Genomic DNA, 72,089 nt, shown 5'->3' with positions numbered 1-72,089 from the left:
CATGTCTTCTTGGTGTCGCTCTCATTGCAAACCTCTTCAGGGCTTCACTTTCTTCTCGGTATTTATCATTTGCATCAAATTGGGTCTTTGATAACAACTCACCCGTTGTTCTTATTCCAAATGTCACCACCACTACCACACTTCCCAAGGTAAACAACCCCTTTTGTTGTTTTTTTATTCTGGGAGAAGGATCAACAATTAACATCAAGAAAGTAAAAAAAAAAATTGAATTTCAAAGTTTATATTTTTATTTTAAAAATGGGTTTTTTAAGTAGCCCCTTTCTTTGTTTCTTCATTGTGAATTTTATTCCATGTTTAGAGATTGATTTTTGTTTTTAAATGTCTGATTTTGTGATTTGTATAGGAAGGAGATGCTAACAATGCAAAGAATAGGGTTCATAAGAGATTCCTTTCAGCTACTTTTGCGGATTTACCTGCTCCTGATTGGCATTGGGAGCAGATGCCATCTGCTCCTGTTCCTCGGCTGGATGGGTATGCTATACAGATTAACAACATGTTTTATGTGTTTGCAGGATATGGCTCTCTTGATTATGTGAGTATTTTATCCATCATCAAGTTGTTGGCTTGCTTAGTGCATTCAATTTCAATACCATTTATATGTTAATGCCAAGAAGGGAATATCTGTGACGGGGGAATGGATTCTTTCATGTTAATATTTCACTTGACCTTGTCATGTGGAATTTTTATACCAGGAGAAAAATAGACACAAAATTTTGAAAACTTAAGAGAATCCATTCCCATCTTTGAACTTATAAAATCTTTTATGATTATGACATTTCCCCTATTTGGATTCATTTACAATGTAACTATGAAACATAAACTTATTCTTTGGTAATTGTCTGTCAATTTAGATTATTTGAGGATAATGATGACCTTGACGAATCTTTTGGCATCTATTTGTTTCTTCCAGGTGCACTCTCATGTTGATATCTTCAATTTCAGCATTAACAAATGGGTAGAGAGGATTGATACGCCTAAAGAAATGGCGCATTCACATTTAGGTGTGGCAACTGATGGGAGGTACATATATATTGTTTCAGGACAATATGGTCCACAATGCAGAGGGCCTACTTCCCGTGTATTTGTGTTAGACACTGAAACTAAGAAATGGAAAAGCCTGCCGTCATTGCCATCCCCCAGGTTTTTTTTGCGCGCCATTAAGATATTCATGAATTGTGCTGTATATCCCGCTGCTGGTTTTGTTTTGCTATTTATCAGTGTGAATTGCACGTTGGACTTTTTATCTAACAATTGAAATTCCAGTTAAATTGGTCTCTGTGCACTACATTAATGATTGATCGAGTTTTACCAGTAGCTGAACTTTAACAAATTGGACTATTTAATTGTCAAATGAACAGTTTTAACATAAGATCTTCCAGGTATGCTCCTGCAACTCAATTATGGAGGGGAAGACTCCATGTCATGGGCGGTAGCAAGGAGAATCGCCATACGCCTGGATTAGATCATTGGAGTCTGGCTGTAAAGGATGGTAAAGCTTTGGAGAAACAATGGCGGACTGAAATTCCCATTCCACGTGGTGGACCACATAGGTTAGCAGACTGCCCAGATTCTAATAGTAGAATTTTATTCCTGTTCAATATTTGACCATAATGTTCTATTTAATTTGTTAGGATTTTAATCTGGTTTCCTGGTGGTACAAGGATATCCTCTGGTGAGGATTTTGATTTAAAACAACAATTTTGAATTTATTTTTTAATAAAAATCCATGTTTGAAGAAAGCCAAACCTGTGTCGCTAAAACCTAAGAAGCTTTTGAAGGAATATTTGAAAAGTGGTGCCATATTCATTGTCTTTAAAAGGAATTGGCTTTCTTCTAACTTTACCTTATTTGGTGCAGGGCCTGCATTGTAGTCAATGACCGACTTTTTGTTATCGGTGGACAAGAGGGTGATTTTATGGCCAAACCAGGTTCGCCTATATTCAAGTGTTCACGCAGGAATGAGGTATCATTTTCTTTGGTTATCAACAGCAAGAATGTTTTACTCTGTTACATATTATAATTTGATAGTTGATTTTTAAAGGTATGACATGGGGAATAGAATTTACTAGTTTGCTGCAAACAATCTTTTGCACAATTACACCTCTTTCTTAATGCCTAATATGTTGAGAGTCTGAGACACAAAATATATTGCATTCTCAATATTATCTTTTCTTGTGAAGCCTAGTGGTGACTTGTAGCCATATTTTCTTACGTTTCAGGTGGTCTATGAAGATGTTTATATGCTGGATAAAGAAATGAAATGGAAAGTTTTGCCTCCTATGCCAAAACCAAACTCCCATATAGAGTGTGCATGGGTTATTGTCAACAATTCAATTATTATCACTGGAGGTACAACCGAAAAGCACCCAGTGACAAAAAGGATGATGCTGGTTGGGGAGGTCTTCCGATTTAATTTAGACTCTATGGTACGCTTTTGCTCATTAAGAAAAGCTTGTGCATTTCTTTATATCCATTGATGCCTCTCACTTATGCTTATTGGCTAGTGTAGTTTTACGAATGGTTATCAAATGAATTAATCATCTATGTAATCCAACTAACAATTTATTCCTTAATTGGTATATTGATGTAATGATTCTTGTCCATAGAATCTTGATTTTATGGACAAGAATATTATTAATTGTGTAAATAATCTGTACAAAGAGGTCTCTATTTATAGAGAATAAAAGATCTAATTCTTGACCTAATGGGCTTGGCCCAATACAACAAATAATAATAATTAAGTAAATAACTAATATTTACAACACTCCCCCTCAAGCTGAGGAATAGATATTTATCATTCCCAGCTTGCTAGGAAGTTCTTGAAATCTGTCTGAAGGAAGTCTCTTTGTCAATAGATCAGCTAATTGACGCCCAGTAGGAATGTATGGAGTGATAATCAACCCACTATCAAGTTTCTCTTTGATGAAATGGCGGTCGACCTCAATATGTTTAGTTCGATCATGTTGAACTGGATCATGAGCTAAACAAATATCGGACTTATTATCACATAGCAGCTTCATAGGTCCCTCACATTTTATTTTGAGATCATCAAGTACAATTTTCAGCCACAGTAACTCACAAATCCTTGAGCCATAGCTCGAAATTTAGCTTCTGCACTTGATCTGGCAACCACATCTTGTTTCTTACTTCTCCATGTCACCAAGTTACCGCAAAGAAACATGCAATAACCAGTGGTAGATCGACGGTCAGTCACGAATCCAACATAATCAGCATAAGTGTAGACTTCTAAAGAGAGATTGCCATCACGTTGGAATAACAATCCTTTACTGGAGTATCTTTAAGATACTGAAGAATTCTCTCTACTACCTGCATGTGTTTCTCCTTTGGATCGTGCATAAACTGACTGACAACACTAACAGCATAAGCTAGGTCTGGTCTAGTATGAGCTAGATATATCAATTTTCCAACTAGCCATTGATATTGTCCTCTTCATAGCCTATCTTGTGATTCTGCTCAATAGGAGTATTAGAGGGTTTACACCCGAGTTTTCCTGCTTCTTTGAGAAAATCAAGGACATATTTCCTCTAGCTGATAAAAATTCCTTTGCTTGAATGAGCTACTTCTATCCCTAGGAAATATCTTAGTTTCCCAAGGTCTTTGACTTCAAACTCAGAGGCAAGCCGTGTTTGCAGAATCTGTCTCCACAAAATCATCACCTGTGAAAATAATATCATCAACATATACAAGGAGCACAGTAAGCTTCCCATTTCGGGAGTGCTTGAAGAAAAGAGTGTGATCTCCTTGACTCTGTCTGTATCTTAAGGTCATCATAACCTTAGTAAACCTTCCAAACCAGGCACGAGGTGGCTATTTCAATCCATACAAGGCCTTTTTTAATCTACAAACTTTATTTTCTCCCTTCACAGAATCAAAATCAGGCGGGATTTCCATGTAGACTTCTTCTAACTCACATTGAGGAAAGTATTTTTCACATCAAATTGATTTATATCCCAATTGTAATGGGCAACAAGGGATAACAAGACTCTCACCGTATTCATCTTTGCAACTGGAGCAAAGGTTTCTTCATAATCAATGTCATAGGTTTGAGTGTAACCTTTGGCGACTAATCGAGCCTTGTATCTCTCAAGAGTGTCATCAGAATTATATTTCAGGGCATAAACTCATCTGCACCCTACTGCTTTCTTTCCGTTAGGTCTATCAAGAACCTCCCATGTTTTATTTTTCTCCAACGCATTCATCTCATCTTGCATGGCTTGAGCCCAATTCCCATCTTTCAAGGCTTCATGTACTGATTTTGGGATTGAAATAGAATCTAGTGCTGAAACAAAGCTTTTGAGCTGCACAGAAAGATTAGCAGAGGAAACAAAATGGGAGATAGGGTATTGAGTACAAGAGGGACATGAGGAACAAGATTTCTTGGAACAAGATCTTTTTCCTTTCCTTAGAGCAATGGGTAAATCATCAGAATTAGTAGTAATGGCTAAGTCATCAGAAGTATTAACATCATGATCAGAAATATGAGATTCAGGACTTACCAGTGGTTCAAACGATTGAGGTTGCTGGTGGGGCAATGTGGGTTGTTTCCTTCTTTGATATACCAATTCAGGTGTCACAATCTTCTGTATCTCTGGTGTACTTGATGTATCAGTCACAGGAGGATTAGTCACAGGAGGATCAGTCACAGGAGGATCACTCACAGGAGGATCAGACAGAGGAGGAACAGGAACAAGAGGAGGAGACACTGACACCTATGTAGCACCGATACGAACACGAGACACGTGACACGACACGATACGACACTCCGACACGTTAATTCTAAAAAATGTTAGATTTCGACACGTTAGGATACTTTTTTATATTAAATAATATTTTTAATTTATGTACTGTATATTATATTTAGTATACAATAATTTAACAAAAAAATGAAGTTAAACTTATAATACCCATCAATTTTGCAAAAAAACATAAGATATCCCAAATATTTATATTAAACTCAATAAAATCGTAATCGTAATTCAACGAATCTAATAGTTGGAACTAAAAACGCAACGCAACCTTTGAACCATTTTTTGAGTGTTTACAACGCGTGTTGGAGTGTCGGAGAGTGTCGAGAAGTGTCGGACACGACACGTCAAGGTTTTTGAAGTGTCGGTCATAGTTATCAAATGCAGATTGCGGCCTGATGCGGCCAACCCTTAAAATTGCTATAGCATTATTGCGGGTTGCGGTTGCGGAAATAGCGGAAAAAATATATTTATTAAAAAAACAAATTATATGTATATATATATATGTGTGTGTGTGTGTAACATAATAAATTATTAAAAAATAATAACACCTAAAAAAAACAAATAATAAAAAAAATATAAAGATAAATAATAAAAAAAAAAATTAAAAATAAAGGTAGAGTTGACATGTTACCTCTTAGCAATAAGTGTCCAAACTTTAGCTATAGTTGTACTACCTTTAGTTGTAACTATACTTTACTGATTTACCAGATTTATCTTAGTTACTTTAGTGTTTTTTACCTTAGTTACCTTTTAATGATGCATTTTTTTTTTTTTTGAGATATAGAAATAGTTTTACCCACTATTACTATAACCAAGTTACTTGGTTATCGTGAATTGTGAATCACTTTTCTGACAAATGTACTTTTCCGTACTTTGAATAAAGATAGATCATAATCTCTTTCTCACTTTTTCTCTTTCATCCGTTCTCTCTCACACAGTTTCTCTTTTTCTCCTTCATATGTTCTCTCTCTCTCTCTCTCTTACTATTTCTCCTTTTCTCCGTCATCTGCTTTGTCTCTCTCTCTCTCTCTCTCACTATTTCTCTCACTCAAAGCTTTGCTTCTTTGTTCATGGCTTCCACATTGAACTTCAATACTATAAGAGAGAAAACGAGCGCGATAAAGAAAGCAAGAGAGGCAGAAGAGAGACGCACAACAGAGAGGCAAAAAGGTAGGAAGAGAGAGTGGGTTAGGGTTAAAACCATAAAAAGACACTGTTGCGGCGAGATTTGGCCGCAAATGGGGCCGCAACAACCGCTATTGCGATCTGATGCGGCGCGGTGTGGATGGTTGCGGCGAAGCTCCGCAAAGCGCAACTGGCACGGCTTGCGGCTCAATAGCGCCGCTATTGACTACTATGGTGTCGGTGCTTCATAGACTGACACAATTGAAGATTCAAACTCAAAGAAGGAAGGTGATGAATCAACTGAAGATTCAAACTCAAAGAAGGAAGGTGATGAGTTTTCTGGTGAATTATTCTCCCCCTGAAGATGAGGATCTTGGAAAAAGGATTCAGATTCCTGAAATGTAACATCCATAGAAACAAAAAATTTCCGACTACCAGGGTGATAGCACTTGTAGCCCTTCTTATCAGGAACGTAACCAAGGAAGACATATTTTAAGAGCCCTAGGGTCCAACTTACTGCGATGATGTTTATGAACATGAACAAAAACAACACACCCAAACACTCGTGGAGGAAGACTCATAGTTGGAATAGAAGGGAAAAAAGAAGCTATAGAGTGAATAGGACTTACATGGTCAAGTACCCGAGTGAGTAAACGGTTGATCAAGAATGCTACAGTAAGAATGGCATCTCCCCAATAGTATTTGGGTATGTGTCTGAAACATTAATGCACGAGCCACTTCAAGAAGGTGACGATTTTTTCTTTCAGCAACCCCATTCTGTTGAGGGGTGTCAACACAAGTAAATTCATGAATCATACCGTTATTCCGTATAAATTGGGAAAAACAGTGATTAACATATTCAGTACCATTATCAGTCCTTAGTCGCTTGATTTTTTTACCAAATTGGGTCTCAACCATTTTATAAAATTGAAAAAATAGTTGTGGTACCTCAGACTTTTCACGCATTAAGTAAACCCAAGTTACACGAGTGCAATCATCAATAAAAGAAACAAACCATTTATTTCCAGAAGAATGAGGGATCTTAGAAGGACCCCAAACATCAGAATGAATAAGATCAAAAGGTTCAACACTTTTAGTAATACTAGAAGGAAAAGACACACGATGATGCTTAGCAAACTCACAAACATCACAATGAAAAGACTCAACAGACTTAGACAAAAAACAATGACGGAAATAAAGACTTGAGTAAACTAAATGGAAGATGTCCCAAGCGCTTATGATGAAGCCAAATCAAAGAGTCAGCAGTTGATTGACCATGAGACAACAAGATGTGATCCGTTACTTTATTGGCGGGAGATTGTGACACCAGATAGTACAGCCCACCTTGCTCTTTAGCACTACCAATCGTTTTCCCCGTGGCGAGATCCTGAAAAACACAGTGAGTAGGGAAGAAGGTTACAGTACAATTCAAATCTTTTGTGATTTTATGAATGGAAAGAAGATTCGTGGAGAGTTTAGGAACATGAAGAGCATCTTTAAGATGTAAGGACTGCTGTAAGTTTATGTTACCAGAACCCGCAACTGATGTATGTGAGCCATCAACTACAACTATTGTATGAGTTCCAATGGTAGGATGATAAGAAGTAAAGGGGTCAACACAACAAGCCATATGATCAGTAGCACCAGAATCAACAACCCAAGAATGTCTAAAATCAGTACATGAAGAAAGAAAAGAATAAGTTTTGGAGCTCATACCAGTCATAGCCAAAGCATTAGTATAAGATGGCTTACTCAGAGAATCAAGGATGGTTCGGAGCCGTTCCAACTCATCTTGACGGAATGCAGATTGGGTCTCATTAGGTGCAGGAGCTATATTAAAGGAAGTAAAATGCGCTTGACCACGCATCCTTGCCATCTTTTCTAAGACCGTTTGCTTTCCATGGAGGCGAAAGCATAGATCCTTGATATGACCCGTTCTTTTACAATAAGAACACCAGCGATCATTTTTCTTAGGTCTAGAAGATGCACCATAAGAAAATTTTGTAAAGGAATTCCTTTGAGAAGAACCATCCTTTTTTGTTGAAATCATAGCAGACCCATCAGTGGGATTAGAATCAGAAGGAGTTGGAGTAGTAACTTTATATGAGAGCATAATGGACCCTTCAGACACTTTGGTATCCATCATGACAGCCTTGCGACTTTCTTCACCCCTGACAATGTGAAAAACTTCAAAAAGAGACGGTAATTTTTCCTTACCAAGAATTTGAACTCGAATAGGGTCATATTCTGAGTTGAGACCACAAAGAAAATCATAGATCCTATGGCGTTCAATGGAGGTGGTCAGTGTGGCTGCATCCTTGCTACATTCCATCTTCAAATTCTCGTACTGATCAAGCTCAGTCCATAACTTATTCATAATACCATAATATTCTGTTATAGAGAGAGAGCCTTGTTTGGTAGAAAAAATCTGATTCCTCAGATCATAACAAGTGGCAGCATCTTGCTTCATTGAATAGGTCTGCTTAAGAACGTTCCAGATCTCAAGAGCAGTAGGTAAAAACATGCAATGTTGACTAACCTCAGGAGTCATAGAGTTCCATAGCCACGTCATAATAAGTGAGTCTTCATCATCCCAATCAGCAAATGGTGGAGCTGTTTTGGCAGGAACAGGTCCTTCAACATGAGCAACTTTACGGCGTCCTTTGAGAATGGTACGAACAACCTGGGACCATTGTAAATAATTCTTTCCATTCAGACTATAATTCTGATGAAGAGCAGGAAGATCATTGTGACCAAGAGGGGTCACCACAGATTGTGTAGAAGAATTAGTAGTTGTGTTTACAAGAGTTGATTCAGTGTCGGAAAAGTCCATACTGCACAAAAACAGTCAAAGGATAACACCAAGGAGCCAAAAAATCACAAAAAAATACCAAACGATGTCCGATCTGAGAGAAAAGCACAGATCCAGAAAGAGGATGAAGAGACGATCAGAACGGCAGTGGTCCGCGGTGGAGACTCGAGGCCACGCGCCGGTGAAGCTGTCGGCGCGTGGGTGTCACTTGTGGTGAAGATGGTGGCGCGTGTGGGCGCATGCGGTGGCTTTCCGGGTTGAGATTTCTGTGGCAAGGTCGTCCGGCGAGCGCGGTTCTATCTGTGGTTGGTCGGAGTTGAAAAACCGCCGGAAAAAGGTCCAAAAAAGGCGATGAACAGAGGCTGTCTTACGGTGTTCGCGTTGTTGGCTGCTGTGAGTCAGAAACAAGAGACAAAAAACAAGGGGAACAGTGATCTTCTCGGTCCAAGAGGTCCCCGGAATAATTTTTCCGGTGGCGGCTGATGGCAGCGAGAGACGAAAAAAGAATAAAAGGTTTCGTAAGCGCGGAAGCAAAGCCCTCAGGGTCGAGAGCTCTGATACTAACTTGAAAAGGGTAATCAGAAAATTATTATTAATTGTGTAAATAATCTGTACAAAGAGGTCTCTATTTATAGAGAATAAAAGACCTAATTCTTGACCTAATGGGCTTGGCCCAATACAACAAATAATAATAATTAAGTAAATAACTAATATTTACAACATTATCACTGGAGGTACAACCGAAAAGCACCCAATGACAAAAAGGATGATGCTGGTTGGGGAGGTCTTCCGATTTAATTTAGACTCTATGGTAAGCTTTTGCTCATTAAGAAAAGCTTGTGCATTTCTTTATATCCATTGATGCCTCTCACTTATGCTTATTGGCTAGTGTAGTTTTATGAATGGTTATCAAATGAATTAATCATCTATGTAATCCAACTAACAATTTATTCCTTAATTGGTATATTGATGTAATGATTCTTGTCCATAGAATCTTGATTTTTAGAGTTCACAATAAGCTTTGTAAAACTACTTTCTGATAATTAAGGCCATCATAAAACATTCAACATTCTTGAGTCATGTTTGCTCTTCTATTTTATTATGGCATTCCCTTTGTTCATGGTAACGAAGCTGATGAATTCTTAGTGGTGTACTTGTTGGTCATTGTTGTTCTTGATTAAAGATGATCTTGGTTGGGCATACAAATTTTATGTGGATATATCTAGTTGTGGTTTAAAAAAAAAATCTTGGATAGTGTTATGTTAACCTGTTATTGCTCTGAAAATGCTTCTAGATTACTGCTGGTAGTAGTTGATTTGGTTTTTATGCATTCACCACAAAAAGTTTGTTGTCCTCTAGATTGAAATGAATTCATTGAAGTGATAGAATGTCATTTTTAAACATTTGAATCATGGATGTTTCTGATGGGTGATATACATTCATATCATTTGAAATAGTTATATTACTGATTGCAGACTTGGTCAGTGATTGGAAAGCTTCCTTACCGTGTGAAAACAACATTAGCTGGTTTTTGGGATGGATGGTTATACTTTACATCAGGACAACGGGACAGAGGACCAGATAACCCACAACCAAGAAAGGTCATTGGGGATATGTGGAGAACCAAATTAAGTTTGTTATAGTTTGAGCATCACATCAAACTTTTTCCAATTTTTGGTTCACGATTGCTGCCCCAGGTCCATTCAAATTATTTATCTTTTCCTTTTCAATTGCCTTAATTGTAATGGTTCTTTGAATTTTTGTCTCCTGAGTACAGATATTAATGGGTATTGGAAACTGAAGTCGGTTATGCTTTCTACGTTAGTTGGTTTTACACCTAAGAAAAAGTGAAACAGGACCAAACATAATCCAGAATATTGCTTCAGATATATTCGCTATTGAAATAGGATTTGTTATTCCGATTTCCATTTACAATGTAGGGTTATCGTAAGAACAGTCAAGTTAGAATCATCTATGCAACGCCAAGATGAGGAGACAAAATATGTTTGCTCGATTGATATTTGCTCCCTTCCTTGCCAGCAGAACTCAGCATCACCGGGCAAGGAGAACACACTCAAATTTTAGTTTTATTTTTTATTTTTATATAATATTCTCCTTCTGTAAAATGTATAACAGGCATGAAGTCCCTTTTAATCCAATTTTTTGTATTATTAGTAGATTGAGAATGTAATTTATATTTATATAAGATGGTTCTACTGGTGTAATATAGTTCATTTGAAAAATATGCTAATATATATATATATATATATATATATATATATATATATATATATATATATATATATATATATTATATTAACTTGCGAATTTAGTTTATTGATCTATTAAATCAAACTGAATAATGCTGGGTTTGACTGTACTCTTGCGAGATGGTTGGTGTTTAAGGTTTTTGCTTGATCGAGACAGATGTGAAGATACTTACTAGTCACTCCGATACTCAAGTTAAAATTAGATCTATTATCTTTAAGTTTAAATTAGGGAAAGACATACTTTCTTGTGAGATAAGCAGAGACTATTAGTCTCAATTTTAAGGATTTGGATTCTCTCATGTGAAAATGTCATGTTATTTTAATCACAATTATTTATTGATGATGAGATAAGAGAGAGAAAAGTATATGATTTTTAAATGAGTAATTGTAATTAAATAACATGATCACTTTTTTATATGGAAAGATTCAAATCCCAACTTCAATGAGAATCGAATTTCAATTACTTTTACTCATCTTTAGAAAGTGTTTGAATCACAATATGTTCTCAAAATCTGTTTTTATATTCAATAAAATACATCAAAATGAACAAAATTCATTGTAATTTCAACCCCATATAGAGAAAACAAAAAATGTGAGTATTAAGAAAAAATGTATATTTCTCATCATATTTTTCTTTTATTCTTAAATCTTGAGCATTTTTTATTAGCAATTTATATTCAGATAAGAAAAATATTTAATTTTTAGTAATATTCCTTCTATTCCTTTTGTCATGTTAAAATGGACCTTATAGTTAGGTAATTCGAGAGCCTAGTATCATTTTTAAATTTATAATATATTTTATTTTAAACTTTGATTCGTAAAAAATATCATTCAAGAGCTGAATAGTAACATCATTTATTTGTTTTTTTCAAACAAATAACATTCCTCAATTTTAATCAAGGAACATTTTTTACGCATTCTATATTTTTTTTTTAATAAAATACCAAAATTAAGAATATAAATCTTTAAGAAAAATGTTATACACATAAATAATGTTTGCACATGTCAAATTACAAACCAACAAACTAACATAGGGTTACATATGCCTTATAATACAAAATTACAATAGATGAAAAATAATATTTTAGTTGCAAAATTTCGTAATTGAATATCCAAAGTTGATATATTCTGACTAACATTTCTGTCTCTGACATGAAGAACAAATACCTTAACCTTTGTCCTTGGTTTATAAAAATACACATTTATTGAGATTTGATCTTAGTGAAAATACTAGTTAATTTTTTTGAAAAAAAAATATAATATTTTCGATCATAACTCAATATGAAAATTCTCCTTGGTTTTAAATTTTAATCAAACAGCATAAATAAATCATACTAAAATCATAATAGTACGGAATAAATTAAAATTTTTAGAAGCTTATTTTGCCATCACATAAACATCAATATTTAATAATAACTGAGATCACGTAAGATTCGTACAATCAATTCAAATTTTTTTTTTTGGCATCATTCTATTAGGATATGGATCCTAATTGACAGGAAAATGAGAGAAACTGACTCAAAGATAAAGGAAAATTCTAGATTGTTATTCAATGTGTTTCAAAACAATCTTACATTTTTATTTGTATTACACCTATTCCTTACCACTAACAACCTGACAGCTGTATAGCTACCCAATTACATCATATGACACTTATGCTATATAGTCATCCAAATGGATTGAACTTCTCTTAATCCTATGGGATCTTCGCATCATAACATTCCCTCCCCCTTGACAAGGAAACTTGTCCTCAAGGTTCAGGTATGGGTAAGCACAAAGCAGCTGCTCTTCATGTTCCCAAGATGCATCTTCGGGAATTGCGTCAAACCACTGCACCAAAAATTTATGTTTCTACTAATCACCATCCTCAATATAACGAATTGCTAAAACTGCCAAAGGTTCTTGAATAGGTCTGTTATCAATAGCTGCTGATGGTAAGGAAGCACCCAATGGTGCAGTTGATCCTTTAAAGGGTTTAAGTAAGACACGTGAAACGCAGGATGTAGCTGACAACCCTGAGGAAGCTCCAACTGATAAGCTACCGAGCCAAGAACTCTAGAGACAAGAAATGGGCCAAAAAAACTTCGAGCTAGTTTAAGATTGGAGCGTCTGGCTACTGACACTTGACGGTAGGGTTGGAGCTTGACCAAAACCTGATCCCCCACAGCAAATGATCTTTCCTTGTGGCTTTTATCATGTTGCACCTTTATTCGATTCCTAGCACGCTCCAATTGCATTTTTAACTCAGTTAACACCTCATTTCTCTGCTGCAACTGAGAATCTATAGCCTCAAGCTTCACTAAACCCTTAGGATAAAAAGGAATCATCAAAGGAGGCTTGCTAAACACAGACTGATATGGTGTGATGCCAATAGAGGAATGAACTGCTGAATTATAGTGAAATTGAGCCCAGCAAAGAAAATTGGACCAAGAATGAGGACAATTATGGAAAAAGGAACTCAAATATTGTTCTAAGTATCTATTAGTTACCTTTGTTTGACCGTCACTCTATGGACGGTAGGAAGATGATGTATGGAGTATGGTGCCACTGAGAGTGAATAATTGAGTCAAAAAATGGCTTACGAAAATACTATCACGATTAGAGAGGATGGAGCGAGGAAAACCATGATTTCGTAAGATCAAATCACAAAATAAAGCTGCCACTGATGCAGCTGTATAATGGGAAGGGAGACCACCAAAATAGGCAAACTTTGAAAGTCTATCAATGACTACCATGATTGTAGTAAAACCTTTGGACGAAGGCAACCCAGAGATAAAGTCCATGGTCAATTCCTTAAAGACTCTTTCTGGAATAGGCAGAGGTTGAAGTAGTCCCAAAGCTTTTGAAGTCTCGGGTTTCACCTGTTGGCAGATAACACACTCACTGACAACCCGCTTGACATCACCTCTCATAGAGTGCTAATAAAATGTAGAGGATAATTTGAGAAAAGTATGCAAGATACCCGTGTGACCCCCAATAGGAAAGCTACGAGCTTCATGAATCAGAGCTGGAATGAGAGATGATGATGGACCTAGGAAGTATCTATGCTTGTGGAATAAGATTCCTCCATGAACTGATATGTCAGTATCAACAATTATCTTATCACGAACCCGTTGATGTAGCTGCAATAGATAAGGGTCAGTTTTGTTTTGTTGTTGTATTTTTGTCACAATATCAAAAAAGGGTAATGACAACAAGGCATGAAAGGATCCTTCCTCATAAATCTTGGAAATGGCATCAACAAAAAGCATTGGAACACCCAGCCTTATACTCAACTTTAAAACTTTACCTCAAAAGTTTACTCAAATACTTTTGTTGTTCTGAAGTGTGTATCATTTGGTCAAAATTTCTTTGATACTTTGCTGTTCAATTCGAATAGTGAAATCCGAACCCAGCAAGTATTGCCGCTAGCGTTTGATAGCAGCTGTAATGGAAAATAATTCACGTACATAAGTGGAGGCATTTTACATGCGTATTCCCAACTTCTTGTTAAAAAATGAAAGGGGCTTGTCATTTTGCAACAGCATTACACCAATACCAGTGTTAGATGCATCTGTTTCCACCATAAATCGCCCTGCAAAATTAGGAAGAGCTAAGATATGTGTGGAAGTCATGGACTCCTTGAGATTCTGGAATGCCTCCATAGCAGCTTCGGTCCAATGAAAGGCCTTTGAACTTTTTAGCAGATCTGTCAAAGGTAATGCCAAGGAAGCATAGCCTTTCACGAACCTATGGTGGTACCTCGTTGTGCCAAGGAAACCACAGAGTTGTTTGAGATACTTAGGCACTGGCCACTGCATCATGGCCTCAATCTTTTTTGGGTCAGGAAAGACACCCTCCTTTGAAACCACATGCCCCAAGTAATCAACAGTATCCACCCCAAAGGTACACTTGCTAGCCTTCACAAAAATTTGATTCTTTTTTAGGCACTCAATAGCTAATGCCACATGATTAACATGCTCCATTAAAGACCTGCTAAAAATCAGAATGTCATAAAAAAACAATTATAAATTTTCGAAGGAAGGGTTTGAAAATGTGGTTCATGACAGCTTGAAAAGTAGTTGGTGCGTTTGTCAGGCCAAAAGGTATAACTAAGAACTCATAGTGGCCTTCATGAGTCCTAAAGGCTGCTTTTAACACATTAACAAGAAACATTCGTATTTGATGGTAACCTGCTCTTAAGTCTAACTTGGAATATATGGAAGAGCCTCTCAATTCATCTAGTAACTCGTCGATTGTAGGTGTTGGGAACCTGTCTTTGATAGTAGCTGTATTTAAGGCCCTATAGTCGATGCAAAGCCTCCACGTGTTATCCTGCTTCCTAACTAAGAGCACTGGAGAAGAATTGGGACTCTGTGAGTGTTAAATAAAGCCTGTTCTGAGTAAATCTGAAACCTGGCGTTCTATTTGAGTCTTTTGGGCATAAGCATAATGATAATGCTCCACGTTGATGGGCTTGGTGCTCTCCATCAAATGAATGGAATGGTCCATCCACGAAAAAGAGGAAGGACAGAAGGGATAACAAATACCTTTTGATGATTTAAAATGACTTGCCATAGCTTCAGGTGGAGCTTGTTTTCAAGTGATGCAACTTCGGAATAGGTCATTTTTGCTTCATGGTTTGTCGTGAAAAGGTGGACTCATCTTGAAAAAGTTGTTGAAACCTCAAAGAGTTCCTTCCCGGCGGTGGTCGTGACACGAATGCTTTTTGAAGGTGCTACATTTGAGTTACGAACAAGGAGATCTGATTCTGGGTATCGGTAGCTTGAAGACGAATCTCTTCAATGTTGTTGTCTATGCGCTGTTGGAACAAGGTGAATTCCTCTGCTAACTCTTGAATCCGCATTGTAGATCTATATGAGTCTTCAAGCTTTTCGACGAATGAAAACCAAGAAATCAACGTTTTGGGTGTTCAAGGATGAAAGCACCAATATTAGGATATGGATCCTAATTGGCAGGGAAATGAGAGAAACTGAGTGAAAGATAAAGCAAAATTCTGGATTCTTATTCAATGTGTTTCAAAACAATCTTACAATTTTATTTGTATTACACCTTTTCCTTACCACTAACTACCTGACAGCTGTATAACTACCCAATTACATCATATGACACTTATGCTACATAATCATCCAAACGGATTGAACTTATCTTAACCCTATGGGATCTTTGCATTGTAACACATTCTTTCTTACTTTATGCTGGTAGGTAACTTGGTATATATGTGTATCAACACGCTTCTATATATCTGTTGTCCATAGAAGAAGTTTAAGGGGAAGGGGCTCTGGAAATGGTGGACAAGGAAGACAAGATTATCCACGCACCGCAACAAAACATGCTTCCAAAATCATTTCTCTCCCTCGCATCAATAAGAGCGGTCATCCAAAATTATATGAATTCAAAGTATGAACCATATCTAATAACCAACCATCTTGGAACTTACGAAGAAACAATTCAACCAATAAACTTAAGTTGGTGGGTGAGATTATATTAATAATTTTTTATATTTTTCTAACACATCTCCTTACACAAGAGTCTATTGGACTTGAAGAGTGGACAATGAACAAATCTACCTACACGTGCTAAGAAATTTTATAAGAGAAATTGGGAATAGTAAGAATTGAACCCGTGACACCATGTTCTGACACCATATAAAAAATCAATTCAACTCAAAAGTTTAAATATGTGGATGAGGCTACGTTAATGATTTTTTATATATCTAATAGAACTAAAATTCTTCTGGATTTTTGCTGTTGTAAATCGATCTAAGAAGTCGTGAATAGAGTCATGCCATTATGCATTTTCATTTGGACTAGTCAACTTTCATTGATCATATATGAAGCTCTGTATCTTCAAAATTTGTGTTCTTTGGCTGGTTAAAATCTTAAAATGTGTACTATATGTTATTGGTGAACTGATTGGATAGAAGACTCTGTGAACTTCTATTGTATAAATTTTTCTCATAATTTTTAGTTTCCTATCCCTTATTTGATGAAATGCCAATTTAATTGCTAGCTAATCATGGTTAGGTATGAAATTTCTTAAAGGAGCCTCCTCAAGCACCCGTAATCCAGTCCAAAATCCCTAATGGACCACATTTAACCATTTGTGACTGACCCAAATTTCTTGAGCTGATCACATTGGATTTCTTAAAAACACTATTTAGAATAAATAGATATAAGTACATCGTAATTCAACTACTATAAGATATACCAAATACAACTACCATAATCTTCATGATGCATGAGATTGACTTTATCGAACTTGGACTATAAGAAGAAACTCAACATATCTTTTACCAAATTTAGAAAAAAGTAATATAATTGACTTTTTTAATTTTGCACACCCTTTATGGTTATTGTCACCCAAGTCTCATTTTTTTTTTTTTTAATAGAGGAATAGATAATGTTATAATACCAAAGATATGGTTCTAAAAGTGTCAAAAAAAATAAAAATAAAAACTCCTGAAACACCTCATTTAATAATAAACTAATCTTATATAGATCTTGCCACGCTTTGAGTACATATTCTTGTTTCATTTTAATACAATACCGATTGAATCACATGTACAGTCTAATTTTTTCTTCTTCTGATATCATCCATTAATTTATGGATTACATTAATCCAATTCAAGTATGCTACGACTACGACTAACTCAAACTCAAGTTACTCAACTATAGTGCGGGCAACTTGGACTTATCACTCGTTAAATGAAATATCATTTCCTTTTTTTCCATGCAACCTTTCATTTTATTTGATTTGGTAATTGGGTGAAAATGAATAAAACCAAATTATTTTTAATTCAAGTCTATAATAAGTGGGAATAGTATTTATCCTTTTAAAAAAAATTAAATATTATTATTTTAGACAAAATTACAGTATTTTATGGTGAAAAAAATTATTAATAAAAATCATGAAAAAATTGATTTTTTTAACTTAAATATTAAATAAAAAACAATTATTTTAACAAAAATTACCGTCAAACATTCTTCCCATAAAAAGAAGAGGTTATATTTCTCGTACGTTGAATAAGAGAAACAAATTTCTTAGGCACAACAAAAAAAATGAATTTCATCTCTATTTTTTTTCTCCTCTTATTTGTAAGTCTCGCTTGTAATTTTATTTATATTACATGATATAACTCTTTCTTGAGAATTATTTTCTTAAAAAAAAACTAATATTACTTTAGATAATTTTTTCTATTATTCACCGAAACAATATCATTTTAGGTTAAAAAATTAAAATAATATAACCTGAAATAAATTAAAATTATAAATACATCTAATTTTCATCCAAAACCACATAGTTTTAAGGGAAAATATATATTTACTACCAAAAAAGTTTACCACCCTTACAACCCACTTAACCATTGTTGATTTCTGTTAATCTAACGACTATACTTTATTGAAAATCATTGAGTTGTACTTATTAATTAATTATTAATTCTTAATAAATTATAATCGTTAAATTAACTAAAATCAATAGTGATTAGATTGATAGTAAAAGTGAATAAAATAAATTATATCCTGCCTCCAGTTTCAATAAATAACTTTAAAAAAAACTAACCCAACCAAAAAAAAAAAAAAAAACCATCAAACCGGAAGGACGTGACTCATCCATTTTATTCGCGTGTGCATTTTCATGGCTGCTTGAGAATTTTGAAGTTTTAAACCCTACTCGAATCCTAAACCTTGCAGTCGGCGTCCCCATCGCCTTTCGCTCTTCCCGCCGATTACTTCTCCTCCGCCCATTCCATTGCGATTCACCGGTTATTCTTCACAGTTCACAGCTCACGCCTCACGTGGTCACGGTAAGCCCTTTTCTCATTCTGATTCTTGAGCTGAAGCTATTGACAGTTTGACATGTAGTTGAGTAGTTCATCTTGTTGCTTGCTATGGAAACCCAACATTGAATCAGTGATTGAGAGGCTGCAATAATATCTATTGGGGCACTTGCCATTACCCCAAAATTCTAGGATCCCCACCAACCAATTATAATTTATTACACTTTTTAACGTTTGGGTCGAATATGTTATATAATGTTGTAGTTTGTATCAAATGACTGAGTCTCCCTAAAAATTCATGTTGAATGATGGTTGATGCCTTGTGTTGGGCGGGTTGTAACTTGTTAGAACTTGGATGATTTAATGAATCTGCACACTTGCCTACGACCTGTTTGATGGAATGCCTGAACTTTTTGAAAATAAACTAATGCGTGATATATGTTAATAGTTGAATTTGTGATTGTATAGCTCTTGATTTTATTTTTAACGAATGAATGTTTGAAACATGTCTTCGGTTTTACTGCTGTCCTGTGTTGCTTTACATATTGGATTTGTTTCGAAAAGGAGTGTTGTGTTTGATGAAATACCAACCCAACCATTAAATGGCTTTGTTCAGAAATGGGCTTGTTTGTTTCAGATCTTGATTCAGATTCTGGGGTCTCATCTATTTTGTACATATGTCGATCCTAGAACCTGAGCTTTGTTCTTTTCAAGTTGTAAAGGGGGGGAAGCACTAATCCAGAAAAAGTTAATAGAGCATAAGTTGGAGTTCTGTTTTTAGAAGGTGATTTGTAAGTCATTGCAGTAGCAGAGACATGGTTAGCGTGTGTATACATTATTACTTGGTAGGTTTATTTACGTCTATCTATTAAAGTAAATGTCCTTTTACTCTCTTTTCAGTTTCATTTTCAACTATTTTTATTTTTTTAAGCATGCATCTTCAAGCATTGCTGTAGAAGAATAGAATTATACTACAAGAACATTACCTTTATCCAAAACTAGAAGAATTGAATTAAAAATTTTCTTTTTTCCCCCCAATTTTTTTCTTATGTTTTTTTTTTCAATTGTATATATTTTTTTATGGATGTTGTTTTTAAAAAAAATATAAGTATATGTACAACCAGATTACCTGAACCAAACCAACCTGAATGTGATTGGGCTGGTTGATTTGAGTTGACCAAATTGTTTTTCATAAACCGAACTGAACTGGACCCATATTTAATCGGTTTGGACCTTAATTTTTCCACAACTTGACTTGACCCAACCCACGATCACCACTATCACCAACTTTCCAATTCATAGATGTATTGTTGACAGATTGATATTGTTTTGTAGTTGTTTTGATGATGGTTTAAAGCCTTAGCCTTCGTGGTGGTGATGGTTCTGATGGTTTTGTGTTGTATATTTATTTTGACCGCACACAAGCTGTACGATGAAAAGCCCGAGTTATACATTTGTCATGTTTCAAATGAATTATGGAAATGGCAACTGATAAGATGTGCTAGTACAAAATTTTCATGTTGAGGTGGATCCTGAAGATGTCCTGCACTTTGGTGGGTTTCTTTAATCTGTTTGTGATGCTGGTTTGCTTGGCAAACATTTGCGCTTTGCTTTTATTTTGTTTAAATAGGAACTGTTTGTATGTCATGCATGGCTTGTCCCAAGCTAGGGTAAAGGAGGAGGGTTGGCATCAGGTGTAGCGAGCTGGTCATAAGAAAAAACTGCTATATTGGTTATTAGCAGAAATTTTTTTGATTAAGAAATGGTTGGCTTACATTCTATTTTGGTAGGTGCTGAATTGATTATGTGAATGCTGTGTTTCCTTTAGTTTTTATTTTGTCATGCTCTTAGGAAATTAATGGCCTAATTCCAATGGATTTCGTGCTGTTATTATTGAGTTGGTTCCATATCTTGAGAATGAATGGTTGATTTTTTTTCAAATTATAGAAGCATAGCATGTACTGGGAGCATTGAGGCTGTTCTCTCTATAGTAGATCTATAATAAGTTTATGGGGTGTAATTGTTCCTCCCATTTTTGTGGCCAAGTCAAGGGGGACTTGCTTGTGGTCATTTGGTTTGCTTAAATGATGATAACAGGTCTGATCATTTCACTGTTTTGATCTCATATGCTTGTGCTACTTTCTGCTTGCTTCTTAAATCCTGGTGGGATGATTGTAGTAATCTCTTTTAGCTTGTTGAGATATTTGGTATTGCTTTTCTATCTTATTTACTGGTTGTTGGGTTGAGAAGATGCATCTAAGTATTGCCTAATGTTTGGAGTTACCATATATCATATAATCATCCTTGTTTCATAGACTTGGAGTGGTTTGTTTACTCTTTCCTAATGTTTGGGGTTACCATATAACGCCATCCTTTTTTCATGGTCTTGGAGTGGTTTGTTTACACTTTCACCCACTGCTCATTTTTTTATATTGCTGCTTGTTTAACACTTAATAGTGTCTTCATTTGTTGCTTTCAAGGGAATAGCATATTCAAGCTTTAAGTTGTTGGATATCTCTTCTGCTTTGGGTCATTTAGAGCTTTTAATCTTGTTGAGATACTGTTTTGAGCGTTCTAATTGCATCATGTAATTGATCTTATTTTAGAATAGCCATGTGATGTGCTAATGAGATTGGGTATTTATTTGTTAATCATAATGAATGTGGCACATTAGGAATTCTGAGCCTTGAGTCTTGGGTGTTGTTATGCCTGTGACATGAACTAATTTATATTTGGATGTATTTCAAGCTAATTTTATTGCATTTATTTTCAAGCTGATGTTTTACTGCAAATATGTGAATATGTCGAATTATAGATGCTCCCTAGTGCTGATTTAAAATGTTTTAAATTTTTGAATTATGTTACTTTTTATTTGACAAATTATTAGAAATTAAGTTTCTAGAGCTTCTTTACATTAATTCTGTTCTTTGAGAGTTTTTTTTTTTTTTTTTTTAATGATTTAATGGATATTTGTGGATACCCCTGGGTACCCATCAAAGCTGTGGGGGAATTAGGGATGGGTACCTGTGTGGGTATGCGATGGAGCCAAAGTTTGATTTTAATCCATTGCCATTGCTAGATTGAATGGCCTTGTCGACCATTGAACACCCAGGCAAGCCGTGCTGTCTCTGGTGGTGTGAAATGCAAGTCCTTTTCTTGTTGCATCCATTGCTAGCAGATTCCTTCTGTTTCAACATGTTGGGTGACTGGTGCCTATTTGCATATGCACCGCGTTGGATTCCCACTTTTTCTTGTTTGATGATTAATATAAGCCTTTTTGCTCTTCCCTTGTTGCCAAATGACTCTGTTGTTGAAATATTCACTCTTATTTTGAGGATTAGTTGCATTTATAATCAGCAAGTCACTTCTGGATGGAATTGCTTACCTATTTGCTGTTGCATATCATTATAGGAGGAAATATAGTAATTCTAATAATTTTGGTGTTGTGTTTGTCTTCTGTTCTCTTCAATTGAATCTCGGAGTCCACTTCTTGAGTCCTTTTTCTTCCTTTCTCTTCCATTTTCCAGTTCTCCTGGTTCCTATTTACCTCTGTCACTGTTTCTTCCATCTATTTACCTTTCTGCATCATGTTTATGCCCCTCCTCATCTCTCTATTACCCTTGCTTATTTGTTTTGATTGTGTGTTTGGTAAGATATGTGGGACTGAAAGCCCTGAAAATCTACCCACCTTCTGCCCGTGATTGGGTCAAGGTCACAATTCTTACCCATAAGGTTTAGTTTCAAACTATTAGTGGTAAGCGTATTTATTGGAATAGGTAGCATCTTTATTGTTGTTTGCACTAAAGCTATATAACAAAAACATGAGTTATTGTTGTTTTTAATATTATACATGATGTCACCTGCTGGGTTTTGGATACATGACTGTTTACTTCCATGTTCTTAATGTGTAAGGTTACCATCCGTATTTTAAGAACCACACCAGAAATTGATCCAGCAGGCCTTAGATGTCATTATTTGATTGGTTTGGGCACAAGTTACTCGGAGACCTTTGTTCCAGTTTGGTTCTTATAAAATTGTTAATATACTGTTAGGTTTCTACACTATTTTAAAGTAAAGAATGGAAAGAAAGCAGAATTGCACACGGAAAGTATGAAGATTATACTGAATACTGGAAGTGTCTTACAAACAGAAGAAATACTACAACAATTTGACAACTATAATTCTGTTACAGAGAATTAAACAATTATAGCCAAAAATGAAAGAAGAGGAATAACAATGAAGAAGTGATAGTCCAATAGCTTTAGAGAGGCTACGGTCTCTCCGAAGTCCCAATCCTATTCCCAACTAATTGCTTGCATTCTCCATTCCTTTCGTCTCTATTTATCATCATTCTTCAGCAACTTTAGTATTTCCATGCCTTCCTAACCAATTTCCCTCCGTACTCCTGGAATATTCTCTCCTAACTGTTTTGCTAAGTCAGCATTCAGAGGTGTGGATCTCCTATAATGCTTCCTATTATACACCTTTACAAATGGTATCATATCATATACACAGCACAAGAAGATCCATTGCTATTCTTTTTCTACCATCATATTTTATACAGTAATGCTACCCTCTTCTTATTACAAGCCCGAACAGTGTTTATTTTTGAATAAATGAAATTTGTTGGTTTGATACTGATAGTTATTTGTGTTGGGTCTTGACAGAGTGAAAAGAGGTGACTGTGAATTCGAATTCAAATCTGAATGGGTTATCTTCAATATGGCAGACATGGTCTTAGGCAGATCATTAGATTTAAAGATGCCAATTATGATAGTGTTGTGGTAAACCCACTCTTGTATGCTTCTCAGGGGCTTCGATACAACCGGAAGCTCCAAGTCATCCTAACCACTGTAATTATCTATCTTGAGTTGTGATGTTTGTGTTCTGGTATTTGATTCAATTTAATTTTCTGATATTTCCAATTCCCAATTTGTAGGACATAGATAAGCTGGGAAAGGCAGGTGATACTGTCAAAGTTGCCCCTGGATATTTTCGCAACCACCTAATGCCCAAGCTCCTCGCTGTCCCTAACATCGATAAGTTTGCTTACCTCCTCACTGAGCAGCGCAAGGTTTTTCTTTTTTTCCTCTTTCTTTAATCTCTTTTTTACCTATTTATCTATGCTATTGCTTGTCAATGTCATTCATCATTATGTAAATTTGTTTCTTCTACTTCCAGTTCTCTGTGTTTTACTATCTTCTGGAATAACTTTTTAAATTCTTAATATGATTATGCTGTCACTCTGTCAGATGTCTGATCCTTAAAACAACAGCATCCTTTACCCCTCTGTTTACGTGAATGTATATGCAGTGCATACTGTCAAGTTTCAACAATCTGTGCTTGTATACTTGGCGAATAAACATTTGCATATTCACATAGGTAGTTTCCTGAACTTTCTCTGCATTCACCAATTGCTAATGTCATGTTTTACATGCTTCAGATCTATCAACCTGCTGAAGAAGAAGAAGACCAAGAAGATGTTACTTTAGTTAAAGAGTCAAAGGAAGATACGATGAAAGAGTATGAAAAGGCAGCACTACGTCTTGATAAGGCTAACCTGGTTTGTGGTTTACTCTCAAAAGCTTTTCATTGCTGTTTGGGACTATTTCTGCGATTCTTTTTAGGGATATATTTTCCTTTTCTAGTTAGATGATTGCCTTATATTTGTTTTCTTTCTTTGGAGAATTTGGTCTAGCTAAAACACAGATGATCTGTTCTTAGATTTTATGTATTACTGGCTAAAACTTCAAATTAGAGTGTGTTGTGATGATACTCCCGAAGATTGTAAATGTTAAAATTGTAAAAATAGAAATGTTTACTTGATAATTGGATAGTCTTTCGTGTTAAAACTCACAATTTGATATATGTTATTTTAATATGGTGTCTAATAGGTCTTGCGTAGGTTAATCGATGTTCAAAAAGCGAAGTCCCGTGCATCAAAAGATGACCCCTTGGAGATACGCTTACCTGTGACAAAAGAAGTTCTTGTGGCTGAGGTACAGTTTGTTCTTCTTAGTCTAAATGTTTTATTGATGGTAATTAAGTAACAAAATAAGAAATAAGAATATAAATCTGTTAAAAAAATAAATAAATGTAGCTGATATTAATTCCTCAGGAGAAACTTTCTTGGCCTGTTGATTTGGGTAGTGTATACCATGTCATTATTTATCTGAACTTGGAATCTAGAATAATTTGTGTTAGAATATCTAGAAAATATTTCATAATATTATTATGAGATAGGATTATTTCACACCGTGTAGAAATAAGAAGTCATATACTTAATCTTAGCGGTTGATCTACACACATCTGACAGCAGTGATTTATTGATGTTAGTAATTAATTAATGGGTGTAACTTAATAAATTACATTTGTCAAATGCACGTAGATCAACCGCTGAAATTAAGTGTAAGATTTCTTACACCTTTGTAAGCTAATCCTACCGTTATTACAAAACTGATATGGGATTACAAAAATGCATATATGTTGAATTTTGATTTCATTCATGAGAGAAGGGTTACCTTTCTTCCTTTTCTGGTACCGAGGTTTTAAGTATTGTGATATTTTTAGGTGGCAAGACAACTCTGCGTGAACATTGCACCTGATAACCTGCATCTTCCATTACCTTTATCGTCAGTGGGAGAATATGAGGTGCCACTCCGTTTACCAAGGTCCATCCCTTTGCCAGAGGGCAAGCTTAACTGGAGTTTGAAAGTTAAAATCCGGAGTAAATAAATCAGTAGTCTTGTTGAATCCAATTTCATAAGGGATGAAAGTTTTGGTTTATATTACTGCTAAATTGAACCCGAGGATTATAAGTTATCAACATTGGTTTTATTTATATCAATATACTTTATGATTAAGTGAAAATTTATGTATATTCTGCTAATTAAATAATGCAGTAGAGTTTTTATTTAATAATAAAATGTTATTTAAAGAAAGAAAGTTAGAATATTAGTTCAGAAGAACACCATTAAACCGTAAATTAGAATATTCATTTATAATAAAATAAATATCTACATAATTTTAATAAAAATAATTTATATATTTGATTTTTCTAATTTTGATAGGTATTGAAAGTTTTATAATCTTAAATAGGTTAATAAGCTTATAGCAAGTTAAATATAATTCAAGTCGAACTTATAATATAATTTATTTCTTAATAACAGGTCAGGCCATATTTAAAAAAATATTTTGTGGATATATTTAGATCAAAGTTTACCTTGACTGAGCCCATTTACATCCTAATAAAGTTGAGTAGGAACTGTTTGAGCGCGGTTGCACCACAGAACCAATACTTTTTACTAAAAATGTCAACAATTAAAAAATCAGACCGAATTGATCGGTTTGATATTGTGCAAGTCTCTGGAAATTGGATCCTCTGCTATGAAAAAAGATATGATATGGGCATATAAAAAAATCATAACTATGTAAAGTGAATTAACGATTATGATTTATAATTATTTATTTAATATATATATTTTTTCTCTTATTATCATTGATCCATATGATTTTTCACATGACCATGTCATATTTTTTGATACAGATTCCTCGCGTCTAATTTATAGATAAAACTGGTTATGCAAAGAACTAGCTGATCCAAAACGATGAAAATCAGTTTAGAACCTTGGAGCATTTTTTTTAAAAAAAAGTATTTATACAACGCTGATTTAAGATTTTTTTTTTTTTATGGATAAGATGACATTATTTACAATATTATGTCATGTTTGAACTTATTTTGAAGTATAATTCTTAGTGTTATAAATTTATGAATATGTTGGCATATTACTTGATTATGATGGTATATTTTTTTATTAATATATTGATAAGGGTGTTTCCTAAAATAGTTTTAAAAACAATTACCAGTTTTTAGTTTTTAGATCAAAAATTTCGTAACACCTTTGGTTTGTTTTTGTTTTGATTTTCACTTTTTTTGTTTTGAGAACCATAAAAATACGGAGAACACTTTGTTTTCATTAATGGCAGGATTGTAAATTAAGAAACATTATAATAATGAGATATCTATGACCTACAACATCAACACACTCACCAGCTTGGTAATGAGTATAGGGTATGTTTGAAAGTGTTTGTTTTTTTTTCTTCAAAAACTGTTTAGAATATGAATTTTGAAAATTGATTTTAAGAGTAAAAAAACAAAAAAAACTTATTTGAATATAGATAAATTAAAGTTATAAAGAAGTTATAATTATTTATAAAAATGCCATTAATAAAGTTTTAGAATTACAAAATGCCACCTTAAAGTAGTTGTTTTGGTCCTGATATTTAAGAATTGCCATTAATAAATCCTGATATTTATGAAATTGCCACCGCCTAAACAAAAAAAATCAAAAAACACCTCTGGAGAACATGGGGAGGTTGTTTTGGTTTTTTTGTTTTTAAAACTAAGAAAATCATTGTTTTGGAAAGCATTTTGCAAAACAATCATTTCTAAACAGATTATTTTTTTTAATTTTTTGTTTTAAAAACTGTTTTTGAGAATAGGAATCAAACTTACCTATGATTCCGACTTTATTCTGCTTCCAAGTTCTGGGCTGAAAAGGCCTCCCTTTGGCAAATTTGTTTATGGAATATTCATCATTTTCTTTAGAAGTAAGATTCACAATTGCTGCATGTTTGGATTTGGTTTATTTATTTATTAAGAATTATGAGGAAATAAAATTAAAAAAGAAGAAGAAGCAAAATTAATGATTCTCTCTTTGTGCAGTGATTGAAGAATTTTGTTACACTAATTGTAACTGTTTGTTTGCTGAAGCTGACTTTCCCATGTAATACAGGCATAGACACATACTTACTTGCCAATTGCAACTTGAAATTTGTCTCAAATTTCAAAATTATGTGTGTGGTTATGAAAATTTATAGTCTAGAGAGGAATTAACCAAACTTTATGATTCTAGAAGGGATCAAGATGATTTTGGGATGTAAGAGGATTGAAAAAGGAAATGTATGATGGCCCTTTGAATATGTTATTGTTCTTTTTTCAGATAATGTGACTTGTGGTAGTTAATGGTCCATAGCTCTATTCAATCTTGCTACTGTTTTCTGGTAGTTAATGGTCGGATGCAATGCAATTGTTTATATCTCCGGAGAGTTCATTTTTTAAATTAAGAATTAGTTTAAACTATTAATGAATTACTTTTTAGGAATGTCCCCATTTCTTCTCTCGGGACATTGGCTCAAATTAATGAATTATCTTATGCATTAGTTGTATGTCCATTGATGTATTATTAACTCTGCTACTCATCACACCGCTATTTAAGTACACACCAAATGCAGTGATTCCTTTTATTATAATAGCTGCCGTGATGGACCTCGTGAACATTGAAGCAGTGGTTCTGCTGTGGAAGATTGACAAATTCGATTTTGTAGCATGCATGAGAGCCTTCTTTGGTGTTATCTTCAAAAGTGTTATCAAAAAAAAATTTGCAAGTGGATGATATCAAACAGCAATAACTTCTGAGCAAGATTTGCAAGTGGACCTTAATGTTTCCACACACACACACACTAACTATATAGGACACGAGTCATGAGAAATTGAACTTGGTCATGATCCGCGGCACATCCATGTAAGTTAACTTGGAATCAGGTCAAATAACTCTGACCACACGGGAATGCGAGTGCACCTTGATAATATAGGTAGCAACATGGATCCTTAGACAGAGTAGGGAGTGCATTACTTTATAGTGCATAGTGCTTATATCCAAAATATCCCAATCATACTCAATACTGGCCTTTGATAAGAAAGGTGAAAAAGTATCTCACAACAGAAAATAAAAGGACCAGTACTTCTAGTCTTCTAGATCTAAGGTTTAAACTGTGAACGGTTCAATCAAAGTGGCATGGCATGTCATTGGCCGTAACCTAATCAGGATTCTATGGAAGTTAGCCTTTCAAAAATTTTAAACAACACATACAAAAGGCATATATTTCAATAATTGAATGACTTTGATCCTAAAATTGTATCTGTAACTCATCCAGGAATCTACTAAATCACAACATTATAAGTTAATTTTGCAATTAAGTATACATTGCAGACAATCCACGCCTGCCTTAAGGGTTGTTCTGTTCATTTTGCTCGCCTTGTTTTCTCCATTTGGCCCTGAACAGAATTGTTCCGTCATTCAAATAGTAAGAGGTAGCTACCCTTCAGTTTCAGCACATAAATGATCAAAAGATGTAGCCATTAAATTCCAGACAAAATTTCAAATTTAAACTTGCGATCATACTTAATTGTTAGCTATCCTAAAGTTTCTTTTTATAATGTTGCTTTATAAAGTTCTTCATACGTCTTGTATTAGGAGGGAAAGAATATTCCTTAGGAAATATACTTAGTCATTAGATAGTTAGTTAGGGGGAAGGTTGTGTTTGTATAAAAAGATATTGGAGTCACTTTTAGTATTTTCTGAATATAGGCTGAGAACGCTCAGTTAGAAGGGGAGTGCCCCTTGGCAAGAGAAGTGTCTCTTGTGTGTTGTGTTTTACTTCTCATCAATAAACAGATCCTATTTTCTTCCATTTCCATTTTTCTTTTCATTTCCATCTTTAAAGAATTCAGAACAGTAATAGTTCTTCTAATATATGAGGAAATATTTTGAACAAAACCAGAAAGAGAAAAGATAAACGACAAGACAAGAAAGAAAGTGGTTCTCACCATTGAATTATAGCTTCCAAGGCTTCGTGCCGTATCAATATATAGATGCCTTCCTAGTATATTTACTTGAACTTTTATATATAAGCCAAGCATTGTTGTTGCCCATAATGACAACACCATTCTTGTAAAACCAAGAGAAAAAGAAATGACATAGCAGCAAATTTGATTTTAATTCCCTACTGCAACCAGACAAATTAACATAGCCACAAAGCAACAGGTATAATAAATGTGGAAGCAAAGACCCGGTGCATACTTAGAATTTTTAGTCTATCCCATAAAACTAGTTTCTCTAATTGAGTTAAAGTGTTTGGCTGACCCTTTCCTTGTATTAACTTCTCAAGAAGCTGAGAAAGATCCAACTCTTCTGATATCCGAGAACTTAAACTGTGCATGGCATGAGGCAATGTGATTGTTTCAGAAATTCTCTGAATATTCTCAAAGTGAGCTTGCATCCTATCATTGTCAATTACAAAAGAAAACATGTCATTAGTATCTCCTTCTTAATGTGGGGTTGGAAATTCATCATGATCATAGGCAAAAAAAGTGTAAATACATATTGAAGAAGAAGAAGCTGGGTTGATATCACACTTAACTGAACCTTAATGAGCTCTTCATTTTCCCTTTGGATTGCAAATTCTCTTTGAAGTGCATCAAGCCTACGCCTGTGACCAACATATAGCTTATACCAAAAATACCCACTTCCTAAGACACCAACAGTAACAAAAACCTTCCTCCTATGCCGTCTCCAAAAATCCCAAAGGCACAGTTATTGAGGGGAAAAAAAAAAAGCAAACACAAATGAGACATCAAAATAAGGCCAGAATGATGCAACCAACCAAATCAACACAGCCACAAATTTCCCTGCATTTCCATTACAAAGGAACAGAAACAATAACCAACGTTCAAATTGTTACTATAAATTACAAAACTACATAAATGAGAAACAAAAAAATCAGAGTCACCCAGATGAAGACACATTAAAGTTGGAGGCTTTACCAGAAAGAAGGCATTTTGATGCTATGAAGACTCAAAATCCATTACTGTGATTTCATTTTAAGAAGAAAAGAGAATTAAGAAGAAGCTTTGGAATTAACGCCCCAGGTGAAGGATGATAAATGGAAGTGGGTGTTGTGTTCTCCTTCCTTATCTTTGTGTTTGAGAGCTGAGAGCTTGGATTGGCCCTTTCACAAGCCCAAAACAAGTGACTCGTTTTCAAGGTTGCGTGATTCCTTAAAGTTTCAGAACTGAATCTAGCGTCTGTTTGGAGCTAGAATCTATCTACTCAAATCACATACTAGTGTGTTATTTATTTTCTTGTAAAAGATACGTAAAAAACTAGAAAGAATCTATGAAATTAAGAGTAAAAATAAAATAAAATAAATTATTGTGAACTGTTTTTTTTTTTGGTAAACATATGGTGAACTTAATTTACTTAGCTGAATGTGTAGTAAGATTAATTTATTTTAACTTTATAAAATTTATTTTTTATGAATTTTTTAAAAATTAAAAAATATTTTGCGTACAAATTTATCACAATATAATAAAGAATTTAATGTTTCTTACATATATTGTAAGAGATAAAGTTATTTCTATACACATATAAAAGTGTATGGAGCCGGTCTTATGAAGAGAAAAGAGAAAAGAGAAAATATAAAGTATCTAAACACCTAAAATTTTACACCTCACTAGTTAGGAGTAGGGTCTTTTTTTAGTTTCAATTTAGTAAAAAGATGAGTAAAATCTCTTTTGGATCCCTAATAAAAAATATATGGTTCCCACTTTTGCCCTTTACAAAAAAAATTAATTTTTAATCCCTCTACAATTTTAGTTCTTTGAAAATGTGATTGATTAATCCCTCGTTTAAAAAGATTGATTAATCCCTATACAATTTTAGTCATACACTAGTTACCGTACGTTTAGAATGATTAATCAATCTTTTTAAGCTCAAAAATCAGTTAAAACAAAGAAAGAAAATCATCAACAGTTCTGAAAAATACATCTATGGCATTTTTATATTATTTTGCTCTGCAATAGACTCCAACAAGAGACACTTTCCTACTTACAGACTCCGAAGAATCGACCCCAACCTATCACACACTATGTATGATAGGGAAAATACATCCACAATATAAAGAAAATTACAGACTCAATCACAATGCATACTCCTAAGTACACTCGCTACACACATAACAACAATACATACTCATAGACTCCATAACAGACTGAAAATAAACATAGACACCATAGCAAGATGTTAGTCACCTTAACCCAAGCTTCCTCCACAAACTCCCACTCATATGCAGATTTCACTCTTCCTCCTTTCCTGGTTGATTCATATTTTCCTCTCCTTCTCCTTTGCTCTCCCTCTCCTTATAATAACCTCCTTGCACGTTTACTCCCTTTCCAATATCCTCATCACCATTCAACATTTGCCAGCTGTCCCTTTTTTCTCTTTCTGTAACTAACTTCATTCCTTTGCTAAGAACCACCTTTTTCTCTTTCTTTTCGTTACTGCCTTGATTTGGAATTGACACCTCAACTTTGTCTTCTTGGGCGGTTGGATTGTTTTTGTTAGAATAGATATGATTAGTGATAAACCTTTGGTTTACCATATTTTTAGGCTAAATTATACAAGAATTATGTAGTAGAATGCATGGAATTCAAGGTTTTAAGAAATTTAAGTCATAAGATAGGAAATTGAGCTGACGTTTTGATAATATTTGCGTTTTGAAGGTAAAACCACAAGAAATGGTGCTAAAAGTGCTAAAGAAATCATGACGAAGAAGTAGCGGCTCAATATGGAAAAGGGAAGCCAAAATCTTACAAGTTAGGAGCCAGAAAAGCACGCTCAAGCGCACATATGCACGCTCAAGCGCCCCAGAAGACATAATTCCAGACTCGAGGAGCACGCTCGAGCGCGTGAGGGCAGGCAGAACAGCAAATTACAGGCATAGATCGATGCACGCTCAAGGGCCAACAGCACGCTTGAGCGCCCAAGTACGTTCCTGACAGCAAAGATTTGCTGAGATTTAATGAAGATTTTCCAGATTACGACATCCAGAACCAAAATGGAAACAAATCAAACCGGATTTAAAGGGAGTCATGGAAGATTGAAGCAGGATTATAAAGCTCAAATCTACCAACCAATCTACAAGATATTAATTGCAAAAAGGAAGCAATTGAAGAATCAATTACAAATCTGATAAGGATTCGTTGAGAGATACAATGAAGATACAACTCCAATGGCTATAAATAAAGAGCTTGGGAGCAGACCAAAAACCAATTCACAAGTCCAGAGCATTACACCAAGACGGAAGGAGGAATCCTGTTGCGGAGCGCTGAAACACTGAGGAACCAAGTCAACATCACATCAATGGAGGCTTGGGGTTCTCTTTACTTTACTATTATTTTTCAATTCAGTATGCTAGAGTAGTCTTTTATGTAGTTAAGGGTAGATGGAACCCAATTGAATCGTTATGTTTATGATTAAATTGTCTCCGAATCCTGTTCTTTTTATAATTGAATAAATTATCTGTCTTTAATGCTTTCTATGAGTTTGTTCATTATAGAATGATTTTGGGGAATTGTATGACAATAGGGATGTTGGTGCATGAACCCTGACCTGATAATTTATCATAATCCTTGTGATCTAGGAATAGGCATAGGGTAATTATGCAATCTTGAAATTCTTGATCTTAATGCATGTTTTCTTGGGGAATAATCGGGAAACTAGAGTTCTTTCAAGATTACATAGATTTATGGTAACAAGGAATTGAGCCGTAATTAAACTAGATAGAATTGATTGGCAATATATTAAGAAACGGATTCTTGGCTATTTAATTCATAACAGATTGAGGATATTGGGGAAAGTCGAAACCTTAACTACGCTTGTTTTAAATTCTTAACAAACATCATCTTCATTCATTCTTTAAATTCTGAATTTTCTTGATTGCATGTTTTTACTTGTTTTTAATTTGAAGTTCTTTGAACAATCATCCTCTCAAACTCAACTTTTGATTGTCCAACTAAAACGCGATTAGCGAACTAGTGTTTGAAGTTTCTGATCCTCGTGGAAACGATCTCGTACTCTGGTACACTTTATTACTTTCACGATCGGTGCACTTGCTGAGTCGCAACAATTAGATATGATTAGATTACTTCCTATCTGTAAATATTCTTTTTGGATTAGATCTGGGGTTCTCACTTAAGCCCATTAGGGTCTCTATATATTGTAAATCTTTGTATTAGATTAATACACAACACATTATTTTATATTCAAGTTGGTACCAGAGCTCTTTTTCTAGGGACCCTCGCTTTCGCTTAAAACTTCGTTCTCGCATTAAAACCTAAGCCCACTGCTTATGAATCCTCTTTTCTTTGTCGTGCGTCCTTCCGGCAAGCCATACAGGGCTGTAAGATCCCTTAGAATAATTTTTGAATGCGTCAGCACCTCCGACAGCCACCAGAACCGCCGTCCAGCACTGTTCAGGCCGCCGGAGAAGTTTTCCTGGCGAGTTTTCGAACCAAACCACTCGTGACCAAGAGCCTCTCCTCCCGGCGACCAAGTCTGTGGAAGTCTGACCACCATCGCAGCCGCCACGCGCCGGCGAGTCACGCGCCAGCGAGTTTGGCGCCGTTGCCGGGGATCGAATTCTTCAACATTAGAAGTAACTAATTAACTTTTAGATTGGACGCTTATTGTTCTGCACTTTAAGCATATTATAAAAACATTTTCTGCATAAAAAAAAAATTCTGCATATTTTTCTACATATTTAATTTTCTACATTCTTTTCTTTTCTTTTCTGTTTTCTGTTTTGCGTTTTTTATTTTTTCTACACATCTTTTCAATCTTAGTTTATGCGAGGTACTCTTAACCCACGAATTTTGCAGTTTGATCTTGAGATAGAAAAAACAGAAAGAAAACTTAGGAAAGACGCAAAAGTAAAGAAAGCGAAGGAAACAAAGGCATCAACTTCGACGGAACCAAAGGAGGAACCAATGGCAGAAAACAATCAAATCGCTCCAAGGACATTGGGGGATTACATGACCCCAGCTCGAGTTCCACAGACGGCAAGCTTTGTTAGACCAAACATAGGCTAACAATTTTGAACTGAAGCTGGCACTGCTGCAACTAATTCAAAAAGAACAGTTCGCTGGAGGAAGCACAGAGAACCCCTATAGTCATCTTGATAACTTCTTACTTTACTGTGATACATTAAAAGTGAATGGAGTTCCTCGTGATGCTATCTTGCTCAGGCTATTTCTATGCTCACTGAAGGATGAAGCAAGAGATTGGTTGCAGTATCTACCTGAAGGAAGCATAACCAATTGGGATGACTTAGCAAGAAAGTTCTTGGCCAGATTTTTCTCAGCTTCAAAGATGGCAAGGCTCAAGGCTGAGATCACTGCTTTTGAACAAAAAGAAGGTGAATCTTTGTACGAGGCTTGGGAACGATTCAAAGGATCACTCAGGAAATGTCCTCAACATGGAATTGAAGCATGGGAGAAAATAAGAATCTTTTACAAGGGATGACATCCAGCACAAGAACACTGGTAAATGCTGCTGCAGGAGGCTCCTTGAAAACAAAAACTCCAGAGGAAGCGCTAGAATTGTTGGAATCTCTAGCTTCTCAAGAATTTGACAATGCCCCGTTACACCAAGAAGATAAGGGATAATGAAGCTTGATGGCTATGATGCACTCTTAGCCCAGAATAAACAAATGTTACAAATGCACAAGAAACAACAAGAACAATTAGATGCTCTTAATAAAAAATCTTTCTCAAGTTTCTTCTGTTAATAATTCTAATATTAAATGTGGTGTTTGTGAAGAGGCTCATGCGACTGAGGATTGCGAATACATAAGAGCAGCGGAAAAGCCACCAGTAGAGGTCAATGGACTCTGGTATGATCAAAAGAACCAGAACAATCCAAGAAGGAATCAATATGGTAATCAAGGGTGGAAAAATTCTAATCAACACCCTGGGTTGAGTTACAAATCAAACTACCAGCTGAATCCTCATGTACCATTGCAACAACAACCTCAAGGCACCACTTCAGAATGGGAGAAGGCTTTTGCGCAGCTGTCCAAGACAACATCCGACTATATTCAAAATGCAGATGCCTTCAGAGATGAAGCAAGAGCTTCATTCTGGAATCAAGAAGCTTCGATCCGAAACTTGGAGACTCAAATTGGTCAGCTGTCAAGACAGTTCACTGAAAAAACTCAGGGAACCTTTCCAAGTAACACCGACACGAACCCAAAGGCACAATGTAATTCAATTGTCACAAGGAGTGGGATCGTGATTCAGCTTGTGGAAAAGCCACCAGTTGAAAAGAAGAAAGAAGTCGAACCTGAAGCTGAACCTGAAGTTGAAAAAGAAGATGCAGTAGAAGCTGAAAAGAGCAGTCCAGAGAAGAAGCTGTTCGAATGGGAGAAAAAGAAAGCTCTGGACAGGCAACCAAAAGCGGCAGACCCGTCTCCTTATGCAAAGTTTCATACCCTCAGCGGCTGAAACAAGAAGTCCAGAAACAGCAATACACCAAATTTCTGGACATATTCAAGTAGTGCAATCATCCAGAAGAAACTTCCTCCCAAGCTGAAAGATCCAGACAACTTCAGTATTCCTATAGAAATAGGAAATATTGAAGTAGGGAAAGCATTATGTGATTTATGAGCAAGCATAAACCTAATGCCACTGTCCATGTGCAGAGCTCTTGGAATAAAGGAGCTTGAGCCGACTACAGTTTCTCTCCAGTTAGCTGACAGATCGATCAGACGACCAGATGGGGTAATTGAGGATGTTTTAGTTAAAATTGACAAATTTATCTTCCCTGCAGATTTTGTAATTCTGAATATGGAAGAAGACGCTGAGATTCCCCTATTGCTTGGAAGGCCATTCCTAGCCACTGCAAGAGCAATGATCGATATGGAGCAAGGAAAACTGATGCTGAGGATGAACGAAGAAACAGTCACCATTGACGTCTTCGAGTCAATGAAACATCCAACAGACGGAGGAGACTGTTTTATGATTGACATAATACAAGAAGCAATTGATGATGCTATGAAAGAGGAGAGCTCCCCACTCGAGTTAGAACAAATCAACGAAGAAGTTTAAATAGCTGATAAAGAACCAGTGGTGGAAGAACTTGAAAGAAAGAAAGATGACATCCCTCTTGGAGCACCAAAGGTAGAGCTTAAGGAGTTACCTCCAAATACAAAGTATGCCTTCCTTGGTGACAACAACACGTATCCAGTCATCATCAATGTTGAGCTGTCAACCACTGAAGAAGAGAAGCTTCTCAAAGCACTGAAGAAACACAAAGCTGCCATAGGATGGTCCTTCTCCGACCTAAAAGGTATAAATCCTTCCTTTTGTACTCATATAATTCTAATAGAAGATAATATTAAACCTGTGAGGCAGCCGCAAAGGAGACTCAATCCAACCATGAAAGAAGTGGTTAGGAAAGAAGTAGTTAAACTATTGGATGCAGGTATGATTTATCCTACATCTGATAGTGCATGGGTAAGTCCTGTACAAACGGTACCCAAGAAAGGTGGAGTCACTGTGGTAAGAAATGAGAACAATGAGTTGATTCCAACAAGGACAATTACCGGGTGGAGGATGTGCGTTGACTACAGAAGACTTAACACAGCCACTCGCAAGGACCACTTCCCAATTCCTTTCTTGGACCATATGTTGGAAAGACTAGCTGGCCATGCCTTCTACTGCTTCCTGGATGGGTACTCAGGCTACAACCAAATAGCAGTAGCTCCAGAAGATCAAGAAAAGATAGCATTCACATGCCCTTACGGAGTCTTCGCTTACCGGAGAATGCCCTTCGGCTTGTGCAACGCTCCTGCAACTTTTCAAAGGTGCATGCTTTCCATCTTTTCTGATATGATTGAGAAATCTATTGAGATCTTTATGGATGACTTTTCTGTTTTTGGTCCCTCATTTGACAACTGTTTAGAAAATTTATCTTGTGTTTTACAAAGATGTCAAGAGAGTAATCTTGTGTTAAATTGGGAAAAATGCCACTTCATGGTAAAAGATGGCATAGTTTTGGGGCATAAAGTGTCCAAAGTTAGTATAGAAGTTGATAGAGCTAAGATATCTGTTATTAAGAAACTTCCCCCTCCCTCTAACGTTAAAGACATTCAAAGTTTTCTTGGTCATGCAGGTTTCTACAAACGCTTTATCAAAGACTTTTCCAAGATAGCAAAGCCGTTATGCAAGCTGTTGGTCAAAGATGAGGAATTCAACTTTACAGATGAATGTTTGGTAGCATTTAATATTTTAAAAGATCGATTGACCACTGCACCTGATTTCACACTACCTTTTGAATTAATGTGTGATGCTAGTGATTATGCTATAGGATCTGTCTTAAGACAAAGAAAGAATAAATTGTTGCATGTGATTTATTATGCTAGTAAAATTCTGAATGATGCACAAATGAATTATGCAACCACTGAAAAAGAATTACTAGCAGTTGTCTATGCATTTGATAAATTTAGATCGTATTTGCTAGGGTCTAAAGTAATTGTTTACACCGATCATGCTGCTTTAAAGTATTTATTGAATAAGCAGGATGCAAAGCCACGATTACTTAGGTGGATGTTGCACCTTCAAGAATTTGAAGTGGAGATCAGAGACAAGAAATGTGTAGAAAACTTGGTGGCTGATCACCTCTCCCGAATTCAAGAAAAAGATCTTCAAGACGGACCTGAGCTGAAGATCAGGGAGGAGTTTCCCGATGAGCAAATTATGGCTATTAATGTTATCTCGGATCCGCAACTGAAGGAAGTAAAGAACACGAGTACACCTCCTTGGTTCGCAGATTTCACAAACCTCAAAGCAGCAGGAGAAATTCCAGTAGACTTCACATGGCAACAAAGAAAGAAGTTTCTACATGATGTCAAGAAATACTTATGGGAAGAGCCCTTCCTCTTCTACAGATGTGCTGATGGAGTAATAAGGCGATGCATTCCAGAAGAAGAGATGAAAGACACCATGTGGCACTGTCATGGTTCCAGCTACGGTGGACACTTCGAGGAGAAAGAACAGCCGCAAAGGTGCTGATGAGTGGCTTTTATTGGCCAACACTCTACAAGGATGCAAGGAAGTTCGTTGAATCCTGTGATAGATGTCAGAGAACAGGGAACATCTCCAGAAGACATGAAATGTCCCTCAACAACATATTGGAGATTGAGATCTTCGATGTATGGGGAATAGACTTCATGAGACCCTTTCCTCCTTCTTATGGCAACAAATACATTCTGGTTGCAGTAGATTACGTCTCTAAGTGGGTAGAAGTTGCTGCCCTTCTTACTGATGATGCTCGGGTGGTTATAGCGTTCCTAAAAAGAAATATATTTGTCCGATATGGAGTACCTCGAGCAATCATAAGTGACAGAGGAACTCACTTTGACAACAGACAAGTGGAATACGTGTTGGCTAAATGTGGAGTGAAACACAAGATTGTCACACCATATCATCCGCAAACAAGTAGTCAAGTGGAGATATCCAACCGAGAGCTAAAGCGAATATTGGAGAAGACGGTTGGAAGTTCAAGAAAAGACTGGTCCAAGAAGCTTGATGATGCATTGTGGGCATACCGAACTGCATTTAAGACGCCAATCGGAATGTCTCCTTTCCAGTTAATGTTTGGGAAGGCCTGTCACTTACCAGTGGAATTGGAACATAAAGCTTTATGGACAATAAAGTACCTCAACTTTGATTCCAAGACCGCAGCTGAGAAAAGGCTTCTGCAACTGGATGAACTAGACGAGTTCAGACTCTCTGCGTACGAAAGTGCCAGCCTTTACAAAGAGAAGACAAAGAAGTGGCACGACAAAAAGATCATGCCTCGAGACTTCAAGGTAGGGAATCAGGTATTACTTTTTAACTCTCGTCTTCGTCTCTTCCCTAGAAAACTTAAGTCCCGATGGTCGGGACCGTTCATCGTAAGGAACACGAAATCATATAGAGCAGCGGAGATCAGTCCGCTGGATTCTGATAGGAGCTTCACAGTGAATGGTCAATGGCTGAAACTATACATCGGAGGAAAAATTGACAGGGGAACAACCATCGTTGCCCTCGTAGAGGTAAAGTAAGTCAGGTATGTCAGGCTCGTGACGTTAAACAAAGCGCTACTAGGGAGGAAACCCTAGAATTTAATGTTTTCAATACCTTTAAGTCAATTAAATCAAGAAAATACAAAAAAAAAATTAGATAGTTAGTTAAGGTAATCATAAATGAGGAGTTTTGAGTCACGAATTGCACGCTCGAGCGCACACATGGCCGCTCGAGCGCGTGCATCCAGGGAACAAGAGAAATTCTGGGCACGTTACACGCTTGAGCGCCCAAATGATCGCTCAAGCGCCCAACATGAGAGTCACAGGGGTGTCTCCCTGCCACAACGCGCTCAAGCGCTCACTAGCATGCCCAGGCGTGCTCAAAGAGGGAAAATAGAATTCGAACAGCATGCTCGAGCGCCCACTTGGCCGCTCGAGCACACTGCAGCGGTTCCAGAATTTTGGCTTTAAATGCCCCTCTCTCTCTCAGTTTCCCTCCCCCTACACTACTCACTCTCACCACACTTTTCTCTCTCTTATATATTTTTTTTTAATTCTGCTTCTTACTCCCTTTTTCGTTTAAGTTTGCTAGTTCAATCGATCATCATCTACAAGGTATGCATCTCTTCCTATTTCAATGATAAATTTTCTGAAAATTGAAACTACTTTCTCCTTCTCATGAGATGAAATCTGAAATTTAGGGTTCTTGCAATTTCTAAAAGGATTTTTGTGAATTTATGTATGCTGATAGAAATTGGAGAATAAGAAGTCATGATTCTCACACATGCATCATTCTCTTACATTCATGGCATATTCACAAGCACCATATGCTAAAGTGCATCACTTCATGGTAGTGCATTTTAACTGTTCGATAAAATGCTTGAATACAAACTCCTAAACATCATCATGGTTAACCGAACAAGCATGCAATGTTAAAACATGGAGATAGTTGTAATTGAATGTAGTTCACCATAAAATAGCTCCAATCAAAGGGGATGCATCAATTTAGAAAGCTTTCATTGTTACAATCATATATTTTGAATGCATAATCAAGGTGATGAAGTCACCTCCTTAGAACATTATTGCAAGTTTTGGTGATTATGATTGAATTATTTCCATGTGAAGCATGTTGTACACCAATTCTGGGAATGCTTGGTAAAACCAAAAAGTTTATTGATTGTCAAAATTTTCCATGATGACACTATACCTTACTACTAAATTTGGGAATTTTCAACTTGCAATATATCTTGACTTGGAAATACTTTTTTGAGTTTCATGATGTCAGGAAGGGTAAAAAGAAAAAGAGGCACCAAGCAAACTGATGCCGGTTCAAGTTCTCAACCTCCAGTAGTGAATGTGCAACAGTTCAAATCTTCGGCTCATGAGCAACGGTTCCATTCTCACATCTTGGGCAAAGTTGTATGCAAGGAGAGAACCCTCGAACTCACCATGGGCCAACATCCCGATTTCTACAACATTATTACTAGGAGGGGTTGGAGGAACTTCTGCACCTTGCCAGTGGTGACTAGGGAGGATATCTGCAGGTAATTCTTTGCTAATGCTTATGAGGAGCAAGAAGAAGGAGTAGAGAGGCAGTATGTGAGCTTCGTGAGGGGGAAAGAAATCCATTATGACTCCTTCTCCATTCAGAACCTACTGAAGACAGCTTATTGTGACAGGACATCTGTCACCACTTGTGCATATCGGAACAAGAACCATACACTGGAAGATGCTGACGATGAATTGGAGGCTGCAAAGCCCATATTGGAGTACATCACCAACCCAAGTGAGAAGTGGGATATGACAAAGGACGGGCGTCCTAAGAGAGTATGGCTGATGAAACTGAATAACCCAGCTAAGGTATGGTTCCACTTCATGGTCAGCAATATTACTCCCTCTTCTAACCACACTGAGGTGATAGTAAAACGGGCAGTGTTGTTGTGGGCCATTATGACTGAGAGGCCCATAGATCTGCCCAGGATCCTCTCTGAGATCTTATATGACATAGCCCACAAAACGAGTAAGAAGGCATCCATTGGCCATAGCTCTCTGATAGAGTACATGTGCAAAGAAGCAGGGGTAGAGATTCCCATAACAGGTGGAAGAGAGATTACCCCGTTGCCAAAAATTGATGCAAAGTGGATTTCGGATAAGTTAAAGGAAGTTGTGGAAGAAGACGGTTCCATAGCAGAGGCAGCTCAGGCGGGCAGAGGCAGCTCAGGCGGGCAGAAGGAGGAGAGTTAGACGTGCACCAGCCCAGACAGATGGGGCTTCAGGTTCAGCTGCTGCGGGATCAGTAGAGAGTCGACTGACTGCTCTTGAGACGCAAATGGGATTCATCTGGCGCAGGAACCGACATATGCATAGGCAGCAGCTCGCTTATCAGACACACATTATGCGTTACCTCAGCATTACGCAGCCAGATGGACTTCCAGCCTACCAGCCAGAGCCTTATGATGGCTCAGAGGAGGAGGATGCTTTTGATGCCGCACAGCGAGGAGCGAGCACAATTCCGGCTACTGATGGCCAGGACGATGATGCGGAGGATGGCGAGGACACCGTTATGCGACCAGCCATAGTGAGAGATACAGAGGACGAGGAGATGGATGACTGAACACCGTGACCATTTTATATGCTTTATTTCAGTTTTATTTTATTTTGGATTATTATGTTTATGTTGTTTTGGTATGAGATAACCCTGTGTTGCAGTATGATATTTCAACACTGTTGACCGATAGTTTTTATGATGCTGTTTCACGAGGAATCGACTAGTTTTTTAAAACTATCTACGCGATTTTTTTTTTAGATTTAAATTTAGTTGCTGAGGACAACAACATTTAAATCTGGGAATGGAAATGCGCGTATGTCATCAGCTGGAATGCTAATTGACCAAAGGAACTTCATGAGTATACACGGAATATTCGGTTAGTACAGGGAACCATCTCAACTTTAAATTTTTCCTTGCAATTTGAATTTTTGATTTTTTTTAGAGTTTTAATTAATAAAAACCCCAAGCCACTGTTTTGTGAATTTTTTTAGTTTTCTCAGTGTTTTTAACTGATTCAGAGCATGATGATGACTTCAATTTTTCATAATAAGCATCAATATATGATTTTCATGATTTGTTGAATACTTTCATTAAGGATGAGATTGTTAAGATTTAGAATAGAGGAATTACTGCGCATTCATAGCCGTGAGGTTTTTGAGCCTATACAGAAATTTTTTTATTGAGTGTGCATCCCACTGTATGAAAGACTCTAGAACTTGCTTTGTTTCTTGCTTGAATTAGTATGCGATATATTTTATAGATATGATTGAGGCATGTTCTTTCTTTAAACTAGATGGCCAAATAGCCAACCCTTGCTGATATTCCTTAGTTAACCCCTTTGAGCCTAGGCCTGTTTATTCTTTGAAAACCTATGAAGATGACTAAAGCCACTTTCCACATACTCTCCTCACCTTAATTGAGATTGAAATTTCAGATTAAATTGAGACAAAAGTGCTAATTATTAATGATATAAATTGTGGAAGTACAAGAAAAAAGACAAAAGCCAAGGAAGTAAGGTTGAGTGGAATGAGAAAGAAAGAAATAAAGAAAAGAAAAAATCCTCAGGAAGCAAGAAGTGAGAAGAAAGAAAGAAAAATTGTTCTGAGGAAGAGAACGACAAACAAGAGAAAGTTCAAAAGAAAAAGAAGAAGAATGGACCGAAAAGAAGAAAGAAAGTGTTTACAAAAAGTAAACAAGTGCATAAGTTCCTCTTCGAAATCTGAATTTTAATCTTGTAGCTCCTTCTTTAAATTTTCCTTCCTTAAGCCAGGCCAAGTTATAACCCAAGAAAGACCTCTTGATCTTTGAGATACGTCACAATACTTTGGAAAGCGAGAATATAAGCAAGCCTATGGTTGATTCGGTGGGAAACGAGTGAAACACTAACCCTTCAGACAATTGAGCATAAGTGAACTGAAATCCTAGTGAGGGAATGTTTCAGTAAAATTTCGCTTCTTCCTGATCTTAATAATTTTGTTGCATTTTTTTTCTGATGAATTATGAATCTTATGATTGATGCTGCAATTTTTATAGTCTGAATGCTCTGATATTCTAAAATTCCTTCCATCCAAATTCCATGCTTCTGAGAATCCTAATTCCTACCTCCTTAATCTTATTTTAGTTGATTGCTGAGGACAGCAATATTCAAATCTGAGAATGTTTGATAAACCATTGGTTTACCATGTTTTTAGGTTAAATTATACAAGAATTATGTAGTAGAATGCATGGAATTCAAGGTTTTAAGACATTTAAGTCATAAGATAGGAAATTGAGCTGACGTTTTGATAATATTTGCGTTTTGAAGGTAAAACCACAAGAAATGGTGCTAAAAGTGCTAAAGAAATCATGACGAAGAAGTAGCGGTTCAATATGGACCAAGGGAAGCCAAAATCATACAAGTTAGGAGCCAGAAAAGCACGCTCAAGCGTACATATGCACGCTCAAGCACCACAGAAGACATAATTCCAGACTCGAGGAGCACGCTCGAGCGCCCAGAAGCACGCTCGAGCACGTGAGGGCAGGCAGAACAGCAAATTGCAGGCATAATAGCACGCTTGAGCGCCTAAGTACGTTCCTGACAGCAAAGATTTGCTAAGATTTAATGAAGATTTGCCAGATTGCGACATCCGGAACCAAAACGGAAACAAATCAAACCGGATTTAAAGGGAGTCATGGAAGATTGAAGCGGGATTATAAAGCTCAAATCTATCAACCGATCTATGAGATATTAATTGCAAAAAGGAAGCAATTGAAGAATCAATTACAAATCTGATAAGGATTCGTTGAGAGATACAATGAAGATACAACTCCAATGGCTATAAATAAAGAGCTTGGGAGCAGACCAAAAACCAATTCACAAGTCCAGAGCATTACACCAAGACAGAAGGAGGGATCCTGTTGCAGAGCGCTGGAACACTGAAGAACCAAGTCAACATCACATCAATGGAGGCTTGGGGTTCTCTTTTCTTTACTATTTTTTTAAATTCAGTATGCTAGAGTAGTCTTTTATGTAGTTAAGGGTAGATGGAACCCAATTGAATCGTTATGTTTATGAATTAAATTGTCTCTCAATCCTGTTCTTTTTATAATTGAATAAATTATCTGTCTTTAATGCTTTCTATGAGTTTGTTCCTTATAGAATGATTTTGGGGAATTGTATGACAATAGGGATGTTGGTGCATGAACCCTGACCTGATAATTTATCATAATCCTTGTCATCTAGGAATAGGCATAGGGTAATTATGCAATCTTTAAATTCTTGATCTTAATGCATGTTTTCTTGGGGAATAATTGGGGAACTAGAGTTCTTTCAAGATTACATAGATTTATGGTAACAAGGAATTGAGCCGTAATTAAACTAGATAGAATTGATTGGCAATATATTAAGAAATGGATTCTTGGCTATTTAATTCATAACAGATTGAGGATATTGGGGGAAGTCGAAACCTTAACTACGCTTGTTTTAAATTCTTAACAAACAACATCTTCATTCATTCTTTAAATTCTGAATTTTCTTGATTGCATGCTTTTACTTGTTTTTAATTTGAAGTTCTTTGAACAACCATTCTCTCAAACTCAACTTTTGATTGTCCAACTAAGACGCGATTAGCGAACTAGTGCTTGAAGTTTCTGATCCTCATGGGAACGATCTCGTACTCCGGTACACCTTATTACTTTCACGATCGGTGCACTTGCCGAATCGCAACAATTAGATATGATTAGATTACTTCCTATATGTAAATATTCTTTTTGGATTAGATCTGGGCTTCTCTATATATTGTAACTCTTTGTATTAGATTAATACACAACACATTATTTTATATTCAAGTTGGTACCATAGCTCTTTTTTTAGGGACCCTCGCTTTTGCTTAAAACTTCGTTCTCGCATTAAAACCTAAGCCCACTGCTTAGGAATCCTCTTTTCTTTGTTGTGCGTCCTTCCGGCAAGCCATACAGGGCTGTAAGCTCCCTTAGAATAATTTCCGAACGCGCCAGTACCTCCGACAGCCACCAGAACCGCCGTCCAGCACTGTTCAGGCCACCGGAGAAGTTTTTCGGTGAGTTTTCGAACCAAACCACCCGTGATCAAGAGCATCTCCTCCCGGCGACCAAGTCTGTGGAAGTCCGACCACCATCGCAGCCATCACGCGCCGTCTTTCTCCTCTGCGCGTGGTGCTCACGCGCCACCTTCTGCCAGCGCGTGTGCACTGTTCCGGTGGTATGTTTCGGCCGTTCTTGGACAGACAAGCTCGTCCTCTCCTCTCTTTTCCAGATCTGTGATTGGATCTTTGTGGGTCTCACTATTTGTGCGCGCCTCTTCTTGATTTGTGATCAGGTTCGTTCCTATTTACTCGGTTTATATCCTTGTGATTTAATATAATGGCAGCAACTTCTCCTGTTCATTTGGAGGTCAATTCTCCCTCTCGTCCTGTCAAAAGTTCTCCTAATATCATCTTCACCAATGTTGGGCCCATTACCTCTTCAAAATTGAAGGGTTCTATTAATTACAAGAACTGGGTCACCTCTGTTCGAGTTTGGTTCTTTGGACAGGGACATGGGAACCATCTCACGACTAAATCTACTGATATTCCTAAGGAAGAAAATTCTGATTGGGAAAGGATTGTCAACCAGCTTCTCAGTATCCTTTGGCAGTCTATTGATCCAGTCGTCTTGGATATCTTCTATTCTTTTTAAACTTGCACTGAAGTGTGAGAGGAAGCAAAACACCTCTACACTAATGATGTCCAGCAACTCTATTCCATCATGTCTCAGTTTATGGATCTGTGCAAATCATCTGACACTCAGATGGAGACATATGTTGGCAAAAGTCGATCTTTGATGCAGGATATTTGGATATGTTGCCATACCCTACTGATGCTTCTGCATATCGAAAACAGGTGGAACGTCTCTTTATGGTTGCCACACTTTCTGGTCTCCCCGAAGAATATGATAATGTCCGGGATACTATCTTGACTAGTGGGGATCCTGATCTATCAATGACATATCAGCGTCTTCTGAATCTTAATAAGAAATCTACTCCTGCATCGTCTGCTATCGTTGATTCCACTGCTCTAGTTTCCCGTACTGACTTTCGCGGGAACATTACAGGTGGACGTGGTCGTGGTAGAAGCCAAGGAGGACGTGGCCAACGACCTCGTTGTCGCTATTGTCAGCAACTTGGTCATTATGAGGATTGTTGCTACACAAAGTATCCTCACCTGCGACCTTCTCATGCTGCTAATATAGCTCAATCAGATACTGCTTCAAATGGTACAGTCTCTCTCTCCTCTGAAGACTATGCAGCACTCCAGACCCTTCTCAGGAAGGTCTCTCCTCAGTCTCAGGCCTCTACTTCAGAAACTGGTAATCCTATTGCTTGTGTTTCTCATTCTGCATCACTTGGTCCTTGGATATTTGACTCAGGTGCTACTGATCACCTCTGTGGTAATAAGAAACTCTTTTCATCTCTTACATATTCTGACAATTTACCCTCTTTTACTCTTACTGATGGCACTAAAGCTCCTGTTCATGGGATTGGACAAATTTGTCCAACCTCCTCATTGACCTTGACATCAGTCTATTACATTCCTGATATCCCTTATAACTTAATCTCTTTTAGTAAATTGATCAACTCTTTTAATTGTATTGTTACCTTCTCAAACCATTCTGTTTCTGTGCAGGATCTGGGTACGGGGAAGACGATTGGAGTGGGCTGTGAGTCACGAGGTCTGTTCTACCTGGTTGTGCAGAGTCCTTCAGTTGCTTGTTCTCTCACAGAATCTCCACAACTCATTCACAGTCGCCTCGGTCATCCTAGTATTTCAAAATTGCAGAAGATGGTTCCTCTTTTATCTGGTCTTCAGACTTTAGATTGTCAGTCCTGTCAGCAAGGGAAGCACATACGCTCTCGAGTCAATAAACGAGCTGATGCTCCTTTTTCAATTATTCATTCAGATATTTGGGGTCCAAGTCGTAGTGTGTCTGTTTTAGGGTTTTGATATTTTGTTACCTTTATTGATGATTTTTCACATTGTACTTGGATTTATTTAATAAAAAACCGTTCTAAGTTATTTTCTATTTATCAAAAAATTTCTGCTGAAATTCACACTCAATTTGGTGCTTCTATTCGTATTTTACGTAGTGACAATGCTAAAGAATATGTTTCTGTTGACTTTTCTAATTTCTTAGCCACACTGGGTACTTTACACCAAACTACTTGTCCTAACACTCCACAACAAAATGGAGTAACTGAACGTAAAAATAGACATCTCATTGAGACTGCACGGACTCTTCTTATTCACATGCATGTTCCTCTTCATTTCTGGGCCGATGCAATCCTTGTCTCTTGTTTTCTCATCAACCGTATGCCTTCATCTGTGATTAATAATGTCATTCCTTATAACTTGTTGCTTTCAGATGTTCGCCTCTATTCTCTATCCCCACATGTCTTTGGTTGTAGCTGTTTTGTTCGTGATCTCACTCCTGGTAAGGACAAGTTAAAATCCAAAGCCTTTAAATGTATTTTTCTTGGTTATTGTCGTCTTCAAAGGGGTTATCGTTGTTATTCTCCCGATCTTAAGCGTTACTTTGTTTCCGCTTATGTCACTTTTCTTGATCAACAACCCCTTAATTCTATCCCATCTCAATTGCCACAGGTTGATCATGTTCTTCCTGTTCCTTTTCTTGACTTGTCTTTGCCAGCTACAGGTACTTCTATTCCAGATAAGCAACCTATTGCTTCCATACCTGAGGACCGTCCTCTTCTCACATATCAGCATTGCAAAACTGTGCCTCCTGTCGACTCGACTCTTGCTGACTCATCGCCCACTGCAGTTGATTTTTCCCCTCCGGCTCCTTCACCATAGGCTCTTCCTATTGCTCAAAGAAAAGGTACACGTACTACTCGTAACCCTTATCCTCTTTATACCTTTTTGAGCTATGACTGTCTTTCTCCTCCTCATTTCACCTTTGTTTCTAGTCTTTCTTCTGTTTCTATTCCTAAGACCACAGGTGAAGCACTTTCCCATCCAGGGTGGCGCTAAGCGATGCTTGATGAGATGACTGCACTTCATTCCAATGGCACTTGAGACCTTGTTTCTGCTCCTCCAGAGAAGTCTATAGTTGGTTGTCGTTGGGTGTTTACTGTGAAAGTTGGACCTGATGGCCATGTCGATCGACTCAAGGCACGCCTAGTTGCAAAAGGGTTTTACTCAAATTGCCGGCCTTGATTATAGAGATACATTCTCTCTGGTCGCTAAGATGGCGTCAATTCGCCTATTTCTTGCTCTTGCTGTTGTTCGACACTGGTCATTCCTTCAACTTGACATCAAAAATGTCTTTCTTCATAGTGATTTACAAGAAGAAGTTTACATGGAGCAACCACCTGGTTTTGTTGCTCAGGGGGAGTCTGGGAAGGTGTGTCATCTTCGCAAATCCTTATATGGTCTCAAGCATTCTCCTCGGGCATAGTTCAGTCGCTTTAGTTCTATTGTTCAAGCGTTTGGCTTAGTCCGCAGTAAAGTTGACCATTCTGTATTTTATAGGATCACATCTCCTGATAAGTGCATCTATTTTTTAGTCTATGTTGATGACATCATTCTCGCCAGAAGTGATCAAGCTGGAATTCGTCAGTTAAAACAACATTTATTCAGTCAGTTTCAAACAAAGGACCTTGGGAAGCTGCGTTACTTCTTAGGAATTGAGGTGGCACAATCTAGACAAGGCATTTCTATCTGTCAAAGGAAGTATGCCTTGGATATCCTAGAAGAGACTGGTATGTTGGGGTGTAAACCAATTGATACACCCATGGATCCCAATGTCAGGTTATTGCCCGGACAGGGGGAGCCGTTATCTGATCCTGGTCGTTATCAGAGGCTAATTGGGAAGCTCAATTATCTTACTGTGACTAGGCCAGACATTTCTTTCGCTGTTAGTACGGCTAGTCAGTTCCTTTATTCCCCTTGTGATTCTCATTGGGATGCTACTGTGAGGATTCTCTGATACATCAAAGGAGCATCAGGAAAAGGTTTGCTGTATTCGGATCAAGGAAATATAAAAATTTGTGGCTATTCAGATGCTGATTGGGCAAGATCACCCTGAGACAGGCGCTCTACTTCTGGTTATTATGTCTTCTTTGGAGGAAACTTAATTTCTTGGAAGAGCAAGAAACAACCTGTTGTTGCTCGGTCTAGTGCAGAAGCTGAGTATCGTGCAATGGCAATTACTACATGTGAGTTAATCTGGTTAAAGCAGTTGATTTAGGAGCTTCATCTTTGTGAACAGAAACAACCCATGACACTCATTTGTGATAATCAAGTTGCGCTATATATATATATCCTCTAATCCTGTATTTCATGAAAGAACCAAACATATAGAGATTGATTGTCACTTCATTCGAGAAAGGATTAAGTCAGGAAAAATTAAGACAACTTTTGTCAACTCTAATGATCAATTAACGGAAGTCTTCACTAAAGCTCTTAGAGATCCTCGGGTTGAATACATTTGTAGCAAGCTTGGTGCTCACAATATATACGCACCAGCTTGAGGGGAAGTGTTAGAATATATATGATTAGATTACTTCCTATCAGTAAATATTCTTTTTGGATTATATCTGGGCTTCTCACTTAAGCCCATTAGGGTTTCTATATATTGTAACTCTTTGTATGAGATTAATACACAACACATTATTTTATATTCAAGTGTTTTCTTGGGCCGCAGAACCTTCTTGTTGGACTTTCTCTTGTTGGATTGGACTATCTCTGATCCTTCTTCTCTTGTAACTTTTAGGATATGGTTCCACTGCTGGCCCATCATAAAACTTTGGAGTCTTTCTTGCCTCTTGAAGCAAAAAGGAACTTGATCAGAAAATAACACCTTCCATCTCCTGATAAATGTAAGGAAAACATATAAGTAAAATAACAAAATTTAAAGATCTAAAACAAAGATTTTTCATTGACGAAGTTAATTCTGAACTCGTACTTCCGGCATTGAGAATCAGTGCGAGGAGGCACATCTTCAGCAACCTTAGACCAACAGAATCTATGCTTGACAATTGCAGCTTCTAATCTTAAATCCTCCTCCGTAGTCCATCCACCCCATTTCAAAGAAGGGTCCAAACTATTGAGGTATTTGTCCCTTCACTGAGATTGGGTCCTTCCAGGAACAAATTTAGCTACTTGAATCCATTTCCGTCCAAAAAGCATGACTACTACTGTTAAGCGTTCATCCTCCTCTGGAGTAAAGCTCCTTTTCCTCTTAGGATAAAGATATTTTTTCCATCTATTTGAGCACTGCGTTCCAGTCTGCCTTTCTAAAACAGAAGCAACAGACTGCCAATCTTGCTCACCAAAATATGCTACAGCAGAACAAAGTTGAGCATATTCTTCCTCAGTCCATTCACTATTTAGCATGGAAGGATTTAAGCTCCTTTGATATCGTGCGAAGCATTGAAATGAAGTCTTGTTTGTGGCCGCCTATTATTCAGCAATTTCAATCCAGTTCCCAAGGCCCTTATCTTGAACAATACTCAAAAGAGACATATCCTCTTCCCTAGTCCATGGGTCTTACACTTGCTTGATCAAGGGATCTTCAAAATTCAACCACCTGTGAACGTAAACCATTTAAAAAATAAGAGAAACATAAGTATGAGAATCCAGCCATACATACACATAGACATTATTCTACAGTCTACAGTACATTCAAGAAATAAGTGTCACAGACATCTGCGATGACAATCATCACAGACATATTAAGAACCACCATTTTAAAAATCATGTCATGTACATGCCCACCTGCATGATCTATGTTGATCTCGAACTCTTATTGAGATCCAAAAATGGTAAACTGTCTGTGATGATGATCGTTATAGATGTCTGCAGCGCCAGGGGGAAGATATTCTTCACAGAAAGGCAGTAAACATGAAACAATAGTCAAAGAATTATGGGGAAGAGACCAAGAATATGACACACTATGATAATGAAGTAGCTAAAAACACATCTACTGTGCATATGAAGACACATGTTGACCTGCAATAAGATGATGATACTGGTAGAACATTTTAATACCCAACCTGAATTAAACAGTTACGTGTAGAAATTACATTATTCCATCCTAACCAGGATCCTATCTAAAGAGATTGCCAGTTTGTTTTCAATATGAACCTCACATGTACTCAAGATATAAACAAACCCCCCTCCCCCCCGCGGCAAACCCAAAAAAGAAAAAAAGAAAAAAGAAAAAAAGAAAAGAAAGAGTAAACAGCCTTAAATGGGTACTAAATTATAGTGCTATCATCTTTTCTTTCACCGACTTCAAACTCAATGTTAGGGTCTTGTACCTCATTACGCATATAAAATAACATTGCAAAATGTTCAATCCACATTATCTCAATAATGCAGAGTCAATGTAGTTCTTCTAGGAAAAAATATGATATGAGCATGAATATAGCACAATAACAGAAACATAAAACACAAAACTTTATCGTAAAACAAGAACCATCTTTTCATACATATCAATACAGAGAAAACAGAAGTTCATCAAATAGAAAATACATACCTTGATTCACATTCAGCACCAGTACGACCAGAAAGATGTGTGGAAGCCAACTGATCCCAATCAACTTTAGGTAAAAATTCTCTAATCCACTCTGGTGAAATTTCAAGAGCTTTAACAGATTCAGCTATGCTATCCAAGTCATTTGCACCTCCAAATGAAAACTCTGAACTGTCAATGAGATACATCAAGGAAAAAAATCAAACCACAATAGGGTTAAGGAACACAAAGGTCAAATGACACACTTAGTAATATACATAACACCAGAATAGACATTACCTTAATCTATCTAGTGAAATTTGATACACCATTTTTGGAATTGTTCCTTAATTCCCTTCCCAAGAATTTCCCTTTCCACAAATGACCATTTTTTCCGATCCAATGAAAGCGCAAATCTTTCCAAAACCATCTTATAAGCAGGGACAAGAGGATTTTCGTCTGGGCCATAAGATATTTTTTTATGGCTCTGCCAAAATAAAAAAATAAATCAAGGATTGCCAATATTTGTTAGAGAGATACTAAGACCATGTTAAGTAAATAGATAATGATTACATCCTAAAAAAACTTGAACATGTTTTTTATTAATAAAAGCATAAACATACTAGCTTTTAGTCTTTGTACTCGTTTATAAAATTCTTATATTAGATTAAGCTACTACGTAAGATTGTTAAGCAAAAGATTCGAACCACTCAATCCCCCAAAGATAATACAAGAAACAGATAACAAGGACTGTATAGAGAGAGACATTCCTCTACATTCCAGTTCAAATGTTTCCTAACAGTAACACCAACTTCCTAGGCCATCATGCCCAAATGGGGACTTTCCCACGCATAAAACTGGTTTCTAGTCATGTTTCCCACGCATAAAACTGGACTTTACCAAAGACATAGTAATCGATTACTGAACTAGGTAACCGATTACCAAAGACATAGTAATCGATTACTGAACTAGGTAACCGATTACCAAAAGCATGGTAATCGATTACTGAACTAGGTAACCGATTACCAACGAAAAGTAATCGATTACCACGCGGGCAGAACAGAATTCTGCAGAATTTTTCTGCACAATCCGAGACCCCAAGGTCCAAGGTTCAGTTTTGGCACAAAACAGTGGTTCAACAACACTTAATATACATGGATTAACAACCTTTAACATTGTTAATCAAAGTTACCTCTTTTCATGGCATAAACAAGCTATTTTCATGAAATTTCAAAGGGAATGTTCAAGGTATACCTATAGGGTCCTTGAACTCAAAAAAAGAAGAGCCTTTAATGCTCAATGAAGTGCTCCAAGCCTTTGCGTGGTGCACGAAAATCACCACACAAAGGTAAGTTCTTTCCTTCAAAGCTTGGTTCTTTAAGCTCCAATGGAGGTGAGATGCACTCACACTCCCACATCCAAGGAGGCAGCCCCCAACACTCAGAAAAACAGCACCTTGAGCTCACAAGAACACTCTCCCCACTTCCCCAAAGCTTGTCACAAGCTCACCCAATGATGGAGAAAGGTTTTCAAGAAGAAAAGGTGGGAACTTTGGTGTAAAAATGGAGGAAAGCTCATTTGCAATGAGGAAGAAGGTGGAAACCAAGGGAATCAGATACTCACGTAAGAAGGTCTCAAAATCTGACCTAGAAGTGTGTGCCCCTTGTATTTATAGGCGCACTTGAGTTAATCGCGTAGTATTAGCGTTAATAGCGACGCTTATCATTTTAATCTCAAACTTCATATTCTGAACCTAGCCATTTTTCTAGGATTTGTCATATTTTTATATTAATTTTTGGCAACACTTTTTCGGTACGCGTTTTAACACTGACAATGTTAGTTCTGACATCAATTCTCATTATTTTGACTTCAAACTTGTTTTACAAGTCCTATGTACTATTCTAGGAATATTCATGCACTTATTATAATTTTTCAGGATACTTCACTGGTACGCATTTATACCGAGTAGCAGAACCGGTATTTGCACTTTTCGTCAGAAAAGCGACTTTCAGCATTATTACTCACTTACTATAATTATTAAAGCCTCATAATAATTATTAGGGTCAATTATGGAATTATTTCCTAATTTCACATAATTAATTGATTAACTTCCTTAATTAACGATGTGGGTTCTTACATTTTCCTAACTACATTCGTCGAAAACACTACGTCTCAATTTCTTGAGTTATATGTGGATATTGAGACATTAGAAGAACTATCAATATTGATTTGATGGTTGGATCTTAATAGTCAGTCACATTATGTATCATCGTCTGTACCACAGCCCACACAATCAACCGTTGAACATGGCAAAAAAAGCTACTATATGGTAGATGTTGAACCAGACAATGAAGAGCAAAAGGGAGATTAAGACACTTTGTTGGCAAATGACCATGATTAGAATGACAACGATGCAAGTGATGAACATCATGATAATCCCTTAAAATGTAAGACTAGTATCCCTATGTCTAATACCGCAGTTGTTCCACCATCATCAGGTTAGTTAGTGAGTTATATTATTAATTTATAATTTTTTATTAGTTATCGTGTTTTCGCATCTACCTTATTATGTGTGTAAATGCAGATGTTACACCATTTGGAACACAATTCCACACTATGATGATATTAATTGGGATTACCCAAACGAAGACGTATTGGACGTTGAAGGCTTAAGTCGTGGTCCGTGGACAAAAGGAGAGGAATATGGAGAGACATCTGTACAGGCATCTGGATCGGCACTTGTGGAGGCATATGTGGAGGGTACTAGTGAATGATGGCGTATGCCATAGTAGGCCATATGGGTGATCTATACACACCTCCACCGCGTGAACCAGGACGAGGTAACTCAAATGCCTTATGATCAATGCGAGGTTGTTATCGACCCAGTCTATGTCCTTATGTAACATAAGGCGGTATATCTAACTCAGGATCTGAGACATCTGCTAAGACTTTCTCCGGTATAGGGGGACCAGGCTCGGCAACCCGTCCAAACTCTCTAACAGCTAGTAGTAACTGGTCACATAACTGAATGACCTGGGCACAGTTGCATTGAGCGTCGGAATACAGAGAATGCATCCACCATATCACCTCAACCTCATCAATTTGTTAGTATATGGATGTCCTAGAGATAATCATTTGATTAGATTAGGACATATGTAAACCTTTTATATTGTCGCAAATAAATAAAAACACTCTTTATCCTGTTTCATATTTTATCTCAATATTATTGTTAATATTTTATATGAGTAACTGGATAAACCCCTTGGAATAGAACAGGTATCTCTTGAGTATCTGTGATGAGATCACGATCATGAGGATTCAAGGATACCACACGTTTATTCCTATTTTTATGTTCCTAATCTAGAGACACTGAGAGTGAGGATCAGTGATCTCGGGTAAGACTAGCACGACTTATCTACTTGTATTCGGATGCAAGGTAAAGACCTCATGAGCTACAGATATGGGGATGTCTTAGCTAAAGTCGTGGGTGGACCTATAAGGGTATAGCTCGCACTGAACAGACCCACAAATAGACTCTATGAGGAAATCTCACAGATAGTATCATTAGAGTAGTCTCTTTATATTTGGATATTTCTTTCCTTAGACCAGAAGTTACTACCTATACTGTGTTCTACAATGCATGCTTTGATTGTATACCTCGTCTGCCTGAAACATGGAGACTCATAGGTACACTGTTGGGCTTGTCCTGAAAGAGCACAGGGCTAGGGTGATAAGCTGAAGGAATTCGTCAAATCTCTGTGAGAGATTAGGTTATCTGTAAACTGGAGAAATCGGGATGACATTTACAGGGACTCGGGAATCTATGCATAGTAAAAGAGATCATAAGATGATCTGCCTTTAGAGTCAGTAGATTGAAGATTCCCTATTTCGAATAAAGCTTACCCTAAACCGCAAGGGTTGATACGTTTTCTTACCCTAGGTTTAATGGGAAGGTAACCGAGACGAAAGGAAATATATACGGCAACCAAATATGTGTAATAGGATGATCAAGTCATTAATCTAACTAGCTCTGGGGCAACAAAGCATTGCTAGTGCTCTGTGTTGTCATTAAATGGGTTGTGGACTTATTGGGCCCAAGCCCATTTATATCAGTGGCTATGTTGGACCTAATGGGTCACACAATAACACCTTATTGTCTTGATGATCTAGCATTAAAGGTATTGGGCCTAATAATGGTTGTTAGCCCAAGATGAAGTTTGGAAGCCCACCTATGAGGGAGAGGGCGCATGGTATGGTTAATGGGCTTGGATGGTCCAAGACATTGCTAATTAATTTAATTGGTTAAATTAATTATCAAATATTTAAATTTTGAATTTTGAATTTTGAAATTTGAAATTTGAATTTTGAATTTGAATTTTGAAATTCGATTTTTGAATTTGGAATTTGAAATTTGAAATTTAAAATTTGAAATTTAAATTTGAAATTTGAATTTGAATTTAGAATTTAAATGTTTGAACATTTGAATTTAAATGTTTGAACATTTGAATTTAAATGTTTGAACATTTGAATTTAAATGTTTGAATTCGAATTTGAATTGGCTATGAAAAGTTGTTTCATAACAAAAGGATAAGATGAGATCTTGTTGGAACAAATTTCTTGTATCAAGAGAAGATCTATGGAGATGTCCAAAGGCTGATTTGGGGCGCCACTTTGGTTGGAGATGAGTATCATCTTTATCAAACAAACAAGCTCCAATCAGATTTGGTTGTTGAGAGAATCAGTGAGCTAGTTGGTTCAAACTTGAATGCAACAGCTCAAAGTATCTGGACCTCTTTTGGGGCTGAATGGGGCGCATGAATAGGATGGTCATATGATGACCATTAGTTCAGAATCTTGACTAGATAGAGACCTAGTCTCATGAGGATTCAAAGGTAGGTTGTTGGGAATTTTGAATTGCAACAACTCCACCTTTTTCCCCTCTCTTGTGCGCCACTTTCATTGGTTTTTTAAGTGAAAATTCTGATTTGATTTCTTTTACTCTCTCACTCTCTTGTGCGCATACTAGGGGTAAGTTCTCCTTAAGGTTTTCAGAAAAAGGCCTAGCCAATTCTACTCTAATCCATTCCCCACTCTTGTGAAGTTTTCATGCTGAAGACTTCACTCTTCTAAACACATTTACCTAGCCTCCTTCTTCACCTTTTGAACGCATAGCAAGCCTCTTTGTGGTGGTCAATTGGTGGCTTGACAAGAAGAGTTCTTGCATCTTGACGTGGGTGGTGTGGATCAACGTTAGAGGGTTTGAACCCTTCAAACCTAACACTAATCGTCTTGGAGTTTTGAATTCACAAACAAAGGTAACATCATACTGTCATAAAGCATGATTCTTGATTGCATGTGTGATTCCGCATAAGAAAAATTTTGTTTTTCCCTCTCACATGTTACGGCCTTCAAGGCCATTTAACTTTCAAGTGGTATCAGAGCCCGGTCGCTTTACCATCGGCGGGTGATGGTATTTTGTTTGTGAAATTTATTTTCTCACGGTAAAAAATTACTTTAAAGAGGTTAAAGATAGATTCTTTGCATGTGGATATAAATTTCAATACTTTAAAATGTTAAAGATTGTTTTTTTATGAACTTTACTAATATGATTATAATGTTCATATATCTACGTGTATTCATGGTTCTGTTTCTTCATAATTCTTTTTGAAAGTTTTTAAAAGAAACATCTTTTTATAAAGGAATATGATTCTGCCATGAAGTGAATATTCAAATGCTTGGTTTTCTCCATGAATTGTTCATGATCATAGCATAAATTTTTGTGATAAAATTTCTTGTACATGTGATGTATGATTCGGCCATATTGTGATATGGTAGTGTGTATGGTTTAATTTTTGTATTCTTTGAGAAAGAATTTAAAAGGGTTTGAATCATGTATAATGATACAAGATTCGACCATTCTTGGAAAACTAGAAGTTTTTGAAATTTGATTATTGTTTTGATATTTTAATTGTTAAATTATCAAAATATAAGTGAGAAAATATTTGTTATGATATTTGATATCTTGTGCTTGCAAAGTTGTTTATCCTTTCAGGTGCAAAGAGGAAGGGGATGGTCATGGTGCCCGAAATTTGAATTTCAAATTTTTAAATTAATGTGTAATTTTGCTCTATTAGAGGTGTAATTTGAATTTCGAATTTTGTAATTTTTATTTGTCCCTCCAAAGATGTTTTGGAGTTTCTTTAATTATTTGTAATTAGAAAAATTAGGCTAGTGGCGTTTAGACGACAAGCAGCCGTGGCTTGAGAAGCAAGATGGACGAATGCGCGAGCACCATGACTATCTCAAATAAAAATGTTTTATATGTTGTATGCTTTGTACGACTAGTATGCATGAGATAGTATGTCGCGAATGTATGCTTATATGACTTAAGACGTCTAGTATGCATGAGTTGGACAAACCGCATTTGTATGTATTATTATGCGTGTCCAATTACGACTAGTGTAATCCGATAGATGTTTGACATAGGATACGACAAGCATGATAATTATACCTATGCGTTTGATGAGACTTAATAAACCCTAAATAAAAGGAACCCTTAAAAGGAATAAAATTATTAAGCATGATTACCTCCCACCACCAATATTACTCAAACCTCCTCTAAATAGTGGTGCTCCACAACTCAGTTGGGACCCACTGTTTCGTTGAGTAAGAGTAGTATTAGAAGTGTTAGACACTTAGGGTGCTGGTTAATGCTTAACTGAGGCATAAGTTGCAGGCTCAGCCGGGCTTATGTGCTTAGGGTAATAATGCTAGGTTGGTTACATGAGATGCACCACTAAGTGACAAGGAGTTGTCAACCTAATGTTTAGATAGGGTATGAGATACTGTTGATAAGGATCAACCCATTATTTAAATTAATCTTGCGGTCTCAGACGGGGGTTAAAATAAATAATCGCACTCTTAATCCCACTAAGGTAAAGTCTAAAAGTGGATTAACCCTAAGTCAAATGGTAAGGGTCATTGACTTAGATAAAATAGTGGGAGAGGAAAATTATTTAAAGTCTTTAATAATTTGTAACACGACAATATATATTAATTAATCTATCTTTACATTTTCAGTTTTTAGTATGACTAATCCACTGTCACTGCGCTCAATACTCGATACGAACAAACTGACTGGTCCTAATTTTATGGACTGGTATCGGAACGTCAGAAATGTTCTGCGGGCCGAAAAAGTTGCTTATGTCCTTGACACTGCTTTACCTATTGCGCCTAAGAAAGGGGAAGATGGGTTCGCGGAATTTGATTTCGAGGCCCACAAGCAACACATGGATGATAATGTGTTGGCTTGTTGCATCATGCTGGCATCCATGTCGCCTGAACTGCGTAAACAGCACGAGCATATGGATGCCCCCTCTATTATCCTACATCTCAGGGAGTTGTATGATATTAAAGGCAGACATGAGAGGTATGAGACCTTTAGGGAATTGTTCCTATGCAAGATGACTGAAGGCATGTGTTTTAACCACCATGTACTGAAGATGATAGCGCTCATTGAGAAGCTAGAGGGTCTAGGGTTCACAATGGATGTTGAATTAATTAATGACTTAGTTATAACACCACTTCCTCCTTCTTTCAGTGAATTCATAATGAATTATAACATGCATGGGATGCTTGTGAGCTTGCCAGAGTTGTTAAGTATGTTAACAACTGCTGAAATGTCTATCAAGAAGGATGAGACACAAGCTCTTCTGATTGGTGGGCCTGAAAGGGCCAAGGGTAAGGGCAAGGAGCCTGTGAAAGGCAACTCCCTTAAGCCCAAAGGAAATTTCAAAAGGAAGAAAGGCAAAAAGAAAGGTAAGAGTGCACCCAAGGACCAAAGCGATGTTGTGTGCTTCCATTATGCCAAAAGGGCCATTGGAAGAGGAATTGTCCAGACTACCTGAAGAGTGTGAAGGAGCATGGTGATGCTTCTACCTCAGGTATTCACATGATTGAGATAAATTATTCTTGTGCTAATCTGATTTCATGGGTATTGGATACCGGTTGTGGTTCTCATAATCTGCAATGTGTTGCAAGTGCTTAGGAGCCCTAGAAGATTGGAGAAGAACGAGGTGGACCTCCGCGTTGGTGATGGAGCAAGAGTTGCTGCTCATGCTGTTGGAGATACCGACCTCATTAGCCTACGGGCCTCTTATTGCATTTGAATAATTGTCTTTATGTTCCCGGCATTTCTAGAAACATTATTTCTATTTCTTGTTTAGAACAAGATGGTTTTGCTTTCACTATTAGGGATGGTACATTTTCTATCATTTTAAATGATATTATTTTTGGTACTGCTTCTTTAATAAATGGCTTGTATGTTTTGAAAATGGGAACTGAAGTGCTCAATGTAGATGTGAAACGACCTAGGATAGATAATCAATCCTATCTTTGGCACTGTAGACTAGGGCACATAAAATGAAACAAGATTGTCTAGGATTCATAGAGATGGATGCCTAGATCCCAAGGATTTGGAATCCTATGGACAATGTGAATCTTGTCTAGCTGGGAAAATGATTCGTCAAAAGCCCAAAGGGCTTGAGATTCATAGGGCTAGTGAGTTATTAGAACTCATTCACTCTGATGTATGTGGCCCAATGTCTATTAAGGCTAGAGGAGGATACTCCTATTTCATTACCTTTACGAATGAAGTAGAGAAACAGGGTGGCAAGACGGTTAAGTCACTGCGATCAGATCGTGATGGTGAATATCTGAGCCATGAGTTTCGGGATTATCTCAGAGAAAATGAAATTCTTCGCAGTTTACTGCACCTTACACACCACACCAATATGGTGTCTCAGAAAGAAGAAACAAGACCTTGTTAGACATGGTTAGGTCTATGATAAGTGAGACTCAACTTCCAAAATCATTTTGGGGATATGCCTTAGAAACAGCGGCATACCTTCTAAATAGGGCACCGTCTAAATCTGTTCAGACCACACCATATACGATATGAAATGGTAAGAGACCCAACCTGAGTTACCTCAGGGTATGGGGATTGCCGGCTTATGTCAAAGCGTTGGCATCAGACAAGCTTAGTGCTGAGAGTACTAAATGTCAATTTGTGGGGTATCCCAGAGGTTCTAAGGGATACTACTTTAAACACAAGGTGTTTGTGTCCAAGAATGCTGAGTTCCTTGAGAAGGATTTGATCTCTCAAGGAGCCAGTGGGAGTAAGATTGATCTTGAAGAAGTTCAAGGACCACAAGAACAGATTGAGGAACCCGAGTCTGCTCCGCAGGTGACGTTCTCCAGGAAAAAAGTAAACACACAACTCCGAAAAATAAACACACAAAAATAGGAAATGAAATCTTAATTGATCTAATAATTATTTATGAGGCTTAATAATCATAATAAGTGATTAAGTGTTGAAATCGCTTTTCGGAAGAAAAGTGCCGCAGGTGACGTTCTCATGATAATTACTAGAAAAATAAACACACAACTGGTAGGTCTACGAAAGGCTCAGAAAAATATGTCATTTGGGATTAAAATGCTAAGCGTAGCAATTAAAATCCACCTAGAATCAGAATTCTATACGTGACTTGGAGTGCACCTTGGCACTATGGTGTGAGGGAGAGTCACCTTTGGGAAGGGGTTTGTGGTGTTGTTCTGAGTTGTGACTGTGTGAGGGAGGTTTGGTTGCTGACTTGTTGGTGTTGGGTTGAGAGAAGCTTGGTCTTGGTTTTTGGAGGTCCAAGCAAAAGCCATCATCTTCCTTGAAGGATGATGGGCTGTGTTGACCAAGTCTCCATTCTGAGTTTTGAGCCTTGGTATGTTGTACCAACCTTTAACTTGAGTTTTAAGGCTTAAGGACCTTGATGCATCTAATGACTAAAAGATGATAACTTGAATGTTGAGCCATGATTAGGTGTTTAAAATCGGAATCTAAAATGAGGATTCTTCACGATGCATGCATTCTGTCGTGAAATATCCGGATATTTGTCGAACAAGGTATTGGATATCCGCATATGTGGTTTTTGGATATCCGGATATTGGATATCCGGATATGTGAATCTGGAATATCCGGATATTGCATATCCGGATATGGGTCCGGATATTGCATATCCGGATATGGTCTTTAAATATCCGGATATTCTGGGATTTCGCAGATAGCTGTGCTGTGTGTAAGTAGGCTATTGGGGGTTTGTGGACCCTAGTTTGATGAAGTTGAACTTCTGTATATATTGGTCTAAGCCAGCATGGGTTTAAGGGCTTGTGGCTTTGTTAGCTTTAAGACTTGAAGTGTTGTCTTTAATTTGTATGCATGTGGTACATGTTTATTGATTTATATTTGGTCCATATCAGATTGTGATCTGCTGTGATTGGACTTTGAGCTTGTGGCATTGGATAGCTAGCTTAGAGGTAAGCTTTCGTGTCCTCGGTTTAGCCATGTTGTGGTTCCACCATGTCCCATGATATGGTATATGCATGCTGTGTTACATGCTTTTGATGTTTTGGAAATGCTGTTGAGCTATTGTATGTTAGTTCCTTGTTGATATGCATGGAGGTGTTCCACCTATACGGTAAGCCTGAGTATGGAGAACATACAAGAGGGTGAGGCTGTGGGTGAGGTGCAAGCGGTGTTCCTTGTACTACATGTAGGGAATAGACGTATTCCTACATTTCTCTGGCCAGTAGATAGTGATTACACACATGCCATAGATATCTGTTGCACTACATGATAATGATATAAATGCTTTTTGAACTTATATTGCACATGTAAGTGAGCTTGGGGTGGAAGATTGTCTTACTGAGATTTCTAGTTTTGAGATCTCACCCCACGTTTGGGGAATGCTTATTTCAGGGTGGTAATGTTAAGACATCAGGCGGCAGGACGCCGGAGCAGAGTTAGATTGCTGTTATATTATGCTGCCTTGATTGGATGCTGGATTTGCATGCTGCTTTATGCTTATAGCTTCAGTTTATGTTCTGGAGCTTTATGTTGAGACTTGTTGTTTTCTATGTTTATTTGGTGAGCATGGGGATTGTCCATGACACATAGTATTGTTATGTCTTGAGTCTTTTGGAGTTGTAATAATGTATCAGGATATTGTCCGGATTACTTGATGTAATGTCGTGATTTAGATACACACTTTATCTATATATTGAGGTACTTCAGTAGATGTCTTATTGCAATTTACATACAGGCGATATTTTATGAAATTGATTAAGTAATCAAGTTGGTAATTGATAATGACGTCATAATTGAAAAGAAAAAGAATATTCCGCATTTTTAATTAAGCACCGCTTAATACGATGTAATGTTAATATTTCGAGTATACACGAGGTGTTACACATCCACCTGAGAGGTATGAGTTTGTGATTGAGAATCAGCAAACCATCGAGGATGATGAACCAAGTAACTACGAAGAGGCAGTCAAGGAATCTAAAATAGATTCGATGTATCTAAACAAGGTATGGACCTTGATTCCTAAACCGCAAGGAATAGTTCCTATCGGTAATAAATGGGTCTTTAAAAGAAAGACTGATGCAGATGGCAACGTTCAGACCTACAAAGCTAGGTTGGTGCCGAAAGTGTATCGTCAAAGACAAGGAGTTGACTATGATGAGATTTCCTCACCGGTTTCCATGATCAAATCTATTAGGATCATGCTTGCAATAGTAGCATGCATCAAGGAGTTGGAATATTAGTTTTGATGAATTCGTTAGGACTAATGGTTTCATCAAGAACAAGGATGAACCTTGTGTTTACAGGAAGGTTAGTGGGAGTAATGTTTTCTTCCTGGTGCTTTATGTAGATGACATATTACTTATAGGAAATGACATCCCCACATTACAAATAACGAAAGAGTGGCTTTCAGAAAGCTTCACCATGAAGGATTTTGGAGAAGCGACCTTTATACTTGGGATAAAAATCTATAGAGATAGATCCAATAGGCTGCTAGGTTTATCTCAATCCACGTATGTTGACAAGATGCTAAAGAGGTTTAGCATGGAAGGGTCGAAAAAGGGTTTTCTTTCCGTCAGCCATGGGGTACACCTGTCAAAGGCTATATGTCCTAAGTCACAGCCTGAGAAGGATCGCATGAGTGGAATTCCATACACTTTGGCTATTGGATCCATCATGTATGCCATGATATGTACGAGACCAGATGTCTCATATGCTTTGAGCATTACGAGCAGATACCAGTCTGACCCTGGAGAGGGTCACTGGACAGCAGTCAAGACCATCCTTAAATACTTAAGAAGAACTAAGGATGCGTTTCTGGTCTATGGTAGGGTTGATGAGTTTACAGTGAAAGGGTTCACTGATGCCAGCTTTCAAAGTGACAAAGATGACTGTAAGTCACAATCAGGTTCGTATTCACCTTAAATGGTGGGGCAGTATCTTGGAAAAGTTCCAAGCAGGAAACAAAAGCAGATTCAACGACAGAAGCTGAATACACAGCTGCTTCAGAAGCGGCTAAGGAGGCCGTGTGGATCAAGAAGTTCATATTTGAACTAAGGGTGGTTCCAAGCGTAGATGAGCCCATACAGTTGCTTTGCGAAAGCACTGGAGCCATTGCACAGTCAAAGGAACCTAGGACTCATCAAAGATCTAAACACGTGCTCTGCAGATATCACCTGATTAGAGTAATCATTGATAGGAAGGATGTAAAGATGGATTATGTTCCCACAGATAATAATCTAGCCGATTCTCTGACAAAGGCTGTTTCTCAGAGAAAACATGATAGTCATCATGAGGTTTTAGGTATACGACTTAGGTCAAATTGGCTCTAGGCCAAGTGGGAGCTTGTTAGTATATGGATGTCCTAGAGACAATTTTTTGATTAGATTAGGACATATGTGGACCTTTTATATTGTCGCAAATAAATAAAAGCACTCTTTATCCTGTTTCATATTTTGTATCAATATTATTGTTAATATTTTATATGAGTAACTGGATAAACCCATTGGAATAGAACAAGTATCTCTTGAGTATCTGTGATGAGATCACGATCATGAGGATTCAAGGATACCGCACGTTTATTCCTATTTTATGTTCCTAGTCTAGAGACACTGAGAATGAGGATCAGTGATCTCGGGTAAGACTAGCACGACTTATCTACTTGTATTTGGATACAAGGTAAAGACCTTAGGAATCTTTGTTTGAAGCTCCAAGGTGGATTAACCCGAGAAGGAAGTTCCTAGCGCGCACACACTGATCTGTAGAAAAGCTATGAAGCCTTGGGTAGTTGAAGCACAAGGGATCAGTTTGAGGCAAGAGAAACCAAGGAGTGAATTGCGGAAGAGGGCTTAGGACTAACAAATTTGATGGGTTTGAATCTTACCACATGAGACAAATTTGAAGGCTATAAGGGTGAAAGAAGCCAAGCAACAAAGTGTCAATGCACAAAGCTAAAAATGAAAGATGCAAGATGGACACTCGTTCCTTCAAGTCTTGTACACATGGGTGTGGATTCAGATCTGGCAAAGAATGAGAAAAGCAACTAGGCATTAGGAATCTTAGTTTGAAGCTCCAAGGTAGATTAACCGAGAAGGAAGTTCCTAGCGCGCACACACTGATCTGTCCAAAAGCTATGAAGCCTTGAGAAGTTGAAGCAGAAGGGATCACTTTAAGGCAAGAGAAACCAATGAGTGAATTGCGGAAAAGGGCTTAGGACTAACTAATTGGATGGGTTTGAATCTGACCACATGAGACAAATTTGAAGGCTATAAGGGTGAAAGAAGCCAAGCAACAAAGTGCCCATGCACAAAGCTGAAAATGAAAGATGCAAGTTGGACACTCTTTCCTTCAAGTCTTGTACACATGGGTGTGGATTCAGATATGGAAAAGCATGAGACAAGCAACTAGGCCTTAGGAATCTTAGTTTGAAGCTCCAAGGTGGATTAACCCGAGAAGGAAGTTCCTAGCGCGCACACACTGATCTGTCCAAAAGCTATGAAGACTTGAGAAGTTGAAGCACAATGGATCACTTTGAGGCAAGAGAAACCAAGGAGTGAATTGCGGAAGAGGGCTTAGGACTCAGAAATTTGATGGGTTTGAATCTTACCACATGACACAAATTTGAAGGCTATAAGGGTGAAAAAAGCCAAGCAACAAAGTGCCACTGCACAAAGCTAAAAGTGAAAGATGCAAGGTGGACACTCGTTCGTCTTGTACACATGGGTGTGGATTCAGATCTGGCAAAGCATAAGACAAGCAACTAGGCCATAGGAATCTTAGTTTGATGCTCCAAGGTGGATTAACCCGAGAAGGAAGTTCTTAGCGCGCACACATTGATCTGTCCAAAAGCTATGAAACCTTGAGAAGTTGAAGCACAAGGGATCAGTTTGAGGCAAAAGAAACCAAGGAGTGGATTGCGGAAGAGGGCTTTGGACTAACTAATTTGATGGGTTTGAATCTGTCCACATGAGACAAATTCGAAGGCTATAAGGGTGAAAGAAGCCAAGCAACAAAGTGCCAGTGCAAAAAGCTAAAAATGAAAGATGCAAGGTGGACACTCGTTCCTTCAAGTCTTGTACACATGGGTGTGGATTCAGATCTGGCAAAGCATAAGACAAGCAGCTAGGCCTTAGGAATCTTAGTTTGAAGCTCCAAAGTGGATTAACCCGAGAAGGAAGTTCCTGGCGCGCAAACACTGATCTGTCCAAAAGCTATGAAGCCTTGAGAAGTTGAAGCACAAGGGATCACTTTGAGGAAAGAGAAACCAAGGAGTGAATTGCGGAAGAGGGTTTAACACTAACTAATTTGATGGGTTTGAATCTGTCCACATGAGACAAATTTGAAAGCTATATGAGTGAATGAAGCCAAGCAACAAAGTGCCAATGCACAAAGCTAAAAATGAAAGATGCAAGATGGACACTCGTTCCTTCAAGTCTTGTACACATTGGTGTGGATTCAGATCTGGCAAAGCATAAGACAAGCAACTAGGCCTTAGGAATCTTAGTTTGAAGCTCCAAGGTGGATTAACCCGAGAAGGAAGTTCTTAGCGCGCACACATTGATCTGTCCAAAAGCAATGAAGCCTTGAGAAGTTGAAGCACAATGGATCACTTTGAGGCAAGAGAAACCAAGGAGTGAATTGCGGAAGAGGGCTTAGGACTAACTAATTGGATGGGTTTGAATCTGACCACATGAGACATATTCGAAGGCTATAAGGGTGACATAAGCCAAGCAACAAAGTGCCAATGCACAAAGCTAAAAATGAAAGATGCAAGGTGGAGACTCGTTCCTTCATGTCTTGTGCACATGGGTGTGGATTCAGATCTGGCAAAGCATAAGACAAGCAACTAGGCCTTAGGAATCTTAGTTTGAAGCTCCAAGGTGGATTAACCCGAGAAGGAAGTTCCTAGCGCCCACACTGATCTTTCCAAATGCTATGAAGCCTTGAGAAGTTGAAGTACAAGGGATCAGTTTTAGGCATGAGAAACCAAGGAGTGAATTGCGGAGTAGGGCTTAGGACTAAAAAATTTGATGGGTTTGAATCTTACCACATGAGAAAATTTGAAGGCTATAAGGGTGAAAGAAGCCAAGCAACAAAGTGCCAATGCACAAAGCTACAAATGAAAGATGCAAGGTGGACACTCGTTGCTTAAAGTCTTGTACAGATTGGTATGGATTCAGATCTGGCAAAGCAAGAGACAAGCAACTAGGCCTTAGGAATCTTAGTTTGAAGATCCAAAGTGGATTAACACGAGAAGGAAGTTCCTAGCGCGCACACACAGATCTGTCCAAAAGCAATGAAGCTTTGAGAAGTTGAAGCACAATGGATCACTTTGAGGCAAGAGAAACCAAGGAGTGAATTGCGGAAGAGGGCTTAGGACACAGAAATTTGATGGGTTTGAATCTTACCACATGACACAAATTTGAAGGCTATAAGGGTTAAAGAAGCCAAGCAACAAAGTGCCAATGCACAAAGCTAAAAATGAATGATGCAAGGTGGACACTCTTTCCTTCAAGTCTTGTACACATGGGTGTGGATTCAGATCTAGCTAAGCATAAAACAAGAAACTAGGCCTTAGGAATCTTACTTTGAAGCTCGACGGTGGATTAACCAGAGAAAGAAGTTCCTAGCGCGCACACATTGATCTGTCCAAAAGCTATGAAGCCTTGAGAAGTTGAAGCACAAGGGATCACTTTGAGGCAAGAGAAACCAAGGAGTGAATTGCGGAAGAGGGCTTAGGACTAACAAATTTGATGGGTTTGAATCTGACCACATGAGACAAATTCGAAGGCTATAAGGGTGAAAGAAGCCAAGCAACAAAGTGCCAGTGCACAAAGCTAAAAATAAAAGATGCAACGTGGACACTCGTTCCTTCAAGTCTTGTACACATGGGTGTGGATTCAGATCTGGCAAAGCATGAGAAAAGCAACTAGGTATTAGGAATCTTAGTTTGAAGCTCCAACGTGGATTAACCCGAGAAAGAAGTTCCTAGTGCGCACACACTGATTTGTCCAAAAGCTATGGAGCCTTGAGAAGTTGAAGCACATGGGATCAGTTTGAGGCAAGAGAAACCAAGGAGTGGATTGCGGAAGAGGGCTTAGGACTAACTAATTGGATGGGTTTGAATCTGACCACATGAGACAAATTCGAAGGCTATAAGGGCGAAAGAAGCCAAGCAACAAAGTGCCAGTGCACAAAGCTAAAAATGAAAGATGCAAGGTGGACACTCGTTCCTTCAAGTCTTGTACACATGGGTATGGATTCAGATCTGGCAAAGCATGAGACAAGCAACTAGGCCTTAGGAATCTTAGTTTGAAGCTCCAAAGTGGATTAACCCGAGAAGGAAGTTCCTGGCGCGCACACACTGATCTGTCCAAAAGCTATGAAGCCTTGAGAAGTTGAAGCACAATGGATCACTTTGAGGCAAGAGAAACCAAGGAGTGAATTGCAGAAGAGGGCTTAGGACTCAGAAATTTGATGGGTTTGAATCTTACCACATGACACAAATTTGAAGGCTATAAGGGTGAAAGAAGCCAAGCAACAAAGTGCCAATGCACAAAGCTAAAAATGAAATATGCAAGGTGGACACTCGTTCCTTCAAGTTTTGTACACATGGGTGTGGATTCAGATCTGGCAAAGCATAAGACAAGCAACTAGGCCTTAGGAATCTTAGTTTGAAGCTCAAAGATGGATTATCCCGAGAAGGAAGTTCCTAGCTCGCACACATTGGATGGGTTTGAATCTTACCACATGAGAAAAATTTGAAGGCTACAAGGGAGAAAGAAACCAAGCAACAAAGTGCCAATGCACAAAGCTAAAAATGAAAGATGCAAGGTGGACACTCGTTCCTTCAAGTCTTGTACACATGGGCGTGGATTCAGATCTGGCAAAGCATGAGACAAGACTCTAGGCCTTAGGAATCTTAGTTTGAAACTCCAAGGTGGATTAACCCAAGAAGGAAGTTCCTAGCGCGCACACACTGATCTGTCCAAAAGCTATGAAGCCTTGAGAAGTTGAAGCACAAGGGATCACTTTGAGGCAAGAGAAACAAAGGAGTGAATTGTGGAATAGGGCTTAGGACTCAGAAATTTGATGGGTTTGAATCATACCACGTGACATAAATTTGAAGGCTATATGAGTGAAAGAAGCCTAGCAACAAAGTGCCAATGCACAAAGCTAAAAATGAAAAATGCAAGGTGGACACTCGTTCCTTCAAATCTTGTACACATGGGTGTGGATTCAGATCTGGAAAATCATAAGACACACAACTAGGCCATAGGAATCTTAGTTTGAAGCTCCAAGGTGGATTAACCCGAGAAGGAAGTTCCTAGCGAGCACACACTGATCTGTAGAAAAGCTATGAAGCCTTGGAAAGTTTAAGCACAAGGGATCACTTTGAGGCAAGAGAAATCAAGGAGTAAATTGCGGAAGAGGGCTTAGTACTCAGAAATTTGATGGGTTTGAATCTTACCACATGACACAAATTTGAAGGCTATATGGGTGAAAGAAGCCAAGCAACAAAATGCCAATGCACAAAGCTAAAAATGAAAGATGCAAGGTGGACACTCGTTCCTTCAAGTCTTGTACACATGGGTATGGATTCAGATCTGGCAAAGCATGAGACAAGCAGCTAGGCCTTAGGAATCTTAGTTTGAAGCTCCAAAGTGGATTAACCCGAGAAGGAAGTTCCTGGCGCGCAAACACTGATCTGTCCAAAAGCTATGAAGCCTTGAGAAGTTGAAGCACAATGGATCACTTTGAGGCAAGAGAAACCACAGAGTGAATTGCAGAAGAGGGCTTAGGACCCAGAAATTTGATGAGTTTAAATCTTACCACATGACACAAATTTGAAGGCTATAAGGGTGAAAGAAGCCAAGCAACAAAGTGCCAATGCACAAAGCTAAAAATGAAAGATGCAAGATGGACACTCCTTCCTTCAAGTCTTGTACACATGGGTGTGGATTCAAATCTGGAAAAGCATAAGACAAGCAACTAGGTCTTAGGAATCTTTGTTTGAAGCTCCAAGGTGGATTAACCCGAGAAGGAAGTTCCTAGCGCGCACACACTGATCTGTAGAAAAGCTATGAAGCCTTGGGTAGTTGAAGCACAAGGGATCAGTTTGAGGCAAGAGAAACCAAGGAGTGAATTGCGGAAGAGGGCTTAGGATTAACTAATTTGATGGGTTTGAATCTGTCCACATGAGACAAATTCGAAGGCTATAAGGGGGAAAGAAGCCAAGCAAGAAAGTACCAGTGCAAAAAGCTAAAAATGAAAGATGTAAGGTGGACACTCGTTCCTTCAAGTCTTGTACACATGGGTATGGATTCAGATCTGGAAAAGCATGAGACAAGCAACTAGGCCTTAGGAATCTTAGTTTGAAGCTCCAAAGTGGATTAACCCGAGAAGGAATTTCCTAACGCGCAACACTGATCTATCCAAAAGCTATGAAGCCTTGAGAATTTGAAGCACAATGGATAACTTTGAGGCAAGAGAAACCAAGGAGTGAATTGTGGAAGAGGGCTTAGGACTCAGAAATTTGATGGGTTTGAATCTTACCACATGACACAAATTTGAAGGCTATAAGGGTGAAAGAAGCCAAGCAACAAAGTGCCAATACACAAAGCTAAAAATGAAAGATGCAAGGTGGACACTCGTTCCTTCAAGTCTTGTACACATGGGTGTGGATTCAGATCTGGCAAAGCATAAGACAAGCAACTAGGCCTTAGGAATCTTAGTTTGAAGCTCCAAGGTGGATTAACCCGAGAAGGAAGTTCCTAGCGCGCACACATTAATCTGTCCAAAAGCTATGAAGCCTTGAGAAGTTGAAGCACAAGGGATCACTTTGAGGCAAGAGAAACCAAGTAGTGAATTGCGGAAGATGGTTTTCGAGTTGGCAGCTCATTTTTGCCAACCCAACCCGACTCATTTATGGCGGGTTACGATGGGTTGGCTCGTTTTTACCGACCCTAGTGTGGGACGGTACAGTTGAGAATATCTTATAAGAATTAATTGGTTCTACCTATACTAACAAGATGCATCTACTTTTTCGGTAGGCCAGAACGGAAGAACTCCATAGTTAAGCGTGCTTGACTTGGGGCAATTCTGGGATGGGTGGTCTCTTGTGAAGTTTTTCTAGGAAGTGTGCGAGTGAGGTCAAAGCACGCTAAAAAGTCTCGTGTTAGTGTGTGGGGACAGTCGTTGATCCTTACAAGTTGCAAGGCGTTACAAGTGGTATCAGAGCAGGGCCTCTCTTCTAGTATGGTGTGGTTCGAGGACGAACCAGGCAAAAACTGGTGGGCATGTAACATCCTAGGCGCTGACGAAGGCGGGGAGTGATCGCCGGTGCGAAAGGGCATGGACAAGGAGCGGCTCCTGGCAGGCTTCCAGCGACAGAGGTACATGAATGAATCGAATCAATACCCGAAAGAGAGGGATTCCGGAGACTGTGTTGGTATGGGATGGTACAGTTGGAAATAACTTATAGGAATTAATTGGTACTACCTATACTAACAAGATGCATCTACTTTTCGGTAGTCCAGAACGGAAGAACTCCATAGTTAAGCATGCTTGACTTGGGGT

General features: G+C 37.6%; 4 protein-coding genes, 1 non-coding gene and 1 pseudogene across 5 annotated transcripts in view; 2 read left to right on the top strand and 4 right to left on the bottom strand.

Annotated features, from left to right (window-relative positions):
• The window catches only part of LOC133296559 (kelch repeat-containing protein At3g27220-like), a 10,431-nt gene extending 61 nt beyond the window's left edge, over positions 1–10,370 (top strand). The window contains exons 1-7 of the mRNA XM_061495563.1: positions 1–149; positions 365–553; positions 932–1,161; positions 1,401–1,571; positions 1,879–1,984; positions 2,241–2,447; positions 10,203–10,370. The exon at positions 1–149 is cut by the window's left edge and continues 61 nt beyond it. Of these exons, the coding sequence (XP_061351547.1) occupies positions 1–149; positions 365–553; positions 932–1,161; positions 1,401–1,571; positions 1,879–1,984; positions 2,241–2,447; positions 10,203–10,370 (1,220 nt within the window). The remainder of the gene's footprint in view (positions 150–364; positions 554–931; positions 1,162–1,400; positions 1,572–1,878; positions 1,985–2,240; positions 2,448–10,202) is intronic.
• Positions 10,371–14,461: 4,091 nt separating this feature from the next.
• On the bottom strand, positions 14,462–15,843 carry LOC133296556 (uncharacterized mitochondrial protein AtMg00860-like). The gene is made up of 2 exons (XM_061495560.1): positions 15,734–15,843; positions 14,462–14,969 (listed from the first exon to the last, which is right to left on the bottom strand). The coding sequence occupies exons 1-2, from the start codon at positions 15,841–15,843 to the stop codon at positions 14,462–14,464; spliced, it is 618 nt and encodes a 205-aa protein (XP_061351544.1).
• A 2,762-nt stretch (positions 15,844–18,605) lies between these two features.
• On the top strand, positions 18,606–25,637 carry LOC133296558 (uncharacterized). Its single transcript, XM_061495561.1, has 6 exons — positions 18,606–18,804; positions 23,445–23,630; positions 23,717–23,851; positions 24,221–24,340; positions 24,672–24,776; positions 25,348–25,637. The coding sequence occupies exons 2-6, from the start codon at positions 23,484–23,486 to the stop codon at positions 25,510–25,512; spliced, it is 672 nt and encodes a 223-aa protein (XP_061351545.1). The 5' UTR covers positions 18,606–18,804; positions 23,445–23,483; the 3' UTR covers positions 25,513–25,637.
• Positions 25,638–28,765: 3,128 nt separating this feature from the next.
• Positions 28,766–30,203, bottom strand: LOC133296555 (peroxisome biogenesis protein 3-2-like; the record flags this gene model as incomplete). The annotated part of the gene is made up of 4 exons (XM_061495559.1): positions 28,766–28,777; positions 29,447–29,577; positions 29,700–29,899; positions 30,040–30,203. Coding segments are annotated over 4 exons (507 nt in total), but the record flags the coding sequence as incomplete, so codon positions are not given.
• A 4,629-nt stretch (positions 30,204–34,832) lies between these two features.
• LOC133296560 (small nucleolar RNA R71) lies at positions 34,833–34,939 on the bottom strand. The gene has a single exon (XR_009749525.1). It is a non-coding gene; the product is annotated as a small nucleolar RNA R71 (small nucleolar RNA).
• A 15,563-nt stretch (positions 34,940–50,502) lies between these two features.
• LOC133296554 (uncharacterized) lies at positions 50,503–53,275 on the bottom strand (annotated as a pseudogene).
• Positions 53,276–72,089: the final 18,814 nt, after the last annotated feature.

Source organism: Gastrolobium bilobum, unplaced genomic scaffold (genome assembly GCF_033153095.1).
Source record: "Gastrolobium bilobum isolate Gb01-03AN ecotype WA unplaced genomic scaffold, APGP_CSIRO_Gbil_v1 utg7507, whole genome shotgun sequence".
Lineage (NCBI taxonomy): Eukaryota > Viridiplantae > Streptophyta > Magnoliopsida > Fabales > Fabaceae > Gastrolobium > Gastrolobium bilobum.
Note: the sequence above shows the minus strand (reverse complement) of the source record. Positions and strands in the feature narration are given on the sequence as shown.

What these genes read in the sequence shown, in the direction of transcription:
- LOC133296556 (XM_061495560.1), bottom strand. Translation starts at nt 15,843, where the DNA reads ATGCGGATTCAAGAGTTAGCAGAGGAATTCACCTTGTTCCAACAGCGC. An exon ending in ACCCAGAATCAGATCTCCTT is followed by an intron (nt 14,970 to 15,733) that starts GTTCGTAACTCA and finishes GATTTTTAGCAG; the next exon opens with GTCTTTAATGGAGCATGTTA.
- LOC133296558 (XM_061495561.1), top strand. Translation starts at nt 23,484, where the DNA reads ATGGGTTATCTTCAATATGGCAGACATGGTCTTAGGCAGATCATTAGA. An exon ending in TCCTCACTGAGCAGCGCAAG is followed by an intron (nt 23,852 to 24,220) that starts GTTTTTCTTTTT and finishes TACATGCTTCAG; the next exon opens with ATCTATCAACCTGCTGAAGA. An exon ending in AAGAAGTTCTTGTGGCTGAG is followed by an intron (nt 24,777 to 25,347) that starts GTACAGTTTGTT and finishes TGATATTTTTAG; the next exon opens with GTGGCAAGACAACTCTGCGT.